At 47.4% G+C, this 70,727-nt stretch overlaps 2 protein-coding genes across 3 annotated transcripts; one reads left to right on the forward strand and one right to left on the reverse strand.

Annotated features, from left to right (window-relative positions):
* Window positions 1-16,168: 16,168 nt before the first annotated feature.
* On the forward strand, window positions 16,169-39,404 carry FAM174B (family with sequence similarity 174 member B). Its single transcript, XM_037832966.1, is given in 4 exon segments — window positions 16,169-16,392; window positions 16,394-16,526; window positions 16,529-16,652; window positions 39,269-39,404. Coding segments are annotated over 4 exon segments (483 nt in total). The 5' UTR covers window positions 16,169-16,302.
* An 8,258-nt stretch (window positions 39,405-47,662) lies between these two features.
* Window positions 47,663-50,827, reverse strand: LOC119531586 (choline-phosphate cytidylyltransferase A-like). Of its 2 annotated transcripts, XM_037832965.1 has the most exons (2): window positions 49,965-50,827; window positions 47,663-49,865 (listed from the first exon to the last, which is right to left on the reverse strand). In XM_037832965.1, exons 1-2 carry the CDS (start codon window positions 50,760-50,762, stop codon window positions 49,662-49,664), a joined length of 1,002 nt encoding a protein of 333 aa, XP_037688893.1. In that variant the 5' UTR covers window positions 50,763-50,827; the 3' UTR covers window positions 47,663-49,661. The 2 variants fall into 2 exon arrangements, with proteins under 2 accessions (XP_037688893.1, XP_037688892.1); XM_037832964.1 differs by having other exon boundaries at window positions 47,663-50,827.
* Between the last annotated feature and the right edge of the window lie 19,900 nt (window positions 50,828-70,727).

Genomic DNA, 70,727 nt, shown 5'->3' on the forward strand with positions numbered 1-70,727 from the left:
AACCTGCTGAGTTTGAGGTTGCTGATTCAGGAGCTCGTGATCGTGGTCATGGGTCAAACTGAGAATGTCATTTAAAGCTGGGGGTTGAGGATCCAGGGAGAAGAGGCAGAGGGCAAAGAGAAGACGACTCAGCAGGAATCCCTGGGGACTGAGCTCAAGGCAGAGCAGCCGACTCCAGAGGAGGCAGAGGGGTCCCAGGGGAAGATGGAAACCTGGAGAGCAGCAGGTCCCAGCCATGGGGGAGCGGGAACTCAGGCACCGATGAACGCCACCTGGAGGCGGAGGGAGGGAAGACACATGGTTGTGAAGGAGCCGCTAGAGACATGAGGGGACAGGTGTGTTGGGAGGCGGGTGGGGATGGGACACACACAAAGTTGAGAGAATTGTTTTAAAGCTATGAGGGACCAGAATGGGAAGTATCTAGAAGAGGGTTGGAAATGTGAGAGAAAGTGGAGGTAATCAGTGGAGCAAAGGTGGGGGGCTCGACTTGAATTGGAGGGGCCTGCCCCGGGATTGGAGTAGGGAGGCAGAGCAGTGTATCTTGGGAAGCAGGGGACAGGGTCATTTGCCAGAAGGGTCAGGAGAGAGGCTGGGGGTATCAAATGAAGGGTAAAGGTTTGGAATTCACACTGTGGTGATTAGGAGAAAGTGCCACCTGGGGCTATCTGAAAACTGATCTTTCTGTGTCCTAATCCCTCAGAGGACTGCACTCTGCCTGGGAATTAAAATATGAATTCAAGCAAATGTGAAATCTATTCAGTCCCTCCTGGTGAGGGTGATGATGTCACTGGTGGGAATCCCAGTGGGGACAGGTGTGGAGGGGATGCTTCTGGCCACAGGGTGACTCCCAGTTGGAACAGCAGACCCTGAAACACACAGAGACAACGGAGGGCTGGGGTCCACCTCCTGATCACTGTTCATTTTAAAAACAGCCATCCATATGGGGAACCTCCCCCGTCTGCACCCTCAGCTTTCCTGGGGAAAGAAGTCTGCAGCTCTGTTTAGTTCTGCCCAGCTGGTCTTGGCCTCTCAAACTGAAGTGACTTGGTGTGTATGAGAAAAATACTGAACTGCAAAAGGAGCTGGGGACAGCCGGTCCTCCTGTAGCCTGGAGGCCGGGGCCCCTCTCCACATTATGTATCTCAGACTTGGTGTCCTATTGAGATCCCAGAAGAAGTTTTTCTGTGGGTGGCACTTCGTGCTGCAGCCTGATTGGCTGGGAGGGCTCTGTAAGCCAATATGATGTCATTGAGGGCTGTTGGCGGGCTTTCCTAGGGGACACTTGAGGAACTTTGATAGAAATGTTTCTTTAGCAACAGCCTGCTGTTTCCACTGTTGGACAATATAACCATATGTGAAGTAGGCCAGCAGGGGAGAGGCCTGCCCCGGGTGGGAGGATGGCCCCATCACAACTCGTGTCCAACCTTGGGCAAGTTAGACAACCTCTCTGCACCTCCATGTCCTCATCTTCAAAATCAAACAACAATATGCACCCAAGTTACCTTTGGGTATTGTAAAAATGAGTGCTAAAGAACTCTACAAACCATATACCCTGGTGTGCTTTAGGTGAATAATTTTACAGTCCTTTAGATGATATATTTTAGAAACTCATGAGAAAATAGAGAAAGCAGAACTTAAATGTAACAATGCCAATTTTGCCTAGGTCTACTAAACTGCTTGCCGTTGTGTGAGATCTACTATTTAAAAATAAATAGTCCTCTGGCCTGGTTTTGAGAGCCTATTTTTAGCAGAATTTTTGGGAAAGGTAATAAACTCACATGGTTCTATATTCAAAATCTCTGCCTCTGCCCCAGCAACTCAGATTCCCTCTGCATAGGAAGGGTGACCGACTCATCGGGCTTTCCTCTGGACTTTCTGGTTCAGCCCTGAAAGGCCTGCATCCTGGATAATACCCCATCCTTGGCAAGCAAGGATGGCTGATCACTATATGCCATAGACAACCAATATTATAATTTGGTTGTGTGTCCTTCTGGAGATATTTTGACAATAGCCATCTTGGTATTTAAGAAATCAGCTTCAGGTGATGAAATAAATGCTCTTTCTTATAAAAAAACTAGTGCAGGATACTGCAGGGTAGGGGAGCCCAGCATAACATGGAGGCCTAAATCTTACCAACCAGAATCACTGTTTTTAAGCATTTCCAGCTCCGGAGTTGCTATCCTCTGCAAAAGGGAACTCCAGGGGGGCTTGGGAAAAAGACACATAAATGTTCAGAATCTGTGGCCCCATTTTCTATAGCCATAGTTGACCATAAACTCCATTACTTGATTATTATTTATTTCTGCAGAGCAAAAAAAAAAAAAAAAAAAAAAAAAAAAAGCGTTTGTGTACTTGGGGTTTGGGTTTCATAAATATGCTTATTTGCCAAGTTATCTTTTTTATTTCCCTGCGTGAATGTAACTGATTTGGGAAAGCCCAGTTTCCGAGAAAGCATAACACTGCCCTTATCAAGTGTGAACTGAGAAAGAGTTTGGTTGGCCTTTTCCAGGCTAAAAATAGAATGAGAACGGAGTGTTTTTTAGCTCTAGGACTTTCACAAACTGGCTGGCAAACTAGCATATTATTATTTTATGAATAAGGCACCAGTGTTCCTTTTAAATGTTCTAGCTTCAGGCTATTTTACTTTCCTGCAAAAAAGATGAATTATTTATAAAAATAGGCATGCATATCATATATTACCGTCATTTCTACTGGAGAGTAAAATGAGCTGCAGCTGGTGCTCTGTCAGCTGACCTGGGAGCGAGTTGAGGATGGCGCTGGATCTTCGCAAGGGGTAGCTTGCTGCGATGCATCATTCTTTCCTCCTGGACGTTCAGTTCTCTCCTCTCATACTCTGTTTCTCCCTCTTTCTCTCTATCTGGACAACTTTAGAAAGCAGAGTACGGAGGCCCTTCATAAGCTCAAGTCTGAGTAGAAGCTGGTTTCATGGAATTGTTTGTGTGGATTTATTTAGCCTCTTTAAACCTCCGTTTCTTCATCCGTAAAAGCCGGGTGATCATAGTACTTTCTTCCTAGGCCTGTGTTGAGGATTAAATGAGAAAAATATGTACAGTACCCGACACTATGTCGCTGCTCAATAAATACTAGTTATTATTATTATTTTATTTTTTAAACTTTATTTGTAAAAAGATAAAAAAAAAACACATTTCAAACAAAACAAAACTAGCTGTTATTAAAGTCCACCTCGTTGGGAACCGTTCGTGTGGGGCAACATGTTTCCAAGCACGCCGAGATGAGGCGCTGCAGCAGGCGTGGGCGGGCTGCGGAAGGACAACAGATTAGCAAAGCTACAGTTCGCGGTAACTGAGGGTGGAGGGGTTTTGCAGGCTGACCAACTCGTCCAGGTTTATCCGGAACTATCCTGATGTAAAAATGGAAAGCCCTGCGTCCCCGGGAGGGTGGGTCACCCTGATGTTAATTGACTTTAGGTGCCCCGCTCGACATGATCATTTGCCCTCCCCGACATGCCCTCCCAATTCTGAGAACACTAATTTACAAAGCACCCTCCGTACCCTTGAACCAGCCCTGGGTGGCTCTTTCTGCCCCACCTGGCCGTTTTCTTATGGAGTGTTGTAAAAATAACTGTGAAGCCTGAGTCCCATCCGCACCGTCACCTCCCCATCCCTGCAGGGGAGGAAATTGTGCTCGGCTTGACAAAAATAAGTAAAATACAACTCCTCTGACATTTATAACTGAGCAGTGGACTATCTTTGGAGATTATTCCAGCTTTGATTAGGTGTCAGGCAGACTTCCGTGTGACTTCACACCTCATCCCCTTCACACATCAAGTTTGTAGAACACAGAACACAGAGGGCTGCTCTTAGCCTACAGAGAAGATGTGTGTGAAGGGAGCTTGGTATACAGTGGGCACTCAATAAATATTAGTTCCTCCCTCCGACCTTCTCTAGCAAAGACTGTGTTATACGTTCAAAAACCTATTATTTACTACTATCCTACTTTTCACTTGGGTCTGGAACTTTTCTTTACTAGTGATTAGCTTCACGGCCAATGTGTCTTATCTGCAAATCGGACAGGCTTTCATTAAGGCCAGAGGCCATAGGTCACACGCTCCTTTGTTCCCCTGCAGATCCCAGCCCACAACAGGAGCACAATAAATACCCCTTGCTGTGGTTAGAAGCCTTCCAGATGGCATGAGCTCTGCTGACATCACAAGGAAAAATGAAAGCGTGGCCAGAACACGCTGTGGGGGTGCTGCCCTGGGTTTCTGGCTCAGCTTTCTTTGTCCTCTCCCTACTGTTTTGCCATGAATCTGCTTCAGGAAAGTCAGAGAGAAATGACCCCCTGAGCCTTTAGGGGATCTCTCACCAGGCCAGATCTTTCTCCCAGTGCCCACACAGGCATGGCTCTCTCAGGCTCTAAACTAACAAGCCTGTTTCCTCATCTGTAAAATAGGGATGCAGATGCTTATTTCCCATAGGTTTGGAAAGTTAAGGGCAATGATGCACATGAAACTTGAAGAATACTGGCCATTATGATCTGGGAGTTCTTTACCCCCTTTAAGTTTATCCTTAAAAATTATTTTCACTCAAGAGTCTCGGAAGCATGGGTGAAACAGGGAGGGAGTGGGCAAGCTCTGAGATCCCCTTTACCCTCTTCCTGACGCATGCTCTGAAGGTTGATCTCTGGTAGTCTTTGTAAACTTTTCCCCAAAGTTATTTTCAGAAGGAGGTGATTCAAGTCATTATCCGTTTTGGGTAACAAAAGAGTTACCTAAAATATAGACTGCATATAAAAAAAATACAAAACCAATACCGGACAATTATAGGGACTAGAAAGTTCTGACAAGGAAAAGAAGAAAACACAAATGCCCCATGATTTCACCACTCAGGAATAATTGCTATTAACATATTGGCATATTTCCTTCTAATCTGTTTTCTCCGGTGGCCTCCATTCTAAGCCAGCTGTTAGCCCCAGAGAACCGAGAATGTCTAGCTTCAGGAGGGTCTGGGCACTTGCCCGAGCTCCGATTTCTCTGGGCTGACAGGTGTACAACTACAGAACAGGAAGGATGACCTGCTCTGAACCCAAAGGTGGTCCAGACACTGTTAACCAAGGTGACTAGTTTTATTCCTCAGCTCCTGCTTCCTGGAGGCAGTGCAGGCAGGACGTCAGAAACCCCCTCCCTCGATTACTTAAGGGCTGGAAAAGCAATTTACAGTCAAATATTTCCTTCCATTTCAATGTTCCTTCATCCTTGCTCTGATATCTTGTTAATAATTAATATTTGCTGACCACTTACCATTTCTTAGATGTTGTGCTAAGAATGTTACACGTATTAACTCATTCTGTCCTCTAAATACTATCATGGGGTAGGCCCTCTACGATCCCTGTTTTACAGATGAGAAAACTGAGGTGTAAGAAGTTTAAGCAAGGTTACACAGCTAGTAAATGGTATACTGGGATTAGATTACTTCTCTTGTTTGCTCTGTGTGTATATACATACTACATATACACACACATACACACATATACACGTATGCATTTGTCAAATATATATATATATCTATATTTATTTATTTGGTCTGAATTATTTCTGAAGAATTTTCATCTGGGGTTGAAGTGGTCATTTGTAATTTTGGCTACCCAATACTGGGCTTCTGGCACCCAAATGCTCTTTTCATTCTGGTGGGTCCCCACAATGGTGTCAGGCTTGGTGGAGGACTCTCACCTCCCATTTGAAAGCTGAAGGGCGTAGGATATGCCTTTCCCCACGCCCAGAACAGAGAGGGCAACAACTGTGGCTTAGGTTCAGCCAGGTCTCTGAATTTCAAGTGAGGGACACAATTCGTGGACAATCTAGAAGTCATTCTTCCAGCGGTGATGGCAGCAGCAACCACCGACCGGCGACAGCAGGAGCAGTGGTGAAGGTGGTGCCTGCAAGGACACCTGCTGGAGAGTGCCGCTGGCCCACAGCTTCCTCACCGGATCCTTCCTGGTGGCTGACTTTGGCTTTGGTTCTGGAAGTCCAGCCATATTCAGTTCCCTGTTTCCCACCCCTTAGGATGGGAGCTGATGCAGCCTACGCAGCATGCTCTCCTTCCTTTTCCTCCTTCCTCACAGAATGTGTGCGGTCGGGGTTACTGCTTCTAGGGGGAGTGGCGGCCGGTAGCCGAGCCCTCAGCTCTCGGGGCTGCTTAAAGGGTACCGGCGGCGGGGGCTCTTTCCCGGAGGCGAGGGCGAGGCGGAGGACGTGGCCAGGGTCCTCGGCGAGAGGCGTGCAAGGTGTGGAGGGCGGCGATAAGGACAAAAACACTCTTCATCCAGCAGGAGTATGCGCCAAAGAGATTTATTCAGGGGTGATTACAGGTTATATAGGCTGGTAAGAAGGGCAGGGCTGGAAAGGAGGTGAAGTAGCCTAAAATGGCAATACTGAAGGGAGAGGGGCTAGGATTGGTTCTGAGAGGACGCAGGAGCCGTTGCAGCGGGCGGGGGTTGTTCTGGCCACGGTGCATGCGCACTGGCGGTGGCAGGAGTGGCCTTGGCACAAGGGAGTATGTGGGTAAGATAAGGAAGTGGGGAAAGGGCAGTTGGGAGAAAGGCGGTTTCCTCCGGCAAGCCTCCCCTGCCAGTGGCATTTTGGGTGAGGAAAAGGGAGCTGCCCTGACCTCGCTCCTCAGGCTCGGGGGGGCTGCAGAGGGCACTCACGCCCGTACCTACTACCCTCCCCAGGGGGTGATATCAGGTCCCCTGGCCCAGGCCTGGTAAGTCGAGGCACAAGCTCAGCTACCCGCAATTCCCCTTTCTTTTCTAATTAGAGGAAGAGGCTTTACCGAAGAGGCTCGCTAAGGGTGAGGGAAGGGGGAGGTAAGGGAAGGGAAAAAGGGGTTGACGGTGGCTCAGCGAGGCTGGAGCTCAGTGTTGGTGTGGTGCCCGGGCGCTCGACAAGGGCTTCGCTGCAGCGGGTTGGGCGATGGTGAGGGGTTTAAAGTTCAGGGGTTTAAAGTTCAGGGGTTCAGAGAAGCTGGAACTCGAGGCGAGAGCGATGTTCAGGTGATTGAGAAGGGCCTCGCGGTCGGCGGGTTGACCGGTGGCGTTGAGGTCGCGGAGGGTTGGCTGTCATCTTGGAGTGGGGGGCGTCAGAGGTGGCGAGTCGCTGATACTGGATTTGCACGAACGAGGAAAAAATGGCATCTGTTTGTTTTCTTACAAGCTGGACAATTTTGCGGATGAGGCAGGGTCCTAAGATGAGAGCTAGAATAATTATTAATAGGGGGCCAAGAAAAGGAAGGATGTATGGGAGGATGAGAGTGAAAAAACTGGACCAATAATTGGTGGCTTCACGATCTCTTTTACGCTTTTCTAGTCCCTCTCGGACTCTTTTTAGACTGTCCTCGACGAGACCTGTGGAATTGGCATATACATAGCACTCTTCTCCTAGGGCGGCGCAGAGGCCTCCTTCTTTGAGGAGGAGAAGGTCAAGACCTCGGCGGTTTTGGAGCACTACCTCAGAGAGGGAATTGACAGAATTTTTTAGATGGTAAATAGCGTTTTGTAAGTGACGAATGTCCTCATCAACAGCCGCCCTGAGGTGAGTTAGGGCGGAGCCTTGACTGGCTAACGCAGCGATTCCGGTGCCAGCGCCGGCAAGACCTAGGAGGGAGGCAATTGTAAGGACGGTGATGGGCTCTCGCTTTTGCAGAAGGGCAGGAGCTGCAGTTTTTTCCAGACGGAGGAAGAAGTCTTCTTCGCTGTGGTATAAGACCCTAGGGATAAGGACAATTAGGAGGCAAGTTTCTTTATATTCACTGATGATATTCGTGCTGAGACAGGGGGTGAGTCCTGTAGAGGAGCAGAGCCATTGGGAGGAGTTATGAGGAATGAGAAATTTTGCCGAGCTACTGGGAGATGAGTAGCTGGCACAGGCAGTGAGGTCGGGAGAGTTACTGGAGCGAGGGCGGACGCACTTTCCTTATAGGAGACTGAATGAAAGGTCAGGGGGACGGCAGAGGTATTTCAATTGTATTCCGAGGGGTTGTCCTCTGTGCTCTCTGAAAAGGAGAGGTTGGAGGCAACGGGCTCGTACAGTGAGGAAGAGGTGGAGAGGCAGAGCTAGCAGGAGGAGGTAAAATTGGGGTTGGAGGAGTTCACTGAGGCAAAGGCGGCTTGGATGAGGCTGAGGAGGGGAGAGGAATAACGAGAGGGGGGCAGAAAAGGTTGGGGTGGTGGGGTTGGCGATGCGTTGTTTGTAGCTGAGGTGCGGCCTTCGGATGCGCTGCTTGTACTTGAAGTGCGGCTGGAGGGCTGTGGAAAAAGGGGGTTAATGACTTTATTGGGACCAATGTTAAAGGGCTTTTTTATAACAGTATTTTGGTATGGTTGGCTTATAGCCTCCTTTTTTATTAGAATAAGTGATTCTCGGTTGGCTCCTTTCTCATAGATTCTGAAGCCTCAAGTTTGACCGAGTAACCAGGAGGGATCAGTGGGGAGCTGCACTGTAAGATTAAGATGTGTGCAGGATCCCTCACTTTCTTGGCCGAGCCAGTTAACAGTAGGGAGTTTGCACCCTGTAGGGGCCCACTTTAGGGTAAGGTAATGATCAGGAACAGGAGGCTTTCAATTAGTGGCTAATGTTTCACACCCCCAGTATGCACAGTAGTACTTGTTGGGGGAATTACAGTACGATTTTTCAGGATTTGAGGATGGGCACATGTAATATTGGGCTTGGGGATCACTTACCTTTTGAGCGCAGGTTTCTTCGACTCTGGAGACAAAGGTGGCGAAAGGCTTACTCGGCTCCTGGAAGAGCTTGGTGAATTTATTAGGCCGACAGGCAGAGCAGTTGGCAAACGCGCGTAAGGCGATGCCTCTGAGGATAGTCCAGAAGGTGGCAGGGACATTAATATAAGCAGACGCATTTAGAAACGCTTCCGTGCCTAGATAGGCTTCGGGGGGATGATAGACTCCAAGGGCTGCATCTTGCTCACTTTGCTTAGCTGCTTCTGCCTGGAAGTGAGCACGCCAGTCAACAAACTGACCGGGGTTAAAAATTGAACGGGCAAGCGAGGCCCAGTCTTGGGGGAGGCAATAGTTCATGGCGAGATCTTGCAGTATTTGGGAAGCATATGGGCTACCTAACCCGTCCTCCTTGACGGCCTTGCGAAGCTGCTTGATAGCATCTAAGTCAATGGGATACCAGTCATGCGGCCTCTGTGGGGTGGGGGCAAGGTTAAGAGGAAAACAGCGAAAAGCACGAGAGAAAGGAGGACGCGCTTGCAGAGGACTTGGCGCGGGAGTGGGGGTAGGGGGAGCGTTGCCCCAAGGGTTGCCTTGAGGTGTAGAAGGCAGCCAGGGGTTGTTAGTCGGCAGGGTGGGAGGAGCGGCGGCAGCTGCCGGTAGCGGCTCCGAAGGGGAGCTCGCCGGAGGGAGAGGCGGGAGTGGGAGGCCCCAAGCGTCGCAAGATGGCGGCGCGGTGGGCGTGGCTAAGACACAAGATGGTGGATCAGCCCCGCCCTGTGAAAGGGCGGGGCCCAAGGCATAAGATGGCGGACTAGCTCCGCCCTGTGGAAGGGCGGGGTAAAGCATATGTGGTTTCCGGCCCAGTTTAGGGCTGATGTCATCGCCGGAGCATTTCCTCCCCTCGATGGAAGAAGAAGGAGGAAGTTCGCCATCTTGGCGTGGCGCAGTGTTATTTTGCTTTTTGGGAGTCACCTCGAGCGCGTTGTTAATCTGCTCGACTAAGGACTCCGTGTCCGAGTCATGATTTGAATTAGTATCGCTATCTGAATCTGTTGGCTGGGTTGATAGGGCTTCTTTGGATTTAACGGGGCCTCTATCAGGGGGGAGGGAGCCTTGAAGGCAGGAGCGGATGGTTATCAAGGTGGGGAGCAAGCCGGGAGGGAAGCGCTTGCTCTCATGTTCCATGGCGTTAGTGACTCGATCAATAAGGCGATCATAAGTAACAGGGTCCCAAAGATGGCAAGTGGTGAGCCATGGGTTAAAGGGCAGCAGGAGATCCCAGTATATCTGCAGCTGCCGGACAGACACTTTACAGCGATGCGTGTCTAGGAGACCCGCCAGAGCACGAACTTGAGGTGCCTGGCATGTAGATATACGATTACCCATAGCTGAGGGGAGAGGAGGGGGAGTTGTTCCCGAGCCGGGCCGGCCCGGCTGGCGGGGAGGAGGAGGAGGAGTTGTTTACCGAGCAGAGAGAATGAGATAAACTGTGGCTGCAAGGCCGAAGGAGACGGCGAGAGCAGAAAGCAGTGCCCTTTGGCAACGGGAGCAGTCAGGGGGGGCGGTTGCAAAGAGGCACACGGTACCAAATGAGGAAATAAAGATACAAAGAACTACAGCAAAGTAATGGAGGGGAAGAGGGAGAGTGTTAGGAGGAACGGGGGTCATAGAAGTGCGCATACAAGAGGACGAAGAGAGCGTGGGGGAAGGGAGGAGTTCCTACTGGATGAAGAGAGCGTGGGGGAAGGGAGGAGCGGCTTCGGAGCAAGGAACCTCCCACGGCTCCGGAAGCGGCGAGGGAGAGGCGGCCCTTACCTTGCAGGCGAGGAAACGGGAAGCTGGAGAGGCGTCCGGGCGAGCGGGTGACCTGCCAAACTGTCGTGTGGAGACGTTCCTCACACGGGGCACCAGTTGCGGTCGGGGTTACTGCTTCTAGGGGGAGTGGCGGCCGGTAGCCGAGCCCTCAGCTCTCGGGGCTGCTTAAAGGGTACCGGCGGTGGGGGCTCTTTCCCGGAGGCGAGGGCGAGGCGGAGGACGTGGCCAGGGTCCTCGGCGAGAGGCGTGCAAGGTGTGGAGGGCGGCGATAAGGACAAAAACACTCTTCATCCAGCAGGAGTATGCGCCAAAGAGATTTATTCAGGGGTGATTACAGGTTATATAGGCTGGTAAGAAGGGCAGGGCTGGAAAGGAGGTGAAGTAGCCTAAAATGGCAATACTGAAGGGAGAGGGGCTAGGATTGGTTCTGAGAGGACGCAGGAGCCGTTGCAGCGGGCGGGGGTTGTTCTGGCCACGGTGCATGCGCACTGGCGGTGGCAGGAGTGGCCTTGGCACAAGGGAGTATGTGGGTAAGATAAGGAAGTGGGGAAAGGGCAGTTGGGAGAAAGGCGGTTTCCTCCGGCAAGCCTCCCCTGCCAGTGGCATTTTGGGTGAGGAAAAGGGAGCTGCCCTGACCTCGCTCCTCAGGCTCGGGGGGGCTGCAGAGGGCACTCACGCCCGTACCTACTACCCTCCCCAGGGGGTGATATCAGGTCCCCTGGCCCAGGCCTGGTAAGTCGAGGCACAAGCTCAGCTACCCGCAAATGTGCCTCCCCACTTTAAGTTCTTCAGGGATGGCCCTAACCCCAGTTCCAAGGCAGATCCTAAATAGTTCCGGTCAGTGCATGGCATTCCCCTGGTGGGGCTATAAGTCCAGATGGACCAATCAGACTGAGGAGCAGAGCAGGTTTAAATGCCATTGTTGGAAAACGTTTTTTTTTTCCTCACCTGCCATAGGTATGTGAACAAAAAGTCATGCTACCCCAGTTGCCATGGTGGTTATCTTGTGAACAGGCCACTCTCCTAAGGTTGAGGCCACAGCTTTGGGCAGCAGACTGGAGAGATGGAAAGTTCTGGCTCCTTTACGTCACGAAGCTGCTGAATGATACAACTCTGGAGCCTCTCCACCTTGGGACTTCCTTTATGTGAGATAATAGAATTCCTTTACATTTAAGGCAATTTGAGTTGGGTTTCTACTTCTAACAGCAGAAAGTATTCTAGTTGATTTGCTTTTCTCCCCCCACATATGGTTCTCTAAGTTCAGTAGTTCTCAAATAACTTTTTGGTCTCAGGAACTCTACATTCTTAAGACCACAAAGAGCTTTTGACTATGTGGGTTATAGCTATTGATGTTTACTGCATTAGAAATTAAAATGGAGAAATATTTAAACTATTTATTAATTTAAAAACCAAAATGATAAACACATGAACATATTAACATTTTTCTTAAAGATTAATTGCAATGTGGAATGTAAACATGTTAAAAATAACATTTTTATGCAAAATAACCATATTTTCCAAAATGAAAAAATCAAAGAGATAAGTGGCATTGTTAAGCATTTTTGCAATTCTTTTTAATGTCTGGCTTAGTAGAAAAGAGTTAAATTCTCATATCTGCTTTTGCATTCAATCTGTTATGAGAGTTGTTTTGGTTGAAGTATATGAAGATAATTCCACCTCACCCAGCTATGTAGTGAATTTAATAACCTTTTCATTTTATTGTGGATTTTCTTCTTTGATATTACATGAAAACTTTCAAGTGGTGGTTTTAAAAAGATTAGTTAAAATGTGGAATCTGAAACCTTGTCAGTTAAGTTTTTGTACTCTGTTACATCAAAATCCATTGGACTATCTTGTACTTTGAATGAACCTTTTATGCAAGCATAATTTTGTAACACAGTGCACTGGTCATCTGGAAAAACGAGTTAACTGATTTATGCAGCTGTTCTAGTTTGCTAATGCTGCAGAATGCAAAACACCAGAGATGGATTGGCTTTTATAAAAAGGGGGTTTATTTGGCTACACAGTTACAGTCTTAAGGCCATAAAGTGTCCAAGGTAACACATCAGTAATCAGGTACCTTCACTGGAGGATGGCAAATGGCGTCCGGAAAACCTCTGTTAGCTGGGAAGGCACATGGCTGGCGTCTGCTCCAAAGTTCTGGTTTCAAAATGGCTTTCTCCCAGGACATTCCTCTCTAGCAAGCTTGTTCTTCAAAACGTCACTCACAGCTGCACTGAGTTTTCTCTCCTTGAGCCAGTTCATTTATATGGCTCCACTGATCAAGGCCCACCCTGAATGGGTGGGGTCAAACCTCCATGGGAGTATCCCACCAAAGTCACCACCCACAGCTGGGTGGGGCACATCTCCATGCAAACAACCTAATTCAAACGTTCCAACTTAATCCCCACTATTCTGTCTGCCCCACAAGATTGCATCAAAGAATATGGCTTTTTCTGGGGGACATAATACCTTCAAACTGGCACAGCAGCTCTTCCACATTTTGACATATTTCATTACATAATATCAGAAAACCACATTTATAAAAAATCACCACCAAGCTCATCAGAAAAGTCAAGCTCATGGCAGAAAGCATTCTAATTGACAAGCTCTCCAAAAATTCTAATTTTGTTTGAAGGTTTGAATTTTATCATTAGTTAAAATGATACTGTCAGTTGTTATCCTTGAAGTGACGGGTTCGTTTTGTTCATTTTTGAGAAAATGTCTGCCAAGGGCCAGATTCAAAGTTTGTCAGTCACTCTTGTAAGCAAAAATGGTCTCCGAAGAAAGGAAGAAGTGGCTAGTTCAGCTTGTAACCCTAAGCAATGCAAGCAGGTTTTTCTCGAGACAATCATCATGCTTCATTGTGCAGCAGAGTGATTTCTTCATACTTCCTGTTTCATCACACATAATATTAAAATGTCATGTTCTAAAAAAAGTCATGTTCTCAAGACTTGAGATTTAATAATTTCATGATCTTATCAAGGACATTATAAAATGAAACTGGCTTTTTTCCCCTTCTACTGAATGTATGGTTGTGAAGAATACAATTAACTATGAGTATAGTTTGTTGCCACTGCCTTGATTTCATGCTAAGGCAACGACTGACATAGCAATTTCTCCCTGCCATTGCTTTTGCGCCATTAATGCAAACGGCAACATGATGTAAAAGGCAAACAACATCTTAGTATCATTATGAAATTTGTTTTGACCTTTCAGATTTCCCTGAAAGAGTCTCAGGGACTCCAGGGGTCCATGGACCCCACTTTTAGAATTTCTGCTCTAGCTTATCAATTCTGGAGCAGCTCAACATAGTTCCAATAAACTCCCATTTTTCTTACATGAGCCAGAGTTGGTTTCTTTTGCCTGTCACGAGTGTTCTATGCTAAAAAAAGTTATTGTTTACTGGTTGGTTGAATCCAAATGATTAAGGAGCTCTAACCTAGGGCAGTTTAAGAGAAGTCCTTTGTGTAATGGTTTGCACAGCAAATAGTAGGGAAGAATGAAAGATTCTGTTTCACTTTACTAAAAATTCTAACATTTGTGCTTTCTACATTGTTGGTTTTAATCAATGTTAAGTAATCAAAGAATCTACCTGAGCTCATGAGCTCATGAATTGTGGCAAAAGAAAGAAGAGGGAGCTGGTATTTTCTGCTTTCCTATGGATGTCTCCCAATGATCTTATTGAGCAAGGAATAATTGTTCCCATTTTAGACATTAAAACCTGGGGCTCAGTGGTTAAGCACCTTGGCCAAGGCCACTCAGTGGTCACCCTTTTATCCTGGCTAGAGGCTCCAAAGTCCAGGGCCTCTCTACTCCACCATGCAGGAGTTTCTGATAAGAATTATAAAAACACGAGGCTTGTGACATCTGAGGTTTACGTCTTGGCAAGCAGGGCTGCAAAATCACGGACATCAGAGGTGGTTTTTAAGGGATTTTGCTTACCAATTGTATCATGATGATGTGATAATGCTAGTTCTCTACTACTGTAACATCTCTGACATACCACACAAGGTGGTACTTGACAGTTGGAAGATACCTAAATCATCTGATATGTCTCTCTCTCAATACTGGAGCATGCGTGAATATTCAAGGTACATTCCAAATAGTACCTCCTTGGTGATGTCTTCTAATAATCTGCTTATTGTTTTTCTGACCATCCAACCCCCAAATGAAGCTGTACCACTTGTATGTGGTAGGCAGCTTCTAAGATGCCCCCTAATGATTCCTGCTTCCTGGTGTTCATGCCCTAGTGTAAATACCCCCCAATTTGAGCATAGATGGGACCTGTGACTTGTTTCTAACTAACATGGCAAAGGTGATAGGATGTCCTTCTCTGATTAAATTTCACAAGGTAGTGACTTTTGTCTTGCTAGCAGACTCTCTCTATTGTCTTCTTGGCTTGCATGCTTTCATGAAGCATGCCCTGCTGCCATGTTAGAAAGGCAAGGAACTGAGGGTAGCCTCCAGCCAACAGCCGGTGAGGAACTGAATCCTGCCAAAATCCTGTGAGTGAGGTCAGAAGTGGACCCTTCCCCAGTCGTGCCTTTAGATGAGATTCCAGCCCTGGTGGAAACCTCAATTGCCACCTCATGGGAGACCCTGAAGGAGAGGATCCAGTCAAGCTGTGTCCAGATTTTTGGCCCACAGAGATTATGAGATAATTAATGTGCATTTTTTTTTAAGCCGCTAAGGTTAGAGGTAATTCTATGCAGCTGTAGATAACTAACATGCTATACTATCTTAGTTACCTGCCTCTTTCTCTAGCAGGACCAGGAGTAAGCTAAGTCCTTGTCATGTACCTTTAGCTGTTTATCCACCACTGGAGAGCTTCCCGCTGGGATCCATCCCCAGAGTGAAAGGTGGATCCTGGGGTCTTCAGATCCAGGGAAGTCCTTTGGACTTCATCAACACCCAGCTTAGGGCCTCTCACTGGAACCTGCATAATTGTTTTTCTCTACCTAAGCACCATTTAGCTCACATACCAGAGGCAGCAAACTGATTACTCCCTGCAACCCCTAACTTCAGCTGGGCAGGGAGACCGTTGATCTAAGTGCTGTCTCGTAGCACAGGCATGAATGCAGAAATTTACATTCCAATCCGATTCATAAGTGGAGGTGCAAGATGCCTGAAAACTTTGAAGCCATGAGATAAGAAACTCTTTTTGAGAAAAAGAAGGGAATTGGGGAGATATTGATATACACGCACTGCATAAGGCACGGGCAACTCACTTCAGCCTGGAGGCTTCAATTTCCAGGGTTTTTACCTCCGTTCTCTAGTCTTTGATTTTTAGTCTGGCACAGTCTGGGTTGCTGTGAGCTGGCTCTCTGGGTCCTAAAATCAAGATTTAATGAGGAAAGCAGAAATACCTGTCTCCTAAGGGGACTGGAAGATTAAATGACATAAAAGAAACAACGTGAAATGTTCAGCACAGCGCCTGCACCCAAGGGTGGGCCTGGCCGTTATTGCTTCTCTAGGGGGTACCTGGTCCCGGGGAACCCAGTGCAGGCGGCGGGCGGAGCGCGGCCCGACTCGGGCCGAGTCGCCCGCCCCGCCCACGTGGGGGCCCGCGGCCCGTCGAATGACTCGATGCAACGTGTTGGTGGCGGCGGCGCGGGCTCTTCCGGGCGCCGCAGCTTCCTGCCAAGCACCGCGCAGCCGCCGCCGCTCCCGCGGGAGCCCCCGGTGCAGGCCTTGGCGCCGGTGCGGGACCCCGGGGCTCGGCCGCGCGCGCCCTGCCCGACCCAGCGCCGCCCGCCAGTCCGCACCATGCGCGCCTCGCCGCCGCCCGCGCCGCTCCTGCCACTGCTGCTGCTCGCGCTCCTGGCCGCGCCCGCCGCCCGCGCCCGCAGAGCTGAGGTCCGCTCCTGCGCCGCAGCTGGAAGCCCGAGCGCCAGCCGCGCCGCCGCCCGGCCCGGAGCCCGGGAACGCCACCCGGACGGGGTCCGGGGTGGCGGCGGGCGGCGGCGGCGGCAGCTCCAGCTACAACAGCAGTGCGACGCCCTGGTGACGCGCCTCTCCACGGTGCTCCGCGACCTGCCCACCCTGAAGGCGGCCGTGATCGTGGCGTGCACCTTCACCGCCCTCCTCATCGCCTGCCTGCTGCTGCGGGTCTTCAGGTGGGTCCGGTCGCCCCCTGCTCTCCCCCGCCGGCTGTCCCTGCTGGCGGCATTGCCGACAGCTGTCCCCCGCGCGCCAGCCCCACTTGAGCGCACAGGTGCTCTGGGCGCGCGGCTTCGCTCTGAATCCCGGCTCCTTAGTGCGCGCCAGCCAGTCGTGCGTTTTTTCATCCTGCCCTCCGGGTAGGGTTTGTTCGTCTGGTTGCCTCTTGCTGTACATTTTAGGAAATTCGCTCCCGCTTGACATCTGATATATTGGATTCCATTTTTAAACTTTCTGCTAATGCTTACACAAACGATTGCGCTTTGAATTCTGACAAGCTTACAGGGAATTGATTTTTATATCCATTTCACAGATGAGGGGAAAAAAAAATTCCAAGGAGGTAGGGTGGCTTATTCAAGTAAACACAGTGGTGGAATTGGAAAGAAGCAGTTCCTAGCGCCAGAGGGGGCCGGTGGGGGTGGGATTGGAGTTAGGCTCCGGGATGCTTGGTGACCCTTGGTGGCCTCCATGGGGGACGCAGATGACTCTCCTACCCTCCCTGGCTTCTCCAAGGAAGATTCACAGGGGCATGAGGGATCTTGGGCAAAAGCTGGTCATTTCTTGGAGAGTCTATGGAAGGTTGCTCAAGTTCAGGGAGTTGGTGGGTTCCTGTGGGGACTGTATCAGGGAAATGAGGAAAAATGAACTGTATCCTTGGAGCAGTGGGGTGGAGGGGTCACGGGGGATGCAAGGAGGACTTTTCCCTTAACTCCTGGGAAATCCCACTTTTGCAGGAAATGAACCAAATGTGTCCTGTTTCTCATCTGGGTCAGTTGCGGGGAAATCTGGGGTGTGGTGTCAGTAAAGCACTGCTCTTTCCCCTCCTCTTTAGAGTGTACACTCTGTGCTTTGGTGTTTGATCAGCTGTTGAGGGTTTGGGGCCAGGGGCTTGCTCTCCTGACGGAGCATTTTCAGTGCAGGAGCAGAAACCAAAGAGGTTGTCAGCCATCTGCTGAGGTTTGCTGTTGGTTGCTGTGTAGCTTAGAGTCCAGGTGTTTCCTTGTGGATCTGCAATATTAAATCCCGTTCGTCCTGAGAAGATGGAGGTGGGGGAACTGTGATCCCTTTTTGATCCCTTGCCTTGTCTCAGGCCACATTGGTCCTCACCACTCTCATCCCCTTGGTGTTCTCTGGGTTTCGACTTGCCCCCTCTTTGCCCCATCCTCCCCACTGCCCTCCTCACTCCTCTACTTACAGACTTCAGTGACTTCCTGTCACCAGTCCAGACTCCTTGGTGTGGCATTCAGGGCCCTTACAAGCTGGCCTGGTCTATCTTGCAGCCATCAATCAGCCTGTCTCTCTCGGCACTCGCACCTCCCCTTACGTCCTGTGGAGCAGGCTGTGCTTCCTTGCCCCTGGGCCAGCACCTGCTGTTTGCTGTGCTCTACATTCTGCCATGACTGTCCGGAGCCATTGAGACTCAACTCCAAGCTCCTTCCTCTTTGTGGTTTTCCCTGACATCCGAATGAAGCAATTGCTTCCTTTGCTGGCTTTCCCCAACCCTGACCTCGTGCACCCTTTGGTACTGCCCTTTTTCCCCCATGCTGTGTGGTTGCATTCTGTGTCCAGCTCCCACTCTCAGCAGAGAGCCTTGCAGGACAGGAGTATTCGGTTTGTTCTATTATCTCTGTGCCCCATATGGGCCTGACATTCAGCAGACTTGAACTGAGTTCCTGATTGTTCAGGTTAAGTAAACGTTAATGCCTAGAGCAAGCTCTGAACCTAGAGGTTTGAAACATTTAGCTCAAAATAGGCCACCAAGTCTCAAGGGAGTTTACTTTTCAGGAGGTATTTGAACTATTTTGCCAGTCTGCTCCTTATTACCCGGTAGTGGGGGAGAAGAGGAAGCAGCATGCAGCCAGATGTGAGGGACTGAGCTGTGTGTTGGAGTTGGAGAGCTGACACTCAGGCCTGGCAGGGATGGGTTCTTGTTTGCTTGGGTGTGGGGTTTGAAAGAAGGTTAGAGCTTGATAAGAGAAGCCGATTTATGGAAATGATCTGCCTGCCCTTCCTGGGAAGACATTTTCATTAGAGAGAGTCTCCAGGTGGACAGCTGTCACCCTGGTTTCTGATATAGACAGGGACTCATAGGATTTATAGATGGGAGGGACCTTGATGGTACACGGTCCCCATATGCTCCTTTGCAGATGAGTTTTAGCCAGTGAAATAAGTCATCCACTAGATTCTAGAACACTCCATAAGTCTGTGGCCGAGGCAGGGTCAGCAAACCACCTCTGCCACTTGGTGATCTTTCTGTGGTCTTTCCCACTTCTTGGGTTCTTCTGTCGGCTTGGTACCTCAGGTGCATGGAACACCTGCTACACTGGCCAGGTGTACAGGACACCTGCTGCTTCTTCTGTCTCCTTCAGCGTGCAGTCCCAAGTCACTGATCCTGCCCTCTCTACCCTCAGGTCTCCCTGAGACCATCTCACCTCTGCCCACACCGCCTTCTCCAGGGTTGCTCTCCTACCTTCTCTCTCCTGAGTCAGCTAGATCCCTTAGGCTAGTGTCCCTGCTCTGGTCCATCCTTCCTCTTCTGCCAGAATGCTGGTCTCATCCTGTCCCCACTCAGCCACCCCCCCCCCCCCCCCAGTACAAATCACTTAGCATGTGGGCAAGGCTGGCTTTTTGTGACCAGACTCTATCTCCTTCTCGAGCTCCGTTCTCGTCTGCCCAGTTCCCTCTGCCTGCTGCTCCAGCCCTGGGGTTCTCCAAAGACTCCACGTGGCCTGGGCCTCAGGGGTCTTGCCCACTCTGATCCTCTGACCCTTTCCACCACTGAGACTTCATGGTCAGCTATCGGCCTTGTCTGAGAAGCTTCCCCACTAGCTACACCTCTGGGCTCCCAAAGCCCACTCTGGTGTTTGCACTGTCCCCTGCTTACCAAGCTGAGAGCCCCTGAGAGCACGCTGGGTCTTTATCTTCAGTGTCTCTCTAACACCCAGTGTGGTGCCAGGGCACAAGTTAGCTTCCAATAAAGATATTTTTAGGAAATAAGTGTCAAACTCATGAGTATTTCACAATTCTGGTGCTTCCCAAAATGTCCACACACAGTGAATAGATGAATGGCCAATGCCGGAACCCAGTGAGTTAGGAATTCTTTTTTTTCTTTTAGTGGTGACATTTCATTTTCTTAAGAATGTGAATAAGAGAGGAAGAATATAGTTAAGTGTTATGCTTATAAGCTAGCAGTCTTAGTCTATTTGTTTGTTTTCCCTGCAGGCGCCACATTGCCATATAACAGAAAAAATGTGGATCCAAGAATTAAAATTAGAAGCAGAGAGTATGTGTTTCAGTGAAAAAAAAATACACCTTTAATCAAATAATTTCTTTTCTAAGGTATTCATATTTTTCAACTGTGATAACTATTCTTTGCTATCTAATTTTAAATTTCAATATTTTGCAATTTATTAAGATTTGATTTGTGGCCTAATATATGATCTATCCTGGAAAATGTTCTGTGTGCACTTGAGAAGAATGTATATTTTGCTATTGTTGGGTAGAATATTCTATATATGTCCATTAGGTCTAAATGGTTAGTAGTGTTGTTCAAGTCCTCTGTTTCCTTATTGATCTTCTATTTAGATGTTCTATCAATTATTGAAAGTGGTGTATTGAAGTCTCCAATGTTTATTAGTAGAACTATCTATTCCCTCTTCAGTTCTGTTCATTTTTGCTTCATATATTTTGGCATTCTGTTGTGAGGTGCAATATATGTTTATAATCATTATATCTTCTTGATGGATTGAACCTTTTATCAGTATATAATACCCTTCTTTTGTCTCTTGTAATCTTTTTTTGATTTAAAGGCTATTATGTCTGACAATAACTAGAGCCACTCCAGCTTTCTTTTGATTACTGTTTGCATGGAATATCTTTTCTCACACTTTTTCATCTGTGTCTTTGTGTCTGTTTTGGTTTGCTGAAGCTTCAGGGATGCAATATACCAGAAATGTGTTGGCTTTTAAAATGGGGATTTATTAGTTTACAAAATTTGTAGTTCTAAGGCCATGAAAATGTCCCAGTTAAGGCATCAACAGGATGATACCTTCTCTGAAGAAAGGTTGCTGGCATCCAGGGTTCCTCTGTCAGATAGCCAGGCACATGGCTGGCGTCTGCTGCTCCTTGGCTCCCAGGTTTTGTAACTTTCAGCTCCTGGTTCCAGTGGCCTCCTCTCTGAGCTTCTGTGGATTCTCTCTTACCTCTTCCAGGGGCTTTTTCTCTGCACTCTCTCCAAACTTCTCTGGGTGTTCCACTCTCTAAGCTTTCTTGGCTTTTTCTGCCTTTTATCCTCTCATAAGGTACTCCAAAAGGAGTAAGACCCACCTTGAACTGGGTGGGTCGCATCTCATTTGAAACAACCTAAACTAAAGTTCCCACCCACGATAGGTCTGCACCCACAGGAATGAATTAAAAGAGCATGTCATTTTCTGGGGTACATAATAGCTTCAAACCAGCACAGTATCTAATGTGAGTCTCATGCTATTACATCCAAGCTGCCAATCTCTGCCTTTCAATAGGGAAGTTTAATCCATTGACAGTTAAAGTAATAAAGTCATAACTAAGAAGGAAGGATTTACTTCTGATATTTAGCTATTTGTTTTCGGTATGTCTTGTATGCTTTTTGTTCCCCAATTTATTCACTACTGCTTTTTTTTTGCATTTAGTTGCTTTTTTTTAGTTTACCATTTTGATTCCCTTCTTTCTTTTTCTCTATTTTTTTAAGTTATTTTCTTGGTGGTTACCTTTGTAATTACAATTAACGTCTTAAACTAATAACCACGTAGGTTGACGAGTTCCAACCTAGTTTCAAATTCTCTGCTCCTATATATCTCTCTCCCTCCCTCTTTATATTGCTGTTTGCTCAGATTACATCTTTATTCATTGTATGCCCATTAACATAGATTTAAAATATTGTCGTACACATTTGCCTGTTAAGTCAAATAGGGAGATAAATAGCAATTACCGACCAAAAGCACAATAATGCAAGATTTTATACTTACCTCTATGGTTACCTTGACAAATGTTCTTTATTTCTTCTTATGGCTTCAGTTTATCATCTGTTGTCCTTTTATTTCAACCTGAAGGATTTCCTTTAGCATTTCTTGTAGGACAGGTTTTCTGGTAATGAACTCTTTCAGCTTTTGTTTACCTGTAAATGTCTTAATTTCTCCTCCATTTTTGAAAGGTAATTTTCTAGATATAGATTCTTGGTTGACAGATTTTTCTTTAAGGACTTTAAATATGCCATCTGCTGTCTTCTGACCTCCATGATTTCGATGAGGAATCAGCTGTTAATCTTACTGGGGAGTCCTTGCATATGAGAAGTCATATCTCTTTTGCTGCTTTAAAAATTCTGTCTTTGTCTTTGGAGTTTGATAATTTCACTATCTATGTCTTGGTATAGATCTCCTAGAGTCTATATTGTTTGGAGTTTGTTGATATTCCTGGTTGTGTATATTCATGTCTTTTATCAGACTGGGGAAATTTTCCACCATTGTTTCTTCAAATATTTCTTCTTTCCCTTTCTCTCTCACTTGTCTTTCTGGGACTCCAATAATAACATATGTTGCTATACTTGATGGTGTCCGATAGGTCCCTCAGGCTCTGTTCATTTTTCTTCATTACTTTTTCTTTTTGTTCCTTATGCTAGATAATTTCAATTGTCTTATCTTCAACTTCAGTGATTCTTTCTTCTGCCTGTTCAAAGTTGCTGTTGAATCCATCTAATGAGTTTTTCATTTCAGTTACTAACTTTGCTGCTCCAAAATGTGTTTGGTTCCTTTTTATAGCTTCTTTTTATTTTGTTCAGAAATTTTCCTAATTTTCTTAGTCCTTTAGCTTTTTGACATATGTAAGATGGTTGATACAAAGTCATTGACGGATGTTCCAATGTGTGAGCTTCCTCAGGGATGGTTTCTGGAAAATTCTTTTTTTTTTCATCTGAAAGGGCCATACAGAGAAGTGTGTTTTGTATAATTTTTTGTTGAGAACTGGACATTCTGAGTATTTTGTTGTTATAACTGAAAGTCTATTTCCCCATTCTTCTGGGATTGCTAGTTTATTTTTTGTTGTTGTGGTTAAGAGCTAGAGCCATCAATTTGTGTCTTTACCAAACTATTTTTGTTCTCAATCAGGGAATGAAAAGAGACCCCCTACCCCTCAAAAAAAGTACCGCCTCTTAAAGACTCCCCTGCCGCTTTTCCCTGAGGGGGATTGGAACCATGTCCACCCTCAGAGCCAGCCACCCAGTGATCTGAAGTAGCTGGTCAAAAGCATTGATCGGTGATCAGACCACACATCCATGAGTTTTGGAGGACTAGGTCCTTAGAGCCCATCCCGGCACCAGCAAGTTGTACCAGGAACTCGGGCTGCAGTCCCTACTGCTGCCCGCCACACAGCTGGGGGGGTGGGAATGGTGGCCACAGCATAGAGGTTGAAATTAATTGATATGTACTGCAATGTTCCAGCCTCTTTCTCCAGCTATTCCCTGGATACTGCACAGCATTTCACTAGACTTTAGAGTTTCAAAATAGTTGATTCAGACAGTTCCTGCCAGTTCAACAGTTGTTTTAGCGGAGAGACTGATATCTGTTGCTTCTTTCTCTGCCATCTTCGCACAATCCTCCTTTGCTTCTAATTTTAGTAATTAGAAGATAAAGCAAAGATGCACGTGCAGTGATGTTTGTAGCAGTTCTGTTTGATAATTAAAAGGTTGAAATAACCTAAGTATCGAACAGTTGGGCACTAGGGAAATAAATTATGGTAATCCTTGCAATGGACTACTGTATAGCTATTAAAGATGGTGACTGATATAATACTGACTGTATCTTGTAGAGTGAAACAGGTTACAGAACAAAGTGTATAGTACAAGCTCAGTTAAATAAGAAAATAACAAGCACTTGTATTATTTGATTTGATGTTGTGAAACATCTAGTGAGGTTGCATGTATTCAATGATTCCATGCATAAGACAGGGGCTGTTGTTATTAATACATTATCCCACGTGTTCTCCTATGTCTAACTTTACCCTTTGAGATCGGGGTGGGGGGTGGGGGGTAGGAAGGAATCTGATTTTACTCTTTGGTGTCTTATGAATGGGGTGGGAAACTCTATCACCTGGAAACCATGGTTTTCCTTTTCCTCCTGGGTTTCCTTTCCCCACCGTTGGCAAGTCTCCCAGCTCTACTGCTCAGGCCACATTTCTCCCGGATCTTTGTTGGCTGCATGCCAACCATTTCTTATTTTGAAAATCCTCTTATCTGAAAAGAGAGTTTTCTTTGGTGCCTCCTGGGGTTGGGAGTGGGGTGGGAGGGAGACTAATTCTAGATGACCCGACATTGCTTAGTGTTCACACCTGAGTCAGTAGCAAAGCTGCTGTGGGTTGGTTTCTCTCCTGAAGACACTGGAACCCCAATAGCTTAGCTAATTTATTAAGCTGGGTCCTTAAAGGAACTAAATGTTTCCTCCTTTCTTGGGTTTTCCAAATTTCTCTTAATGTGTGTGTATCTAAATTTGTGGTAAGAATGCAAGTTACTTAAAAGAAAAAACAAAAGCTTAATATTTTTAGGATTTAGGAAAAGTTGCTATTCTGACATTTTGAAAAGTCATTGTTGGTTAGTATATCAATGTTATTTTAATAAATTGGAGCTTTGGGCTGAGCCATGGTTGTATGGTCGTCTTTTTAAAGATTTTGAGAGAGAATGTACAACTCATTTAGCATGAGTAGGTCATTTTTGATTGTTTGACCAAGGCTTTGAATTGGGTGAAAAAACTATATTCATCTTCTTTAGTGTTTAATTTTCTATTCCATGGGAAAGAAAGAGTCTTAACTATGATAAAGCAAAAATCCAGATTTATTTTTTTAAAGGAGGATAGAGAGTGTGTCCTTGGTTAAATTCTCCTCCAAGTTAAAAAAAAGAAAAACCACAACAAAACCATGGCACATGGAAAGAATAAGGTCCCTGGAGTGGTTCTTAACTGGGGAGGATTTGCCCTCCAGGGAGCATTTGGCAATGTCTGGGACATTTGGTTGTCACAACTGGGGAGGTGGTTGCTACCGGCTTCTGGTGGGTTGAGCCAGAGATGCTGCTGAACATTCTACGATGCACAGGACAGCACTCTCTGCTCCCCTAACAAAGAATTATCCAGCCCAGAATAAGAGTGCAGATCTGGCTGCGGGTCTGCTTGCTGTCCAATCGTGGGCAGCTTACCGCCCCTTTCTGGGCTCTGGACTCCCATCCTTAATTAGAGTACATGCTCCTGAGGGCTGTTTAGATGTTCAGAATGAGATTGTGTGAACCAAGTCCCTGGCTCCCTTTTAAACAGCCAAGTGCCCTAATGTATTGAAAAATACAATTCTGAAAACAAAAATAATTTATATCCAATCTATTGGTCTTGCTTCTGCCCATAATGAGAATACAGCCCTATGGCCAAACTAATCAGGCAGATGCCCCTGCCTCTGAGCCTCTTCGCAGTGAAATTGGTGACTCTTTGGCCCATGTGAACCTCCCTGAAGCCCCCCCACCCCTGGAGCGAAGGGGGTGCCTCCTGACTGCCTTTATTTTTTGGCTCATGAGGAATGGCACCTGCCACTGTTTCCTTCTGTCGAATTGGAAAGGGAGGGAATTCTCTCCGAAACTCAGCCCTGAGCCTTCTGGCTGACATGGCTTAACCCATAAACTCTCAAACTTTAATTTGGGGTCTTAGCAAACACAGGTCCTCCTTGGGGCATGAGGCGTGCCTTGAGGTGTAGTGGAGGTGGGGGTGGTGTCAGTTCCTCGATGGCATCCTGCAGGGAGGTCACGGGAGGGAAACCCTCCTGGATTTAAGCAGAGGAGGCTCGAGTGGTTGTGTCCTGTACTTTAGTTTTGTGGCTGATGTTTTGGTTCTAAGCATTTACTAAGGGAAGTCCTGGGGCCATGAACTGAGAACAGTGTTGTTATGGTTTCACTTCAGAGATGTAGATTTAATCTAAGGGCGATCTGCCAGGAATCCAGACTTGATATTTATTTTCCCAGAGGAGCAGAGGGCACAGGTGGGAGGGCAGCAGGGATCTGGCACACAGCCCCTTTGTGAACCTCGGGTGTGAGGTTTCTTTGCAGTCAGAGCTCCCCTGACCCACCCCCTACTATTGTACAGATGAGGAAACCGAGGCTCAGACGGTAGCAGGGTTTGCTAAAGTCACCCGGAGAATTTGTAGGAAAAGTAGGACCCATCAGAGAGCGCAGCTCAATGGACTCGGCATTCTTTCCAGTGTGTTTAATGAGCACTGACTGTGACATATAGAGGGCAGGGGTGAGGCATCGCGGGGAATACATTAGGGGCTTCCAGTTCAGTCTGGGAGACAGTAAAATGCCCTTGAATAATCCTCGGCAGAAATAAAACTGTCCAATTCAGTAGGGGAGCAATGTATCAAAAGTGACACTTGATAAACTGCGAGAGGACGGCCAAGGAGGACTTGGCTGGGGCCAGAGTGGTCTGGGAGGGCTGCCTGGGGGAGGAGGAAGATTACGACTTGGTGGGGTGGGAGGAAAAAGAGGGGCTTCCAGGGTTGAAGCAGGTTTGGCTGTGTATAGGGTTTGTGAAAATGATCATTTGGAAATCGTGATGACACCATGAGAGCCACTGATGTTTATTAAACCCTGCCTGGGTACCTGGCTCTGTGCAAAGCATTTTATATGTGTTTCCTCGTCCTTACTGCTGCTGTAATGCCTGTTTTACAGTGAGGAACCCGAGGTTCAGAGTAATGGAGCATCTTCCTGCTCAAGGTGACCCAGCTGGTGAAGTGGGGCTTCTGACTCCCCACCCTGCATTCCTCACCCCTCCCCTGTCGCAGCAGAGTTTGGAAGACAGGAATTCCAGCTGGAGGAGTTTGGGATTTGTAGTGGCTTGGCGGGGCCAATGGAGGATTTGAATTCAGGTGTGAAATAGCCAAAGGGCTGCTTTAGAAATGCCAGCCCATATTAGATGCTCAATAAATATTTGCTGAGTGAGTGGATGAGCAGTAATGTGGGGGCACAGGATGGTGGAGGAGACCTGTGGAAGGTGCTGGAAGGATCAGTGGGGAGGGCTGGAGTCCCAAGTGGATATAGAGGAGGGAGAAGAGGAAAGTGCCAGGGCCTGGAGAAGGGGGCCTTGCAAAGGGCATCTTCAGGCAGGGGAGGTGGCTTGGTAGGAAAGAGGAGGAAGTACAGGGGAAATTACTTGTGGAAGTGCCAGCCGTGCAGCTGGGCATCCAGGCTTGAGGTGGAGAGGGTCGGGAGCGCCTGCCAAGAAGTGACGGGGGCTGGCATGAGGGGTGGGGGTGGGAGTGACCGGCATTCCCATGCCTCCTGTACTACGTGGCAGGGACAGGTGGGTGCTGAACGGGCCATTTAGGATGCACATTCCAAAGCACAGCAGGAGCACCCTGGAATTTCCAGGCTGTGGGGGGTCTCGCCTCTGCCCTTGAACCAGTGGAGCTGCCCGTAGTGGCTGCCTTCCTTGCTTTAGGCTGCCCATCCGTCCCCTGGCGCCTCATTTAAAAGGAAGGGGACCCAACCCTTGGCAAACACACCTGAGAGCTGGAGAAACGGGTCTTGGGGCATTTGCTGTTGACATACGTGAGGTGGCTCCTGCAACAGGTCAAACCTGGGTTACACTTATGTTGTCTTGGAAGAATGATACTTGGTTCTGTTCCTCTGTGATTGGGAGAGAAACAAAGGTGGGGAGCAGATGTAGGTGAAACACTATAGTGGTACAAAGAAAAACCCTAAGACTTGAAATTGAGCTTTTTGGGGTTATTCGGCTCATGTTGTACAATCCCCTGCACATGGAACCATGGGGTGCTGGGTGCAGGGTGCAGGCAATGGGGTCAAACAGCAACAGCACTACTTTGTTAACCATGGGGGGTGGGGTCCAGAATGGGAGGGGATGCAGCTGAGTGGTAGAAATATCTGATGACCAATAGCCCTTAATGTGATTGAACTGCTGGTGAGCAGAGCTAAGCAAAACCTAAGGTGAATGTGCACATCATTAGCTCTTCTGGGCTTCTTAGTTTTAGCTGAATTGTTAAACATCACTCATGCTTGGCACTCGTGACCAAATAAACCAGGCAGGAAAACTAAGTCAAGGTTGCAAATACTACAAGAATCGAATATAGACATGCTTTGTTGTTGTTTTTTGTTTTTTGTTTTTTTGGTCTGCACAGTGTTTTAAAGAACTGAGAGCACTGAGAACGTTTAAAAATTGGAAGCATTCACATGAAAATGTAGATCTCCTGCTTCTCTAGACAGATGGGGACGCCTGGAAATGTACCACCATATGATGGTATTGGGTGGAAGCTGGGTAGAGGCCACCCCACCTAGCCAGGGCCTGGGATCGTTGCTCCTTGGTTCTCCACGACTGGAAGAAAGAGCTCTGGTCACTGTTTGTGTCTTAGTTCACCAGGCTGCTATGACAAATACCATGCACCGGTTGGCTTAACCACAGGAATTTATTGTCTCATGGTTTAGAAGTCTGCAAGTCCAAAATCAAGGCATCAGCCAAACCATACTTTTTCCCCAAAGTCCATAGCATTTTGGTGTTGGCTTTCGCAATCCTTGGGCTGCCTTGGCCTTCTTCTCTGCCTCCTGTCACATGGCCATCTCTTTCCGTATTTTTCTGTTTTTCACTGATTTCTGGATTCTGGCTCCTCTGAGGCCTTATCTCACTCTTGGCTTCTGGTATCTTCTCTTTATAAGGCCTCCAGTGTATGGATTTAATCCCACCCTGATTCAGTTGGCCACCCCTTCACCAGTCATATCGTCTTCAAGAGATCCTATTCACAAACAAGCTCACACCCACAGGGACACAGATTAAGAGCCTGTCTTTCCTTGGGGTACATAATTTAACCTACCACCATCTGTCCTTTTGTTTTGTGCTGATGGTTAGGTCCCACCAGGCCTGCTTCCCTGGTTTCCCCCACCTGCAGGGCTCTGGGACGCTTGAGGTTCTGACCTGGAGCTTTGAGTCATCATGCTGGCTGTGGTGCTGGGTGCTGCTGGTGTGGCGAGGTGGGGAGGGGGCAGCCCCAGGACTGGGTAGGGTGTGGAGATGGCCCTGGGTTGGGAAGAGGTGCATCCGGAGGCCCTCGCACACCTGTGCTTAGCAGGCCCCCCTGGTGCTGGGCTCCAGCCATGCTGCCTGAGATTTCGAAGCTCCTGTTTGCACAAGAGGGAAATACTTGGCCTCCATGACTTTCTGTTTGTCTGAAGTTGTCATTTGGATCGGAGCAAGATGAGATTCATTTTGCACTTTGTTGGAACTGCTTTAAAAGGGAGATGTTGGACAGAGCACAAGGGGCTGTGCAGGGCAGGCAGGGAGGGACGGCTGGCCGCTGGGAAGGGTAGCGCTGGCCGTCTGGCTCAGGCATGGCGGATTTGGTCCCAACACCCAGGGCTAATCCTGAGGGCATTGTCCATCCCCCAGGATGCTCACCCCTTTGTCACTGCCTCGTGCGACCTGCTTCCCTGCAGGTGGGGGCGGAGGGCAGAGGCAGGGCTGGAAACTGGGTTCCAAAGTGGTGGGGTTTTTCCCCCCTTAAGTTCACTTGGCTTTCTGGGTGAGGCATGGTTATTTCTTCTGTTCTGAGGAAGAAGGTGCAGAGTAGAGCTCAGAGGTTAAGCATATTTTGGAAAGACCTCTGCCAGTAACATTGGGAGCTTCTGCTTCTGATAAGGCAAGCTTGTGTGGCGTGGCCATGGGAAGGCTCGCAGCGCTGCTCAATTTGCAACCCCCCAGCTTACCTATTTCATTTTTATTTTCTTTACTAATTTTTCCTCTGGGCCCAGCATGGAGGGCAACTCTGGGAGGGTTCCCGAAGGAAGGTCCCCTGCCAAAGGGGACAGGCCTGACATAAATTTATTAAAATTAAAAAAAAAATATTTTTCCTTCCTCCCTCCCTCCCTCCCTCCTTCCCTCCCTTTCCTTCCTTCCCCTCCCTTCCTTTAAAAATAGGTCATATATTCACATGTTTTAAAATTCTCAAGGTGAATTTTAAGGTAAAATTTCTCCCTATGTTTTCAAGGTGAAAAATCTCCTTCTTACCCCTGTCCCTCAACTACCTAGTTTCCTTGTCGATTTCTTGTGACTGTTTCCAGAGGTTTTATGAATAGAGAAGCAAATGTTCTATCATATCTCTCTATATCTATGCACACACACGAATATATCATCCCTATTTTTTTATAACAATTTTATTGAGATATAATTTACCTGCCATGCAGTTCGTCCATTTAAAGTATACAATTCAGTGGCTTTTAGTTTATTAACAGAGTTGTGCATCTATCACCAAAACAATTTTGGAACATTTTCATCACCCCTGAAAGAAACCCTGAAACCATTAATAGTCACTCCCATTTCTCCCCAACCCTCAGCCCTTGGCAACCATTAATCTACTTTTACCTCTATGGATTTGCCTGTTCTGGACATTTCATGTAAATGGAATCATACAATATGTGGCCTTTTGCAAATATAGTCTTTCACTTAGCACAGTGTTTTCAAGGTCCATCAGTGTTGTAGCGTGTATTAGTTCTTTATTCCTTTTTTTGCCAAGTAATATTCCTTTGTATGGATAAATTATATTTTATTTATCCATTCATTGGTTGGTGCATCTTGGGTTCTTTCTGCTTTTAGGCTATTGTAAATAATGCTGCTATGAACATTCATTTATGTACATAGTTTCCATTTCTTTTTGATATGTGGCTAAGAGTAGCATTGCTGGGTCATATGGTAACTCTGTGTCTAATCATTTGAGGAACTTTCAGGCTGTTTTCCAATAAGGCTGCACCATTTTACATCCCACCAGCGGTGTATAAGTGTTCTGATTTCTTCACTTCCTGCCAACATCTGTTACTGACTTCTTGATTATGGCCATCCTAGTGGGTGTGAAGTGGTATCTCCTTGTGGTTTTGATGGACATTTCCCTAGTGACTAATAATGTTGAGCATCTTTTCATGTGCTTCCTGGCCATTTGTGTATCTTCCTCGGCGAAATTCCTATATGGATCCCTTGCCCATTTTAAAATTGGGTTATTTTTCTTTTTATTATTGACTTGTAAGGATTCTTTACAAATTCTGTGTATGTATATTCTGTATTCTATATTCTGGATACAAGTCCCTTATTAGATGTATGATTTGCAACTATTTTCTCTCATTCTGTGGGTGATCTTTTCATTTTCTAGATGGTGTTCTTTGAGGCACTAAAGTCTGTAATTTTGATGATGCCCGATCTATCTATTTTTCTTTTGTTGCTTTTGCTTTTTGTATCATATCTAAGAATCCTTTGCCTAAACCAAGCTCTTGAAAATTTCCTCCTGTGTTTTCTAAGAGTTTAAAAGTTTTATCTCTTACATTTATTTAGGTCTGTGATCCATTTTCAGTAAATTTTATTTTATGGTGTGAGGTAGTGGTCCCGCTTTATTTTTTTTGCATATGGAGATCATCCCTATTTTTTACACATACACTATGTTCTTCGTTTGCTTTCTCTACTTGTTTATTGAGGGATTGTTCCTTGTTAGTGTACAAAAAGATGCTTCATTTGTTTATATGACTGCTTAGTATTCATTATATGGATGTATCATGATTTATTTAATCAGCTTCCTATTAATGGACTTACAGGCATCATTCATTTCACACAAGTAGAAATGTATCTGTAGAATGAATTCCTAGAAGCCGAAATTGTTTGTCAGAGCCAATGTCTTTGTAACTAGTGGATATTGCCAGACTGCTCTCTATATAGGTTATAGCGATTTACAATTCCATAAATAATTAATGATAGAGCTTACTTTGCCACATCCTTGCCAACGGTGTTTTCTAGACATTTTGATTTTTGCTAAATTGATAGGGGGAAAGGGAATCTCTGTAAAGATTAAATTTGTACTTTTCTTACTGAGGGTGAGGTTGGACATTTTTTCATGGCTAAGAGACATTTACATTTTCTTTTTTGCATGTGTGAACTGCCTGTTTTGTATCCTTTGCCTATTTTTTGACTAGATTGATGGTATTTTTTTTTTACTGATTTGTAGGATCTCTTAATATATGAAAGAGGTTAGTTCTTTATCTGTAATATGAGTTAGAAATATCTTCCTCAGTTTATCATTTGTCTTTTGACTTAAAAAATTGGGTTTGAATTTATCATCCTTTTCTTTTTATGTTTTTGGAGTTCCTCCCATGTTTTCTTCTTCTACTTTCATGGTTTTATTTTCTGCATTTAACTCTTTGGTCTGTCTCATTTATTCATGGTGAGGCATGGGTGGCTATCAATGCAATGTACTGAATGGATTATCCTTTGCTCACTCAATTGAATGCCACTTTTATTCGAGTCTAGATTTCAGGAAGTATTTGGGTCTACTTCTGCACTTCCTATTCTGCTGCAGTGTCTGATTGTTAATGTGGAGCACCACTGTGTTCAGTTATTGTGGTTTTACAGCATGTTTTGCTACCTGGTAGGGCCAACTTCCCCTCGTTACTCCTCCTTGTCAAACTTTCTCTGGATCTTCTTGCTGCTTTTTATATTTTTGCATCCATGACTGTTGGAATCAGCTTGTTTAGATCTCCCTGAAAAACCTCTTTGTATTTTCTTGGATTTCATTAAACTCGTAGATTACTTTAGAAGGCTTGACATTGTTATGAGGCTGGAGCTTCCTAGTAAAAAGCCTGGTATCTCTCCTTCTGGTGAGGCAAACATCTTTTGGTGGCTTTTGGTTGTGGTAGGCAGTGGCTGGCAACCTGAAGAACTTGCCGTTGCACTTGTAGCTGCCTTGGGAGAGTTTACTGAGTGCCTCTCCGAGTGCGTGGGAGCACTTGTGTGTTTGAGGCCAGTTTCCTGCCCTCTTATTGGAGGGCACGGAGATTGGGGTTTGGAGCATAATGTACCTGAATTTGAGCTCCCCTTAGTGGGGCTGGTCACTCAGCATCTCTTGGCCTCAGTTTCCTTAACTCAGTAATGGGTACAATGACCTCACTGGTTGGTGGCTGCAAAGAGAGACTGTGGAAAGCACCTGGCACTAAGTGGCTGCCCTGTCGTGGCGGCTGCTGTTACCGTCACTTCCAGTGGAGCGCATGATGCTGGAGGACCACAAGTAGGCCCTGCCCAGCAGAGGGGATGGTGCCTGGGGGTGCACAACTCAGGGCTACAGGAGTCAAAGGAGGGGAGAACATGGCCTGGTTGGGGTGTCTGGGGAAGGCCTCTTTGGGGAAAACATGGAGCTTGTGGCTCTATGGATTAAGGAGGATGGGAAGGCTTCCCGAGCATCTATCCCTAGAACCCCATCCTCACCTGGCAAGGAGGGGAGGTGGATGAGGAAATTAGGGCCCAGGGCGAGTGACTTGCCCAGAGGCACATCGACAGGTGAATGCAGAGCTGAGATGTGAACCTCGATCACTGGACCCCCAGTCTGTAGTTCTGACTGCCACACCCCAAAAGCAAATTTATAACAACACACTGACCGTGCAGAGTTTTGAGTTTTGTTTTGTTTTTGCTTTTTGTTTTTCAGGGGTGGGGGGAGCAAGGAGGGAAGGACTTTCCAAGTGGGTCTGCTGAGCTCTAGGAGCCTCTGCTCGCCCAGCCTCTTTGTTTGTAGAAGTGGGGCAGGGGAGTGCTCTTTGGGAAAACCTGTTTCTGACCAGCTGTTGAAAGAGCCTTTTGAGCAAACAAACCCTCTGGCTTCAGGACTACATTTCAGAATAAAAACATTTTGAACTTCTCTTCTGTCTTGTTGGAAATGTGTGTTTTGGTTTCAGTGGAAAGGTGCCTACTCCTCTAAAGCACAACGTGGAAATTTACTTAAAACTACTGTTTTCCATCTTTTCCTGGTTGCTGGGACGCTGCTCCAAAAAAGAAGAGTGTGGCACAGGGGCCGTGCTGTTGGGGACGGGTCAGTGGTATCTTTTCCCTTCTGTGTTTCCTGAGTCTCCTTCTTCGGGGGGTCTGTGTACTGCTCTCTTATTTGGGCCCCCACCCTGCCCCATCCACAGCTGAGGAAGAGACTTTGTGAGTGGAAACTCCGGGATATGGACCCATGTCTGACTCCAAGTGTCTGCTCTTTGTAGAACCTTCCCCGTCTAGCCTGGCTGTGTGTCCACAACGCAGATGACCTCAGCCTCAGGCTGGCTGCGTGGCCGTGGCCTTTCCCTCAGCCCGTGAGCTTGTGAGCAGTCCCAGAGGTGGGGCCTCCAGGATGTTTGTCTTCTGGACAAACAGCTCACAGATGGCCCTGAGCAAAAGTGTTCATGACATTGTTACCGAGGCACCTCCTGTGTGTGGTTCTCTGCTTCTAGAAGGGGGAAGAGTTCCAGGTTTAAAAGGGGTTGAGGAAATGGGAAAACTGTACTACAGGCATGGAAGGTTTATTGCTAAAACATGGAAAAAATCCTGTGATGTGGTTGATCCCAGTGATGGTTTCACCTTGGGCTGTGCCAGACCCCATCCTTTGAGACTCTGCAGCAGTTAGGGTTCTTTAGGTTGTGTGTGACAGAAAACTCATGCAAGCTGCCTTCGGTGAAAAAGAGAGTAACTTTGTAGTTATCAGGAGAGGGCTGGCTTGGTAGCAGATCTGGGACTTGGTTTCTCTCCAGTCTGTCCTCTATCAGGTTGATTTTATATTCTGTTTCTAGAAGGTGGCAGCTGGCTTCCGTTGTGTGGGCTGAGTATTGCCTGGCCCTGTTCAGACTTTCCAGCCTTCCCTGCAGAAGGCTCCTGGGCTCTGGTTGGCATCTCTGTGGCCTGGGGGTTCCGACACGCTGAGTGGCTCAGACCTGAATCCCATGTCTGCTGCTGGAGCTGGGGGTGCAGTCAGGGGTCCTCAACCACGGGGACCACGTGGGAGACAGTTAGGATGCAGACACCAAAAGAAGGGGGGGCAGGGATGCTGGCTCGCCCCAGACCAACACATGTCTTGGGGAGCCATGATTTAGAAAGGGTTTCTTAGATGTGTGCCCAGACTAATTTGAAATAGAATGTGGGAGCTGCGTTGAGTGACAGGTTCCAGAAAGTGTGCTGAGGGCACAGAGTTTCTTGGTGTTACGGTCAAGTGGTAGCAAGAGCTGGTGGGGGTGCGGTGTGGGGCTTGCAGTCAGGGGTGAGTGGGAAGTAGCTAGGGAAAGCTGGGGCCTGGTCTCCTGGCAGGCACGAAGTAGTGTAGCAAATTGGAGATGGGCTTTCCCTCTGCCCTTTGATTTTCTGAGGTGACTTTGTAGTCTGTGCTCCCAAGCCCCATACTTCCCTGCCTTCATGTCACAGTTAGGACAGTGAGCAGTTGTGCAGCATTTTCATTTAACCACCATGAGGAGGTGGGTTGGCTGAGCACAGTTGTGTAGGTTGCGCATTTTCAAGTCTTCATGCTGCCTGGGTTTGAACCCCACCTCTGCCCCTTACTAGCTCTGTGGCAAGGGCAAATTAACTCTCTAGCCTCGGTTTTCTCAGATGTAAAACAGCGATAAATAGCAGCAGGTGCCTTATAGGGTTATTGACACATATTACATGAGATCAGACATGCACTTTGCTTTGCTGGCATGTCAGAAGAGTGCAACTGTTAGAGACTATGATTAATTTAAAAAGAAATGCTAGAGTATATCCACATTTAGGGAAGAGAGAGCAAAAGACTTAGCATGGGGATTTAGGCTTTAAGCACTGTACTTTTTTCCACTGTCACTCTCTGAGTAGTGTGGCACTGTTCTCTAACTGCTCTACAGTTAGACTCAGGAATCTAAAGGTTTGCAGGAAGTGCTGACTGACTCTGCTCAAATTTTCCCTGCCTCTGGTACACAGCTCATAAAGGAAGGGTGTGCCTATTGATTTGAGAAATAGGTGGAATGCCCCCAGCTGACCCCACCTGACTTGGTTTGCACAGAGAGCAGCTTGCCTCCCAGTTGGCTGTGGAGGTACCTGTTCCAGCAGCTGGCTTTCCTTTCCTCCCCAGGCATGGCCTCCATGCACCTCTGTGAGGAGCCGTGTCTATGGGTCTTTAAACTTCTCTTATGCCCCCAGCTTTCCCTTCTGAACTTGCCCAGCGATGAAACAGCATAGACTGCTCTTCTTTTGTGAGGGGTGTTGGGTCTTGAAGCAGTGATTCTTTGAAATGTAATTTCTTCAGCGCATTATGTTAAGACTGGCATTTGAAGCTTGCCCTAGGGCTTGCTCTTGCTAATGGCTGTCAGTGCAGTCGCAGGGTTTACAATTATTTTCTGTGATCATGTGGTTGGAAAGGCAGGCTAAACTCCGTAGGCTTTAAAGCATGGGAAGTCACAGCATTCCAGGAGCTGGGTTTTTTTCCTTCTGGTTTCTCCCATGGGTAAGTGTCCAAGGGCCTTATTTTAGTCTAATAGGCTAATTGTCTCATCCCAGTACTCTAGAAATAATTAGGAGAAAGGAAAGTGATTTTATGGATGTGATGGGGCTGAAGTCAGAGCCTCTGGAACCTTCCCCGGGGTCAGCAGTCAGTTCCTGCCTGGGGCCAGTGACTGAATGAGATGTGTTACAGGTTTGCGAATCACATTTTGTATTTTCTAGGCTTTACAACATCTGATAAAGAGTTACCACGCCTGTGCACCCTTGGCCTGAAGCTATCTGGGTGTCAGACTCTGCGAGCATCCATAGGGGCTTCCTCAGGCCCTCAGGTTCCCGGGACATCTTTGCTGGTAGTCCAGGTGTTTGCTCAGGTGTGTGTCAGGAATAGATGTCCCAGGCACCTGGCATGCAAAACACAGGGGAAGCCCTGCTTTTCTGCATGGCCAAGGGTGCCGATTTGGGGCTCTTTTCCCAAGAAAGCTGTGGTGCATGGGTCTTTGTAGACTCAGAAGCTTGTTCTTCGTTGCAAGGACTCAAGGATGGGTGTTTTTTTTGTGGCTTTGCCTTGTTGCTTGGAGCAATTGGAACAATTTCTGTGCTTAAATTTGTCCCACTTAGTACTGGAGATGGAATTGGTCCGGGATTCTAAGCCATTTAGGGCAGAATGCAAAGATTTATTTTCCTCCTTTGGGCTGAGGGGGAGAGAAGACTGTTGATCAAGAGAATTTGAGACCAACAGTGTTTAGAGTGTTAGCGTTTGCACACCTGCATGAAGCCTGTTTCCAAATTATTGTTGTCTCAGGGTTGTTAGTGCCACTGGCTGTGCCCCTTTGCTTTGGTTTCTTACCATCATGCATGGCTTTTGCATTGTGCTTCAGCCTGTGTGCTGAATTCAAGCAGACTCAGCCCTTGCGTGTGTGTGTGTGTGTATGAGTGTGTACTTGTGATGAAAGCAGGGAGGAAGAATTGCGTTGTGATTAGAGGGTTGTGGATCATCAGACTTTCTAGATTGCTTCTGCCTTTCTCCCAAGGTCTCCCGTTTCTCTACCCAAAAAGAACCATAAGGAGCAGATAGTACAGGTAGTATCATTTGCTTTATGCCAAAGACATGGCCCTAAAATTTTTAATGTAAAAGGAACTTTGGTAAGTCACATTTTTAGTAAATCACACTAGGTGGGACAAGGTCAAATTGCTGTTGCTAGGAAAGTTTTAAGAAAACCTGAAAGTGAACCTTGGTTTTCATTCATTTGGCAAATATATTGAAGACTTTCTCCGGGCTGGGGATAAAGAGACCTTGCGTGCGTCTTTGCCAGGTCTCCACCTGGGAAGAGCTGACAGTCTGCAGGTAGAATGTTGACAGAATTTGATTCTTCAGTGTCTCATTTGTGATTTTTTGGGTTGGCTGGTTTCCCATATATGATATGAAATATATTTAAAAAGGAGGAACACCAGAGAATACAGAGCATTAGGGGAAAAGTTCAAGGTAGCAGAGAGATGAATGCAAAGAGCATCTGAGTCGTAATAATAGTATTATTCCCAGGTAGTATCATAAACTTTTCTGCTATACCCTAGTAAATATTACATCCTTAATGCGGAGAGATTTACACTAGAGATGGAGGCGGCTTGCCTCAGCACTTTCCCCGGGATCTGCAGTAACCCTCTACTCTCCTGAAAGTAACAGCTTAGGTTATAATCCATCCTCATAAAGCTTCATGATGGAAATGATATTGACTCGTTTTTACAAGTCCTTGTCACCCGAGAGAGAATATAGCATGTTTAACTTCTATTTGTTTATTGTCGTTATTAGCGGCGATATGTATCTTTTGCTGAGAGCCTCCTGTGTGCAGGTCTGTTAAGTGCCTCACTGAATCCCCCTCTCAGGGGTGGGGAACAAATACTACTATTCTCCCATTTAATTTATGAGGACACTAAGGCTTAGGGATTTGAGGATACTTGGCCGTGGTCACCCAGAAGGTGGCTGAGCTCTGACCCACATCCCACCTGGTGGTGCTCGGGAGCTGTGATGCCCCAACACACCAGGGCTGGGTAGAGGACCACGGGACAGGGTGAGTTGTGCAAGAGCAGGGTCAGAGCCTGGCCTCTTATAACCACTTGGTATTTTGTTTATCATGGTTTCTTTTTTGTTTGTTTTTTGTTTTTGCATTAATTTTGACTTTTTAAAACCCTGCATTTATCTAGCTAAGCCAACTCTGCAGGTGAACTAACTGCCCTCCCCTCTACGTGGGACCTGACTCCCAGGGGTGTAAATCTCACTGGCAACATGGAGTATGACTCCCAGGGATGAATTTGGACCTGGCATCGTGGGATTGAGAACATGTTCTTGACCAAAAGGGGGATGCGAAATGAAACGAAATAAAGCTTCAGTGGCCGAGAGATTTCAGATCGAGTTGAGAGGTCACTCTGGTGGACAGTCTTACACACTATATCAATAACCCTTTTTAGGTTCTAAGGTATTGGAATAGCTAGAAATAAATACCTGAAACTATCAAACTGCAACCCAGCAGCCTTGACTCCTGAAGGTGATTGTATAACAATGTAGCTTACAAGGGGTGACAGTGTGACTGTGAAAACCTTGTGGATCACACTCCCTTTATCCAGTGTATGGATGGATGAGTAGAAAAATGGGGACAAAAACTAAATGAAAAATAGGGTGGGATGGGGGGGGGATTGAATGATTTGGGTGTTCCTTTTTACTTTTATTATTTTTTTTGAAGTAGGGAAAGTGTTCAAATGTTGATTCTGGTGATGAATGCACAACTATATGATAGTATGTGAACAGTAGATTGTACACCATGGATGACTGTATGGTATGTGAATATATCTCAATAAAACTGAATTTAATTAAAAAAAACCATATAGAATTATTTGACCTTTTAAATTATGTGCAGATATAACTTTGATAAAAATAAAATTAAATATAAAATAAAAAACCCACGGCATTAAGGCATTTTTTAATCTTGATTACTGAGCTTTTGGCACTTAGGGCAGGTGTCATCGCCTCGGTGTCGTTGGTGAGGACCACCGCGGCTTGGCAGGGTCGGCACTCGCCCGAGGAGTGGGATGTTAACCAGGTCTGCCGAGAGAAGCCTCACAGCCGAGCTGTGGGAGCAGCAGGGGTCGCCTTGCAGCCGGGAGGAAGGGAGCCTCGGGTGGGGCCCGCCGCCTGTGTCGGGTCCTCGGTGGCGAGGGCTCGCGCTGGTCCTTGCTCTCCAGGCGGTGTTCTCACGGCCGCGTTTCTGCTCTTGTAGGTCGGGAAAGAGGTTAAAGAAGACCCGCAAGTATGACATCATCACCACTCCCGCCGAGCGCGTGGAAATGGCCCCGCTGAATGAAGAGGATGATGACGATGAAGACTCCACAGTATTTGACATCAAATACAGGTAGGGGGTGGAGCAGCGGCTTCCTCCTGGGCTCCCGGCCGTTCTTGGGCTCCTGGAGCAGGTCATCTTTGGTAACACCAGCGAGGCGGGGGCGTCCACGGTTCCTGTTCTCGGTGTATTCACGTGTGACCTTGGGAGTTCTGTATGTGTCTCTGATCCCTTCCTAGAAATGCACAGCACCCAGAAAGCCCGCAGGCATGTGCTTATTCCCTACTTTCTCCAAAGCAAGAGCAATGAGAAGTAAGATTTAAGGGAGGGAAATCAGGACTGAAATCCAGCTAGTGAGCTTCCCGTGCACTGGTTTGGGGAGCCTCGTCTGAGCCACTGCAGGCCTTGCACACACTGGACATGCGGTTTGCAAACAGCAGAAACTTCAACAGTTGAGTGCATATTGGGGATTTCTGTTTGGAGTTGAGTTTAGCGATGAGCTCCAAAGATAGGCATGCTTCCTAGAAGTCTTCTGTAGGAAAGTTGGAATGACTCTGTGACTTCAGGTTTATAGGGTGGGTTTTGGGATCCTATAGGGATATACTTGAATATGTGAGATTCTGCAGGGTAGAAGAGCTGGGGTGAGGGTAGTTCAGAGATGAGGGCCTGGAGGCCCAGAGGGGTCTTTGCTTTCCCAAGGTCTCAGGCTGGATCCCAGTCCTAACTTCCCTTTCCATTCCTTGCTGTCTCCATTCCTGGTAGGACAAGTCTCCTCCCGACACTTTTCCAACCCACATTTCTTCAGCAGAACCTTGGCTATTATTGGCCCTTTGTTCTTTTTGTAGAAACCAGCTTGTCAGAGTCAAAAAATGCCTCTGGGATTTGGGTTGGAATTGCCTCGATCAGTTTAGGGAGAACCAATACCTTTAGGAGGTTGAATCTTCTAATGAACATGGCATGACTTTCTATTTATTTAGTTTTTTTTTTTTTAATGTCTTTCAGTACTTTCAAAAATTTCTCCAAAAAGTTTTGTTAGACATATTCCTAGATAGATTACATTTTGACATATTTTAAAAAATACCATTTAAAAAAATATGTCAAAATGTAAAGTATCTAGGAATATATCTGATATATTTAATACCATGTTCATGGTGTCTAGAACTGCTGTTGAGTTTTAAAAAATATTGATTTGTACCCAATGATCTTGCTAAACTCTTTTTAATTCTAGTAATATAAATGTGAATTCTTTGGGGGTTTTCTATACAGATACATCATCTGAGACTAAAAAGAATTTTTTCTCCCTAATCCTTAAACATTTTATTTATTTATTTATTTATTTATTTATTTATTTATTTATTTATTTATTTGCTCTCTTGGTCTGTAAGTCCTTGTTAAATAGAAAGTGCTGGTGGCAAGCATCCTGCTTTGTCCTAGAGCTTAAAGGGTATGCTTTCAACATTTGACCACTAAAAGTAGAGTTAGCTATAGGGATTTTGTGGATTTTTTTCCTGTCTAAGAAGTTCTCTTCCATTCTTAGTTTGCAAAGAGTGTTTTGTTTATTTTGTTTTTAAAATTATGAATGGATGTTGGTTTTTATCAAATAATTTTGCCAGCTCTGTTAAGATATTGCTTTTTCCTTTGAGCTGTTTAAATGGTAAATTTATATTCATTGTTATTCTAATGTTAAACCAATTTGTAATCCTGGGACAAAATAAGCTCGATAAGGTTATGTAATCTTTTTATATGCATTACTATGTTTAGTTTGCTTTTTTTGTTTGGGGCTTTCCTGTCTGTCTTTTTTTTTTTTTTAATTTTATTTTGAAATAAATTCAAACTTACAGGAACAGTTGCAAAAACAATACAAAACTCAAACACAGAACTCCAGCATACTCCAGCCCCCCTCCCCCAATACCCCATCCACCAAGCTTAACATCCTGTCACACCACCATTTCTTTCTTTCCCTCCCTCCCTCCCTTTCTCCCTCCCTATCTATCATCCATCATCTATTGCTCTGTCTTCTGAACATATGAGAACAAGCTGCACACACCCTTGAACAAACAATAAAATTCACATATACACTTTCCATGAACAAGAACATTCTTTTATGCAATCCCATTAAGTGCAGCTAAGAAGTTCAAGAAATTCAACATTAATACAAAGCTTACATTCTGTATTTCCTTTTCTTTTTTTTCTTATGTCCCAACTGTGTCCCTTTGAGCCTCCTCTCCTCCATTCTCAGATCCCATCCAGGATCATCCTTGGCATTTAATTGTCATTGCCTATTTAGACTGTCTTTTTCTTTTTCTTTTTTTTTCAATTGTGGAAACATATATATAGCCTAAATCTTCCCATTCCAACCCCTCCCTAGCATTCCATTAGTGGAATTAATCACATTTAGAATGTTGTAATGCTATCACCTTCCCACCATCCATTACTAGAAATTTCTCTTCAGCCCAAACAGCAACCCTACACTCATTTCTTAACTCCCCATTGCCCCTTCCCCCTCTTCTTGTAATCCATACTCTACTTTTCATCTCTATGGCCATATTCTCTGATAATTTCTTTGTGTTTGCTGTGGGGCTTAAATTTAACCTCTTAAATCTATAACAATCTTGTTTTTCTTGATGCCAACTTAACTTCAGTAGGACACATAAACTATGTTGCTATACTCCTCCATTCCCCCACCTTTATGTAGTTCTTGTCAAAAATTACATATTTTACATTGAGTCTAAAATCACTGATTTTGTCATTGGAGTTTATGCATTTTATATACTGTAGGAAGTAAATGGTGGAGTTACAAATCAAAAATTATTGATTTCTGTTTGTATTCCACTGTGGTCAGAGAAGGTGCTTTGAATATATTCAATTTTTTTTTTTTTAATTTATTGAGGCTTGTTTTATGTCCCAGCATATGGTCTATTCCGGAGAAAGATCGATGATTGCTAGAGAAGAATGTGTGTCCTGGTAATTTGGGATGCAGTGTTCTATATATGTCTGTTAAATTTTTATGTGTCTCTCTTTCCTTTCTTTATTTCTCTGTCAGTGGAGCTTCCTTTAGTATCTGAAGTAGGGCAGGTCTTTTATTAGCAAAATCTCTCAGCATTTGTTTGTCTGAGAAAAATTTAAGCTCTCCCTCAAATTTGAAGGAGAGTTTTGCTGGATAGAGTATTCTTGGTAGGAAATTTTCCTCTCTCAGAATTTTAAATATGCCACACCACTGCCTTCTCGCCTCCATGGTGGCCACTGAGTAGTCACTACTTAGTCTTATGTTGTTTCCTTTGTATGTGGTGAATTGCTTTTCTCTTGCTGCTTTCAGAACTTGCTCCTTCGCTTCAGTATTTGACAGTCTGATCAGAATATGTCTTGGAGTGGGTTTATTTGGATTTATTCTATTTGGAGTTCACTGGGCATTAATGCTTTGTGTATTTATATTGTGTAGAAGGTTTGGGAAGATTTCCCCAACAATTTCTTTGAATACTCTTTCTAGACCTCTACCCTTCTCTTCCCCTTCTGGGAAACCAAATTTGGACGTTTTATTTTATCTATCCTATCCCTGAGATCCGTTTTGATTTTTTCAATTTTTTTCTCATTCTTTCTTTTGTTCTTTCATTTTCCGTTCTGTGGTAGTCGAGGTCGCTGAGTCGTTGTTCAGTTTCCTCTAATCTTGTATTATGAGTATCCAGTCTTTTTAATTTGGCCAACGGTTTCTTTTATTTCCATAAGATCTTCTATTTTTTTATTTACTCTTGCAATTTCTTCTTTATGCTCTTCTAGGGTCTTCTTTATGTCCTTTATATCCTGTGCCATGCTCTCATAGTTTGTCTTTAGTTTTTGATTAATTGTGCCAAGTACTGTGCCTCTTCTGATCTTTTGATTTGGGTGTTTGGGTTTGGGTTCTCCATATCGTCTGGTTTTATCATATGCTTTAAGATTTTCTGTTGCTTTTGGCGTCTTGGCATTTGCTTTACTTGATAGGGTTCTTTCTGGATATAGAAAATACCGATCTCTAATTTGTCAGATCTACAGCTTGGTGGCGTATACTTTCTCTAACTAGCCAGCAGATGGTGTCTGTGAGTCACCTATTCCCCTCAAGTCGGTTCTCCCCAACTTTGTCTTTGTGGTGTGTGGGGATCTGATTCTTGTGGGGTTCAATTGGTGCACGAAGTTTGGGTGTGTTGTTGGTGCTGTCCACCCTGAATGAGGGGCATGTGTCTGAGCAGTTAGGGAGGCAGGGCAGCTTTAATAATCAAACCTTCCAGGTGTTCCCAGAGATTTAAGGCTGTTGCAAGAGTCTAAGCCTTCATTTCAGTCTTGCCACAGATTGTCTCTGCCTCTGACCCACAAGTCCTTGGTATTGGCATAGGGACCCTGGGTTTTCCGAGTGGTCCCCCTTCCCTGCTGTGCTCTTCCAGGACCTCTGCTGAGGGAAGGCTGTGCCACGTCACAAGTGTGTGCCAGCCTCCAGAGAAGCCCTGGGCCGCTGGGCCGTGCAGGGGTGTTCCCAGCCTGCTTTAAAGATGGTTGAATGGGGCGTGTTAATTTCTCCCTTTTCACACAGCTCCGCCCTCCCAGCTGTGGGACAATTAGCTGTGGGTGCACTAAAGGCATCCACGGCCAATATCGTGGCATGTGCGCGGTGCTGCGGGAAAGACTCCCCATCACACTGGAACCCTTGGCTCGGCTATGGGCTATGGGTCCAGCCCCAGGCAGGAGTGTCCCCAGCCTTCCAGGGAGATGACTGCAAGGGGCGTGGTTTCTTTCTCCTTTTGGCTCCCCTCTGCCCCTGGGCCCCAAGACAATCAGCAGCGTGCGTGGGAAGGGCTATCCTCCACGCCAGACACCGAGGCACTGGCTACAGCCCGCTCCTGCAGTGCTTCACTGTGCAGTTCTCACTGCCCTATCTGCAGCCACTCCCGGGTTTTTTGTTTTTTTTTTTTAAAACAACTAGTCCGTCTCCAAATGCCAAGCTGCGGTTTCCCCACACCGCAGCGCAGCCCTCGGACGTCAGCCGGCTTACTCACTCATTTCAGAATGAAGACTCCTGGTTTCTCCAGATGCACGGTCCCTGTGGATTTAGCAGACCTTGTCTGGCTGGTGCATCACTGGAACTGGTGTTCTGGGTCACTTTCTGGCTTTTATCTAGTACTTTTCACAGAGGTGTTTTTTTTTGCCCTGTCTCACCTAGCCGCCATCTTAGGTTCTCCCCTCCTGTCTCTCTTAATGACTGAGATTGGGCTCTCTTTTTCCTATTTTGGTAAAAGTTTCACTAGTTTCATAAAACGAATTGGGGCGTGTTCCTTATTTTCATTTTCTCTGGAAACGTTTGTACCAGATTGAAATTGTTTGTTTCTTAAATGTTTGGTAGAACTTGCTAAAACCAGTTAGGCCTAACGCGTTCTTTGTGCAACAATTTTTAAAACTGTTCTTTCAGTAGGGTCAATTCTTTTAATAGCTATAGGACCATTTGGGCTTCATCTGTTTCTTCTCATGTAAGTTTGGATGGGTTATATTTTTCTAGGATTTTATCTATTTCATCCAGTATTTCAAATGTATTGGCCTAAAGTTCATAATATTCTCTTGTTAACTTTCATCTTCACAACATATGTAGTCCTGGTTTCCTTTTCATTCTTGACATTGCTTATTTTTGCCCTTTCTCCTTATTTTTGGATCGATTTTGTCAGAAATTTGTTAATTTTGTCTACGTAAAGAACCAACTTTTGGCTTCTTTGATCCTCTCCGTTATATTATCATTTTCAATTTTATTGATTTCTGCTTCCCCTAAGCATCTTTTGGATTTATTCTTTTCTTTTTTCTAACTTTTTCCATGGAATATTTATCTCATGCATTCTCAGCCTTTTTTTCTGGTGTAAGCATTTATTCCCCCAGTGTATCTGCTTTCACTGCCTCGTTTTCATAGTCGGTCAGTACCCTGCCTTCCTGTTTATTTTGAAGAACTGAACTACAGGTAGCTCATAGTGGAAGCTGTTAGTGGTGGAATGGCATCAGACTGTGTGTGAACTTGGAGTGAGTCATCAGACACGAGACTCCCCTAGTTCTTAGGCCCAAAGAAGACCGACCATTTAGAAGGACTGACAGTTTTCTTATTACAGATGTATAAGGGATGTTGCAGAAACTACTGATTAAGCAAAAGGGAAAACAGAACTACCCATAATCTCACTATTTAGCAGTAGCCACTAGAGTGTATGTGAGGACATGTCTGTGGAATTTTATCTTTTGTGGAAATAGGACCGTGTTATACATGCTGTTTTGTAACATTTTTTTCAATGTCTCAGTGCAACTTGTCAGATCAATAAGCATGAAAGAACAAGAATTTTAAGGCCCACTTTAGATCCAGATTGGCGTTGTTGATAACTTTTCTTTCTGTACAGTGAATGCATGTTCACAGATACTTGATTTTCCTATTTAGAAATAGCTTATCTAAATTTTTTGGTTTCCTCTAGGAAACAGACTGTGTTCAAATCAGATGTGGCTGAATCATGGCCTTGGGGTGTTTTGTGATTGAGTGGAAAGAGGAAAATCATGTTTTTGGCACCAGGACAGTAACCTGGCTCGTGACGCAGAGCCTGTACATATCAGCCAGGCTATTTTCCAGAAGTTTTCAGCCAGGTAGGAAATTTAGAGAAAGAAGAAGGCGGACATGGCCAGGCTTCTGTTAACAGCCCTCTTTTTATGTTCCCATCCAAAAGAGATGCTATAACCCACAAGACAAGACCACCAGTGTTTAGGGTCAGATGTGGGGGAAAAAAAGTCTGTAGAAAGGAGTTCCCAGCAATCTACTTTAATTTTTTTTTTTTTTTTTTTTTTTTTATTTTTTTTTTTAATCTTTTCTTTTTTATTTTTAAGGAAATATTTAATAACACAATCCCAAGAACATGTTCTACTTATTTATTTGGAAAAATAGAAGCTAGGGACCACTCTTTATCCCATGACAATATGTTGTATGAGAGAAAACAAAAACAATCATTGTTATGACTTTGAAAAATATTACCTTTAAAAATACTTATATTGATAAGCTTTAAAAAAAATACTGTTAAAAACATTGTTAAGGGAATTTTTTTTCTACCTGTATTACTGGTTCAACTTCTGGTGAGAGGTATGCTAACAGAAAATTTAGAAGCTATGGCTTTTAGGGAATTAAAGTAAAGCAGCAAAATATAATTGATTTGGAAAGATTTCAGAAAAGAGATCTGGAATAGGATTAAAAAGGCAATAAGCTCCAGAAAAGTTATCCACAAGCCAAGATAATGCAGAAATAGAGTATCAAAAGCACTGTGAAGATCCATTGTGAAGTGAATATCCAGAGATTGCTTTACACCCTGTCTGGTCACAAGTAAAATAAAAACGTAACTTGGGTGCTGCCTCAGAAGTCATCAGCAATGGAAAAGGTAAAAAAAAGTTATAATATTTTTTCTCCTCTTCAGGAGTTTTAACCTCCACTCATCCCTAACCTTCTTACCTAAGCTTCGTAAAAATGATGGTCTTTGGATCTAGCTCCCAGAGGCAACTGCAGCAGCACAAATGATCCATTTCTATTCCTCTAAAGATTCAACTTCAATACTGCAGTACTCCTGAGTCTAGTGTATGAAAAGAGCAAACTTTCTGCCCAGGTCACCACAAGGTAATTGCTGAAATAGCACATCCTCAGATTGGCTATGGGGCTTTTATCTCCAGCCACCTTCTATCTTGCAGACAGAAGCTCTGAGACCAACCAACTTTTAAAGTTCTCTTGTGTATAGGACTGTTTCCTTGTGTATAGAACTCAGGGAAATAGCTCCATAGCCTCAAACATTAATATTTGAAGACTTATGGATTACAGGCGTGTCTGTGGTATGCAAACTAACCTTATTTAATTAGGTCAGCGATCAAATAATGCATCAATTCCAACAGCTTCTTCCATCTACCCACCCTTGCCCAGCACCTTGGATCACATTTATCCCAAGGTATTTAATATGGTTTAATCTCTATATCTGCCATAAAAGTTTTTGCCTTCAGTCAAAATTATTTGAAAATTTTCTAGTGTTAGAGACTGAGGCAGTAGCTCACCAAAAGGGGTGGGAGAATCTTCCAAGAACTTGTACACATGCTGGCCCTAGCAGTCTCACAGGTGATTAGCCTGGAGCTCATATTCCAGGTAAAGGAAATGCTAAAAGAAGCCCACTGAAAGAGCGGAGGAGGAAGACTCAAGCATTTGGGGCCCAGACAACATACCTGAGAGGAATGACTGCAGGGGGGAAAACCACATTCTGAGCATGTCCCTTTCCAAATACCCTTGGGTAAAATGTGCTTCGAGGGAACAAGTACCAGAGGGAATAAGCCAGACAGAAATAGGCAAAATTCCCAAAGACAGAAACCTGATGCAGAAAAGTTAAAATATGTGATCATATGAAGCTGGGTAATATGGGAAAACATTAACTTCAATTGTTTCAAAAAAAAGATCCTAAGCCAAAGCTTGTGTGAATCAGATTTGACAGTAGAAATAGCACTTGATGAGAAGAATTTGAAGTGCAGTTTTCATAGGCCATTAGGATAACAAGAGGTTTCCCCCTCTTTGTTCCTTTACTTTGCCATGCTCTGCCTCTCTGGGTGATCTGGGTTTTAAGAACCTAGGTAGTTCTGCTGTGCAGGCAGGCAATGATTCCAGCCTCTGACTCTCAGGCAGAAGAGCCAGTTTCACCAGAAAGTGTTCAAGGAAGGGACTGTGGGAGGATCACAGCATTAGCAGAGGGACAAGAAAAATATGAAATGTGGGTTTCTTGGCTGAAAACACTAAAACTCCACCCTAAGAAGGGGTGTTTATGAGTAACAGGGGGTGGGGCCTGGAATAGGCAATTTTCTCCTGAATCCAGCTACACGATTACTGGTGGTTGATCTGCTAGGTCATGTAGCTGAGGAGACAGGATGCTGCAGGTTTAAAAATCAGCTCATGCTCAGCAGCACAGTGTGAAGTGTCAGCATTCTTTGATGTACAGTTTAAGTGGTGAGTCCCCCTGAGCAACCTAACAGGAGTGGTGGGACCATAACCACCAGGCACATGGGAGCAAATGCCAGGAAGTGAAGCTACCTACTTCTACAATGTGAACCCATGCTTTGTGGCCTGCTGAGGGGCAGGGGAGGAAGTCCCTTCCAGCTGCAGATCTCAAAGGGAAAGAAACACTCTGTGGAGCACTGGCTCCAGTTAAGAGCATTCTTAAGAGGGGAAGAGGTCAAGATAAGGCTGTTGCTTTAGAAAGGGAGGGGTTTCCTTATGCTGTTGCCTCTATGTTCTGTGCAAACCTCTCTAAATACTTAATATGGCTCTGAGCAACATGAATTAACAGACCATGTTCAAACTGCAGACATCTGTAAAGTATTCTTTGTAAAAAGCTAGGTAATATCATTGAAATTAGGGTAATAGGGCCAGGGACTTACTCCCAGCAGGAAATTAATCTAAACTGAGTTTGTATTGGACTGAGTATAGTCCTCCTTCCTCAATCATAGCAACCCCCAAAGTACTCCTTTTTTTTAAAGGTACACTGTAGTAAAGAGATTGCCAAGGGCTCTCAAATAACTGGGTAAGAGTTTTCTGAGAAGAGCATGGCAGAAAGACTACAGATGATGCCATGTGGTCTGGTGCCATCCCCATCAGTGTTTTCATGGATCCCACTGGGTCCAGCAAGAAACTCCTCAAGGAGTAAGAAAAGTTAGGCTCAGAGCTCCTTCTTCCCACATTGGCACATGTGCCAGCAATACATTTAGGGTGTGTCTGACTGAATTATTCAGCTTTTAGCTTTTTTTAAAGGAAATCAAAATTACGATAACCCCCTTCCCAACCATGGCCCCCAAATCACCCATCAACATGGCCCATTGCTTAAAGGACTTGGCAAGTCAGTTTGCTTCAGAACAGAAGGCAAACACTATAGTGTGAAGAAAAGGCCTCTGGGTAGATACACCACTTCCTTCTTCTGCCCACTCTTCAGGGGCAAAATATTAGTTCTACTTACTCCATTTGAAAGACTAATTTTCTTTAAATTAATAAAAATGACAATTTCCCTGTCAAGATCACATGAATACAAACAGTAAAGCAAAGTCCTTGGAGAGGGTAGAGGGATGCAGAACAGGCTTCTAAGGTGTAGTCAGCCTCCTCCTTGGTGTGGGCGATTGATACCTCTTGGAGGATGGGCTGTTTGGTTCCCCCATCCCAGATCCTCTTGCCCCAAAACTCTCCTTTGTAGTTGTCCTTGGGTTTAGTGTTGGGATCACAATTTGGAATTCAACAGAGAGCCTCTGAAAGTGATAGGCCAGAGGAAGGGGAAAGGGAAGGAGGAATGGCAAATTAGTCCTCTTCATCCTCACTGATATCATAGGCTGCAGCCTTGTGCCTGGAGAGGTTTGCTGGAGAGGAAGGTGGGGAAGTCTTGCCAGAGAAGGGCCATCGAAAAGGGGAAGGGGAACGTTCACGAGTAGGGCTGCTGCTGGGACTCTGCTTTGGACTGATGGCCTGCAGCATCCGGCCTTTTCCTTCTTTCAGCATATGTTTCAGTGCTCCTTCAGGACCAAACATTTCCAGGAAACTTCCAATGAATTCTCGGGATTTCTCCTCCCATTTTTGAATGAGGTCAATGCTTTTTTCCTCTACCTTCTGAACAAATTCTTTTGACCTTTCTTCCACGTCTTTCACTTTCTTCTTTACTTTGTCAACCCGCTCCTGCAAATGGTATTTCTTCTCATTGATAAAGCTGACATTGAGCTCCTTAGCTGTGTAGCCTCTCTGTAGGTTTCGTCTCGCATACACATCATAGTCCCGGACAATTCGGGTGATGATGTCTGATGTGGAGATACCTTCTGTCCTCTGTGTTGGAGCAAACATGCCTGCTTCCTTGATGTGCTTATAAACATCATCACTCCCAGCAGAAGAATAAGGGATGTCATCATGGGCTACAAAATCAATCCGGTGTTCTGCCAGGAACTCGGGTGTCAGGGTCCAGGGGGCATTCCTCACCACTTCATCCACATAGCGGCAATGCTGCACTGCATCGTAGCGCTCATTTTCATTCATCACCGTGAAGCCTTTGAAGTTGTGCGTCAGCTCATCACTGCAGACTCCCACAATGAGATATGTATTAGGGAAAAGGTTCTTTGCTTGCATCAGAGCCCGGGCATGACCAGAGTGAAATAAGTCAAATATTCCATCTGCATAAACTCTCACAGGCCGGTCATAAGGAGTTCCTCTGCAGGCTTCTTCCATAGTTACCCTGACATAAGGCTTACTAGAGTCAACTTTAATTTCATCAGAAAAAGGAGCTGGCTGCCGTAAGCCTACTGCAGAGCGTGGCACTTTTGAAGGAATTCCATCTTCCTGTGTTGCCCCATTGGGTCCAGGTGCCTCTTTCCTCCTCTTTCTTGCATTGACTTTGGCTGAACTGTGTGTGTCCATCTTCCTTTAACTGCAACTCACGCTCGCCGGTGCCCCTGCCCCGTAGGATTTCTGTCCGGCGCCGCGTCACGGACTGCAATCTACTTTAAAAAGGCCAATTAAAAGGGAGAAGTGATGGCTAAGTGGAATATGGAGAACCCTGGGGTTTTGAAATGGTGCTGTGTTTCAAAAGGCGTGTGTATTTCTGCTGTATTTATTTTGTGCTTGGATGTCCTGTTGTGCATTTGCGGCTGATGTTTTGGGCCTCTGTATTCCTGGTCTATTACAGGAAACTTTCATTCTGCCCTCTAGGCCTTCCCTAAGGCGAGGCAGATGTCGGCTGGTCCCCCCCGTTTGTCTGGCAGGAGGTGCCGGCAGCTGTGACAAGTGCAGCCCGAAGGTTTGCTGCTGGGAGAACAAGCTGCTCCTGCCTCCCCTGTCTCCCCCGCCGAGAGGCAGGTCTCAGTTTCCCTGCTCCCTGTGTTTGTGAAAGAAGTGGCCCTGCGGGGGTGTGGACGGCATTCTGGAAATGCCTGCCTCCCACCCTCTTGTGATAGAGATTCCTGCAGGAATGTAATTAGAAACTGATGAGCTTTCCGCTGCAATGCTGGGGACATGGCTGGCATCTTGTCTTTGGAACAAAGGGCCTTCTGTGGCTGTTTGTGGCAAGAGGCCCCTGGAGGGTATGCGAGGAGTAGGAGAAAACAGATCTTGCCTGCTTATCCTAGATGGGGACCTGGGGCTCAGAGTCCCCATGGAAACCCTTAGGCCATTGCTAAACCCATGGCCGTGACTTCCCGTCGTTGCTTCCACCCAAGGACCCCTGGAAGAGCTGGGCTAGTGGGGTCCTTCTACCCAGGCCACGCCTCGTCTCAGTCTCCCGAGGAGGAGTAGTTGCATCTCTAGGAGCAGCTGTGCGATGCAACCCTGACACTAACCAGGTGGACTCAGGTCAGAGTTCACAAGTTAAGGGCACAGTCCCTGCAAGATTCCCTTGCTTCAGACACCAGGCACAGGTTCAGGGGGCTCCCAGGGCCATCCTCACTTCTGACCAATGGGCTTTACAGTGATGGGGGTTTCCACCACGTCCCCAGGTTCAGTAAGTTGCTAGAATGACTGACAGACCTCAGGAAAGTTCTGTGCTTATGATTGCTTATGCTTTTTTTTTTTTTTTGAAATGGAAAAGAGGATACAAATAAGAAACCAAAAAGATGTGTATGCTGAGGTCTAGGAGGGTCCCCAGAGGAGAAGCTTCTGGTGTCTTCTCCCCTTGGAGTCAGGAGCTGACACTCTCCTGGCGCATCAGTGGGTATCACCTATCAGGGAAGCTCACCTGAGCTATCATGGGGTTTCATTACACAGGCTTGACTGATGGAATCAGTGCCTCTGTGGGTGAACTCAATCTTAGCCCCCGTCCCTGTCCCTCCCAGAAGGTCTGATGCTGAGCTCCAACCCCCTAACCTCATCCTGTGACTGGCCTCACCCCCCACCCCAGTCATCTAATTAGCATAAACTGTCAGGTGAGCTGGTGGGGGTGGGACCCACAGTAAATAATAAAGACCCTCTGTCACTCAGGAGCCATGGATTGGCTTTTATAAAGGGGGTTTATTGGGTTATACATTTACAGTTTGAAGATCATCAAAGTGTCCATATTAAGGCATCAACAAGAGGATACCTTCTCTGAGGAAAAGCCGATGGCATCTGGAACACCTCTGCCACCTGGGAAGGCATGTGGCTGGTGTTGGCTGGTCCTTTGCTTCCGGGTTGCATTGCTTTCAGCTTCTGATTCCAGTGGCTTCCTCTTTAAGTGTCTGTGGGCTCTCACTTGGCTCTCCGGGGCAGCTCTGGGCTTCATCTCTTAGCTTAGCATCTCCAAACATCTGGGTCTTTGTTGGCGCTGAGCTCCCTCTCTCTCCCTGAGCCTCTTAAGGACTCCAGTAAACTAATCAAGACCCACCTTGAATGGGCGGGATCACACCTCCATGGAAATAATTCAATCAAAAGATCCCACCCACGTTGTTCAGCCCCACGAGAGTGGATTAAAAGAACATAGTCTCTTATGGGGTACGTAACAGATTCAAAGCAGCACAGGTGGTTCCTGATCTAATATGACTGGAGTCCTTATAAAAGGGGAGAATTGGACACAGACAGACAGACAGACAGAGGGGAGAGAACAGGGAAGAACGCCATATGAAGGAGGTGGAGGTTGAGGTGTTGCAGCTGCATGCTAAGGAATGCCGAGGATGGCCAGCCATCACCAGAGCTGGCAGAGACCAGGAAGGCTCTCCCCTACAGGTTTCAGAGGGATCGTGGCCCTCCCGACACCTTGACTCAGGCACTCCTGGGACAATACATTTCTGCTGTTTTAAGCAATGCAGTGTACGGTGCTTTGTTACGACAGCCCTTGGAAACCGAGGCAGGAACTAAACATGGGTGCACCCCTCACTGAGTTCTCAGGGAGAACAGAGAAGAAGTTTTGAAGGACCAGTAAGCAAGTCTGAAGTGGGTTAATGGGCACGGAGGAGCGAGAGCATCCCAGGAAGTGGTAGTCGCACTTGCAGAGATGTGCACATTTGTGCTGACCAGGTGAGCGGCGGCAGCCCCAGCCTCAGTTTCCCCAGGCCACTCTTCAGGGGAGAACCATAAAGCTTCAGGGTGAGAACCAACCTGGCCTCGGGGAAGAGCCAGGACTCTGCAGCCTTTCTCCTTACCTGTCCCTCCCGTCCACACCCGTCCCCATGTCCATTGTCCCTGGGACTTCCTGGGTCACATTCACGCCAGGAGAGTCTGAAAGTCAGACCAGCAACTCTGCTCAGACTTGAGATGCCTCGTGTCCTTCTGGAGACGAAAGGCCAGAGGAGCCGGGCTCAGGGGATTGAGCCCGGTGTTGGCGACTGCCCCCCCACAGAAATGTGGGAGTATCTGCACTTCCTTTTTAACAGTCATGGCCCTGGAGTCTTCCCTGTGCCAGGGAAGGTGCACAGGGAAGTGCATTGGTTAGCGAGCGGCCCGGCCCTCTGCACCTTCTGTGTGCGTATATTCTCCTGAGCACCAGGGCGTGGACAGCTACAAACGTGGGATGCTGTGTGTGTGTGTGTGTGGGGGGGCGGGATGCAAAGGACCTGGTAGAGGATCCCTGGAGTGCCCTGGTTGGCAGGTGTAGTATGGGGAGGCCCCTGGAGGTGGATTTTCAGCCCAGAGGTGGCAGCAGTTTTATGGCCCCGCTAATTCCGATGCCACCTCTTTCCAGATCTGCTGTAGTCTGCTTTGGTTCATAGACACACCTGCTCGGGTGCAGCTACGGGGTGTCTGGCCCCTTCCCTCTGGTCCCGCTCTGGCTTTGGTATTCGAAAGCTGCACTGCCTCTTCGCGGCCCTGTCCTTACTGTGGATCTGGCTGTGGATTGCAGTGGAAAGCTTGGCTGTGCAGTCAGAGCTGGTGGAGCCGTAACCACTGAGGCCCCGGGCTCTTCATCTGTGTAGTGAGGCTAAGTGTTAGTTGGCGGGGGCTGCCCCACCACCACTCCCCAGCCCAGAGGAGGGGGCAGGCAGGTTCTTTTAAGAGCAAGCCCACCTAGCTAGGGCAGGGCTTCTGGGAACTGACGTTTTCCTTCTTCCAGTCTGTGGTCTGGGGTACCTGAGTGGCCAGTAGGAGGCGACTCATATCTTTTTCTTTCTTTTTCTCCTCCTAAAACATTTTTATTTGGAAATAATTTCAAACTTACAAGCAGTTGTAAAAATAAAAATAGTACAGGGAGGCAACACCCTTATACTCTTCACTCAGATTTTCCTATTGTTAACATTTTCCTCATTTGCTTCATGATTGCTAGTGTGTGTGTGTGTGTGTGTGTGTGTGTGTGTGTGTACAAAATGTTTTTTTCCTGAGCTATTTGAGGGTAAGATACGTGGCCCTTTGCTGTAGACATGTAAATGTGTATTTCCTGAGAAATGGTTGCCTGATAAGATGATATTTAAATTTGAGAAAATATATTACTATTTATAAAATATTATTTTGTAAACTCTATTAAATCCTCATTATTTTTACCTGTGTGGTTGAATTGTGCCTCTTGAATTATCTTTCTTTTTCTGAGTCCCTTTAGATGGTCCCGCAAATGGATTTGGCATAAACTCTCATATATTCCACAGATATTTCTTGCACCCCCGTGCTGTCTGATACTGTGCTGCAGGGTGGGGATGGGAAGGGAGCAAGCTCAGGCACGGTCTTGCCCGCAGGCAGCTCCTGGTCTAAGCACAAGCTGCATGACCCATCAGCTAGTGACATGAGCCAGGGCTCAGCAAACCATGGCCCGTGGGCCAAATCCAGTCCACTGCCTGCTTTTGTATGGCTGGCGGGTTGAGACTGGTTTTCACGTTTTTTTAATGGTTGGAAAGAATCAAGAGCAGAATAAGATTGCATGACACCTAAGAATGATATGAAATGCAGATTTCAATTTCTGTAAATACATTTCAGTCTCTGTAAATAAAGGAGACGGCCACAGAGATCCTGGGGCCCATCAAGCCTAAAGTGTTTGCTCTCTGGCTCTTTACAGTCTGCCAACCCTGGAGTCAGTACGGGATAGAAGGGCTAAGAAGGAGAGATACAAGGAGGAAGGTGGTTGTGCGTTAGGGGTTTGGGTGGGGAGTTAGTGAAGGCGGCTGGGCCGGGAGCTGAAGGAAGGGATGGGGTTCCCTGGGGCAGTGGCATGCCCCTTCCAGGCCGTCCGTTCAGAGGTCCTGCTGCTGGGGAGCGTGGGGTTCCAGGGACGGCAAAGATGGCTTGTGTGGCAGGAACAGGGATGGAGGGAGGAGAGAGTGGGAGGCACCTCTGGGAGGTTTGTGGAGAGATGGCAGCCGCCAGGCCAAGGCGGCTTGGTCCTCGGAGTGGCAACCGCTAGGGTCAGGACGAGCGTGGGTTTGCTGGAAGGCACTGACTGTTGTTCTTTTCTTTCAGGTGAAACCCATTTTCCAGCGTGTTGCCATTCCGTGGCGGCTTGGCCAGCCCAGCCTGGGGTGTGAAGGATCCGGAAGCTGTGTCTTTGGAGGTGTTGAGACCAAAACAAATATTATTTATCAATCTCTGGCACGATTGTGTGTGTCGGACTTCCATGCAGAATGTCATTGTCAGTCGTCCTCTTTCCAGAGCACCATGTGGGACTTTGGATGTCCCTTTGAAATGTCACCCCTTGTTCTCCCTCCTTGAAGAGGTCTCTGCCCTCCTAAGGGGTGAAGGACAGAAACATGTTGATTAAAAAAAGTAATAATTTTAAGGCAACTGTTGACAAAAGTAACACATCACAGGAAGATCAAGGATCTAAAAAAGCCTGTAGGACCTTCGGCTGTATATTTAGCATTTTTGACATTTTGTGTTCTAGACATTTGACCCGTAGTGGTCTGTTGGCTTGGCCAGGTTTCTGGCCTTATTTTGGTGATGGCTGTGTGAAACTTCAAAGTAAAAGTGCTTGGTCAGCCCCTACCAGAAGTACACACGTTTGTGGCTCTTTTTCTTTCTTTTTTACTTCTACTTCTTTTGTTTTTAAAAAGGGTTCAGCAGAATTAGACATGGCTAGTTCACAAAGAATTTTGAATATCAGGGAAAAAAGGTATATGAGTTCGTGTGTGTGTGTGTGTGCGTGTGTGTGTGTTTACATAAAAATAATTTCTTCTCTGTAGGGAAACAAAAGCACTAAGCAGCTTTCAATTAGTAACATCCCTTGTGCTTTTCAGTGTTCCTCTGCCCTGTCACATTTCTATGTACATTTTTTTTCTGTCTTAGAAATGTAATTTTAAAAAATCCTTGTGGTAATTTAAACGAATGGTGATTTGGTTGGTTGGGACTGTACTGGATGTCGGTCCAGGCTGGGTCAGGCTGGAGACTTACCGGCACGCAGGAGGTTTCCTGTTCCTGTGAAGTGTGCGCCGGCATAGGGGGGTCCTTCCCTCCCTCAGGTGTGGGGCAGAGGTGCAGGTGGGGGGCTCCGGTGACGTGACAACTCATCTGTGATTTTCCCCAGAGGTAGCTGCTGGATTCTGGAGGCCGGGCCCTGGACTGGCTTCACAGGCTGACAGCGGCCTCCCTTCTAGCTCCTTTGCTGCAGCTTGTGTGCTTCTGTTTAAAGCCTGTTAGCAGTGCCATTGGGACTCTGGGATTCTGTTCTCTCTGGCAAGGTGGTTTCTGCCCCCTCTTTCCTTTTTTTGGCATTGCTCCTGTGTTTGTAAATTTGCTTGTATATTGCCCTGTTCCTTTGCTTTGGATGAAAACTCGAGCCTTTCTTGAGTCACTGTCTTCAGATTCTTCCGTTTCCCGAGAAGGGCTGTCGTCGTGGTGGGAGATTGGGCGAAGGGGCTGTCAGTGCTGCGGGGCTCCCTTGTTCCTGAGACCCACGGGTGCTCTGCAGCCCTAACCTGCTGAGAAGGCCCATCGGCCTCTGCAGAAAACAGGCGAAGCTTGGGAGGCCCCCTCTGGGAACAGCCTTTACGCCGAGCGCTGTCTGCCTCGTCAGCATTTGGAGCGGCCACCGAGTGCTGGCTGCTCCCTTGTCTCCACTTCCTTTGCTGACTTTTCTTTTCCTTTTCCGCACCCCAATTTGCTCCAGTGGTGGGACTGGAAGGAAACACGATGGCTGTGGCTGCTTTATCTCTCTCCTGCACAGTGGACTCGTTGGCCCGAGCGGTGACGGAAGGAACCCTGGCGCTTGCCAGCCGTGCCCTCCGACCCTTTGACCTGGAGCTGCTGGCTCACACTTGTGTTTTTGACAGCTGCAGTGGAATCATCTGTGGAGAAGCTGGAACCTTCTGACTTACATAAAACCCCAGGGCTCCGCCTGCTGGGAGCAAGACTCACTCGGCTCTGTCGGAAGCGGCTGCATTGGCTGCTGAGAACCTTTCCAGTCCTCGGTGGACCCTCAGTACTCAAGACTTAAATAAAAACCCTTTATAGATGAGAAGGATGCATGCATTTAGTTTGGATATATTTTGAGATGGAGGCCTTTTAGTGGTGAGGGCTGGAGGCACAGGCTTTGAGGGGTGGGGGTGCCTGCACCTTGGGGGTTTCGAAAAAGGCTCAGAGATGAAATGGTGCTGGGGGAATCCTGATATTTTTATATTTACATTTCTGGGACTGATCCCCACCATGCCGCCTTCCATGCAGAGAAAAGGTGCCTTCCCCAAGACCAAGCGGGAACCAGTAATTCATGCTGTCAAAGCCCTGCCCTCTCCTGCCTGCATTTTCTATAATGAACCTTATTAATTGTGTGGTTATTTCTCATGGTTGGGGGTGGGGGAGGCTTCGGGGCAGTATTGCAAGATGATGCTTTAAAAGGACATTGGCACATTATCCCTAAAAGGCAGATGAAGTCTTGAGTTTAATTTGTGGCCCACCCCTGCCCCTTTTGGTCTGATTCCTGTGGTCTGATACCATTTAATGCAATTTGGGGGATGGGGTGCCCCAGTGCCCCAAACTTGCTGGTGAGACTTAAGCCACTGAAGCCATTTCAAGAGATGGGCCCGTTGGGTGTTGCCATTTCCTGGATTATGTTACAAGCATCAGCAAAGGGGATCGGCTCTGCCTAGGAGAGAATAAATGGCAGAAAAGGATTCTGTCAAGATTCCCTGCAACTTTCCCTACTGAGACTTTCTCACCCAACTTCCCTATAAACTTCTGGGAGTAGCATCATGAGTTTGTAGGCCTAAACATTAAAAAAATGCATTTAAAAATCACTGATGACTTCCTGGGTCTTCTGTGGGTGTTTGGTTAGGTCTTATCTCATGCAAATAAATGGTTTAATCCTTTAAGGGGGGCTGAGGGAGCTCTGGGGAGCTGGGGGTGTTTCTTCTAACATCACCGGTGCAGAGGAAGGGTCTGCCCACAAAGGCCCCCAGGCTGCCCGCACCCAGAGGAGTAGAAGCCAGCGCTTGAGAGTTCAAGGACACTTGATGTGGACTTGGTGTACATGGCACACAGCTTGCGGAAAACAGGGTTTATTTTGCATCATTGTTGGGAACCGAATAGGCGTGAAGTGTTCCTGTAATGGTTGTCAGGAGCCACATCCCTGTCTTCCACCCACAAAGTACCTGGGTGTGCCGCTGCTTGTGAAGGTGCCTCCCTGCGGTCGCAGCTAGGGGCGGGCACCCACGGAACCCTCTGCGGTCGGCGTTGCTTGAGGGGTACCGGTGGCGGCTCTTCCCGGAGGCGAGGGTGAGGCGGGGGACTTGGCCGAGTCCCCGGCGGAGGCATGCAAGGTGTGGAGGGCGGCGAGAGAGGAACGCGAGACACTCTCTTTTCGAGGGGATAGAACAAAAGCCTTTATTCAGGGGTGAGCACAAGTTATATAGGGTGGCATAGAGGGCGGGGTCGGTGTTAGGGGTGTGGGGTCCTTACATGGCAATGCTGAGGGGATAAAGGCTAGGATTGGTTCTGAGAGGGCGCGGAGGTCGTTTGAAAAAGGGCGGGAGTTGCTCTGGCAACGGTGCATGCGCACTGGTGGTGGCGGGAGTTGCTCTGGCAACGGGGAGTGTGCGGGCAAGATAAGGGGGGCGGTTTTCTCCGGCAAGCTTCCTCTAACGGTTGTATTTTGGGTGAGGGAGATGGGGCCTGTAGCCGGCTCCACTTTCTCAGGCCCGGGGGGCTGTGGAGGGTATTACTGCCCATGCCCACTACCCTCCCCAGGGGCTGGCCAGGTTCCCTGGCCCCGGCCCGCCAAGTTGGAACTCAGCACCAGCAACCCGCACCTCCCGGTTGGCCAGTGTTTTGTGCAAAGGCCTCTCGAGGCTTATTGGCAAACTCCCTCCCTCACCTCCCCCAGGGATGGGTTTTTTTGATGAGCCGTGTTGACGCAGACGGGGAACAGGACACGTAGCCAAGCTGGGGCCTCAGCCTCTTGTTTAATAAACACCTATATGGCTAACCCACCACGTGGGGTGCCGCGTGATGAGAATGTTGTGAATTATCGGCGTCTGGAAGCAGTCTGACTGGGCAGGGCCAAGTGTGGTGGGAGGTAGGGTGGGGATCCAACGACCCAGGCGTGACTCCTGGCCTTGCTGCTTGTGTGCTCTGTGATCTTGGGGACCTGGTCCTTGGCCTCCCAAGCCCCCCGTCATCTATCCTTAGTGCTTCCTTGTTAAGGGGTGCGTGCTGCAGGGCCTGGCCTGGGGGGCACTCGGGAGGGACAGTTACCACCTCCACCACTAATAATTTTGGGGTTCCTACCACGTACCAGGTGCTTTTACAGACATGTTCTTATTCAGTCCCAAGAGAGGCCTTTAGGTTTTACTACTGCTGGAACCGACTCCGGAGTTCTGTGATCATTTCTACCATGGAAACTTGCTTTAAACTCAGGCCAGGGCTGCTTGCACTGAACCACATCCCTCTCCCCTCCCCTTCCCATAAGGAAACAAATCTAATAGTTGCCTCGTGCTTTAGCATACTCTGAGTCCTACCAACTGCCTGGTCAGGTTGGTGACTAGTGTCTTCATTTGGTCCATGAAGATCTGGGTACAGGAAGGTTTGGTAGCTGCTCAGGGTCACAGGGTTTGTAGGGGGCGGGGTTTGGGCCACGAACCTCTTGCCCACCCCAACACTTCTCCCTCGTGAGACCACACCGGCTTTGCACTGGGGGAGCATCCAGGTGTCTGAGCTCTGGAGCCAGGAGGCCAAAGGTCACTTGGACTGAGCTCCAGGCCCAAGCCCCTGTCCCGGGTCCCACACTTGAGGGGGTCTCACTCTGGCTGCAGCCCTCCCCATGAGGAAAGGGTCCTCAGGGCCAAGCAGATGTGCCCCCTGGAGTCCAGACCCTTCCATCTCTGGAGCATCCTGGATGCCTGGGATACTGGGATTCTCTGCCCAGACGTCCCTGAATTGGCATCCAGGGCCTGTGTTGGGAGTGTAGCCAGGTGTGACTGGGACCAGATGTGGGGGGAGGGCAGATGTGCAGGCTGGGGTGTCCCTCACAGTGTGGGCCTGGCCAGGATGGGAAGAGAAGGGGAATGAGCTCAGCCTGGGGGCCTCCTTCAATACCTTGACCTGGGCCCTGCAAATGTGTGGAGCGGAATGTTGACATGGACCCAATTTTGGCTGTGTGTTGGGGAAAATGGTGTGTCTGCTTTTGACTTTAGCTCTGATTGCATTAGCATCATTATATGACATTAAGACTGAGGGTGGTTTGTGATAGCGCCGCTGCGGTCTTCCTAGACCATTCTTAGAGCATCCGCCAAACTGGTGTGTGCATCTGTGGGGATTCTCCATGTCTCTTCTTTTTCTTATCAAAGATGTAGAAATGAGCTTTGAGGTTTCCACTGTTCGGCTATCTCATCGTTTTGCTTTTGTAAGGACTCTGTTTCCCATATTGTGAGATTTTGAGGCCGTTATTGATTCAGCTACCTTTGGCATCAAGTCCCGCTTTCTGATTTTCCAGCTCCCCATCCCGATGTCCTCAAGGTCTTTATGTGAGGCAGTGGACGTTCCTCCCCTTAACTTCAGTCGGAATCACTGTCCATGTAAAAGAGTCACTGCAAATGTTCTGGAATAGAAAGAGGAGAACACCAGAGCTGTACAAGCACCATGTAAAGTCACTAATGAAACGGAATAATCTTGCCATTTGAAAGCCACCCCCGGGGTGGGGTACGCTGTTGGCCTGCCGGTCCCCTGTTGTCCACTCTTCACCCCGCCCAGCCTGGAGCCTCCCTGCTCAGCCACTGTGAGCTGGCTGCCTGGGGCCGAGATCCTGAAATTCTCAGTTTCCCACGAGGCAGTGGGGGGACTGTGTGAGATTAGGCACCCGCGTGGTTGCTTGGTAAGTGGGGTGGCATTTTAGGTCCGGTCTGGCAGGCGTTCACGTTGCCACAAGGCACGGCAGCAGGGCCTGTTGCTACCGAGGAGTTTGGCGCCTGTCTCTGAAGGCTGTTGGAGTAGGAGGGAGCTGAGATTGGTGCACAGAGCCCCTTCAAGGCCGCCCCTGGCTTTGCTAAGGCGTTGAGGTGTGACTGTGTTCCAGGCACCCTGTTGGGCACTTTACATGTGTCATAAGGAGATGCTTATGACACAGTAATAAGGGTTTGGACTGAAGCCAAACTCCTGGGGCTTGGATCCTGGTTCTGATCTTAACCACGTGTGCACCTTTGGGCAAGTCTCTTCTGTGAGCCCCTTTCCTCTCTGCAAAAAGGGGGACACTAGGATTCCCCACCTCCTGGGGAATTGTGAATTGGAGGCATGAATATCTTTAAAGTACTTAGAATCCTGCCAGGCACGTAGCACCAGGGTTGGCCTAAACAGCAACACTGTAAGGTTGCTGCTGTCATCATTTCTACTTTGTGGGTGAGGGTGTCATGGCTTGGGGAGGGGTTGCTGCTGGCAGTGAGCTGCCTGCTGAGAAAGCCAAGTGCTGAGCACAGCGCTCCATCCCCACCCAGTGCACGGCCTCGGTGCAAGATCAGGGGCCAGGCGTGCACAGGGCTGGGTCCCTCTTCCCCTTTGGCATGAGACAGGTAGAGTTCTGTGGGATTCCAGAGGCCCTGAGAGGGTGCTGGGCTGGGGGGCGGGTAGGGTTCCCCCTGAGGCCTTTCCCTCTCTCCAGGGCAAGCTGTTTGTGAGGCAGAGGAAGGGGTGGGGTGATGGGCACTTCAGGAGAGTGGGGTCCCGGGGAGATGGGAGAAGGGGAGATGGGGTGGGAGGAGGAGGCTGCAGAAGGGCCTTCTGCTTACCTGGATTATCCAGCTCCTCCTTTAGGATGACAATTTCCATATTTAGAAAGCAGAACAAGTTCAACCTGTTCAAATATTAGACAAGATATTATTTATGTGCGTTTATTTGAGCAGTTGACAATTTATGACTTGGGCGGCCTCCAAACCTCACATGGAAAGGAGCTCCACCAACAGAGTGGAAAGCGGGAGCTGTTATAGGGCACATGCAGAAGCAAGTGAAGAAATGTTCTGATTAAGCTGACTTTAAGTTTCCCTTTTACTGTGGTGCGGGGAGGAGGTCATACAAAATGGGGGGCAGATTTACACTGATTAGCATGATTTGCTTGTCCATTCTGATAAGCTATTTCTGCTGGACCAAAACTGGCTTATCGCCAGGCGTTGCTTACCTGAAGTTCTGTAGCAGAACAGTGAACGGTTCCATTGTTCCATTTTCTCGGAGAGCCCCTGCAGGTCGCTGTATTTGTCTTCTGGAAAATCCTTTCTCAGGAAGGGATCCCTCCCAGCAGCACCCAAAGCAGGTGGCCATTTTACTTAAGAAGGCTCAGGGGAGCAAATCGGATTGGAGGGCGTATCGGACCTCGCTGACGTGTCTTTCTCCGTCTGACATCTCCCTTTGGCCATCTTCATTATGGGCATTTTCCCACCTTTGGGGTCAACTTTGTTGGGGAAAACAGGTCTGCTGTGTGACGGGCTCCTGCCTCTCCAGCTTCACTATCTTCCTCGCTAAGTGGAGTGCCTGTTCCTAAGACATGGGCATCTTGCTCAGATTTGGGGGGCACCCTGATTCCCAGCACTCAGTTCCTTTTCCTTTATGAGCATAGAAGAACCTGTCGGATCTTGAGCCCCAACCCTGGGTCCAGAAGATGTGACCACCCTACCAGATACAGTCTAACTCAAGTGACTTCAGATTCGTTAGTTAAAAGTGGGACTTGAAGTTACAAGAAAACCCTTCAGGCTGATTTAATGGAATTTCAACAAAAAATGGATTTATCATAAAAGCAATCTTTGCATTGGTTGACAACTTGGAAGGCAGATTCATTATGAAGATAATAAGTTTCCCAGATAATAATAACCCTTATTAACATTCTGGTGTGTTTCTCTCTGAACTTATTTTCTCTCATTCCTCCCTTCCTTCTTTCCCTCATGCAGTCCTTTATTCACTCATCACTTGCAGACATTTATTGAATGCCTGCTTAATGCCAAACTCTGTGCTGATTGGAAAGCTCAAGAAGTTGGGCCTGGGGTAGGACTAGACACATGGCAGCCAGGCACGACAGGGAATGGAGCTCCGTGACTGGGACGTGCCAGCCGTGGAGACCCTGGCAGTGGAGGGGCCCGCTCTGCTTGGGCCACGAGGGACCTCGAAACTTCCCGAGTGCCTCTTTCCAGCTTTTCCTCTGTCCATAAATATATATATATTTTTTTACTTTAATTGTTCCTTTTCACTTTAATTTTTATTCTTATTATTTTTGTGTGTGGTAATGAAAATATTCAAAAATTAATTTTGGTGATGAACGCACAACTATATAATGGTACTGTGAACAACTGAATGTACACTTTGTATGACTGCATGGTATGTGAATATATCTCAATAAAAATGAATTAAAAAAAAACGAAATCCAAAAAAAAATAAACTATACATTCTGCTAATCTCCCCTTTTATATTTAAAATAATTACTGATAAGGAAGGATTTACTTCTGCCATTTAGCTATTTGTTTTCTGTATGTCTTATATGTTTGTTTCTTAATTACTCCATAGTTACTTTTTAATATTTAGTTGTTATTTTGCAGTGGGCCATTTTGATTCCCTTCTTTCCTTTTGTGTGTATATTTGTTAATTTTTTAATGGTTACCTTACTGGCAGTTTTTTATCACTTTAATATGTCATCCCACTGCCTTCTGGGCTCCATGGTTTCTAATGAGAAATCAGCTATTGGTCTTATTGAGGATCTCTCATGCATGATTAGTCACCTCTTGCTTGATGCTTTCAGGATTCTCTCTTTTGTCTTTCAACAATTTGAGTATAATGTATCTCAGTTTAGATCTCTTTCAGTTTGTGCAGTTTTGAGTTCACTGAGCTGCTTGGATGTGCAGATTTATGGAGTTTTCAGCCATTGTTTCTTCAAATATTCTTCTCCAATCTCCCACCCCCCCTGCCTCTTCTCCTTTTGGGACTCCCACAGTGCATATGTTGGCATGCTTGATGGTGTCCCATCAGTCCCTTAGGCTCTCTTCACTTTTCATTCTTTTTTCCTTCTATTCCTCTAGACTGGATAAGTTCAATTGTCCTATCAAGTTTGCTGATTCTTTCTTCTGTCCACTTGCATCTGCTGTTGAATTCTTCTAATGAACTTTTCGCTTCAGATATTGTATTTTTCAAGTCAAGAATTTCTATTTGTTTCCTTTTAACAATTTATATCCCTTTATTGATTTTCTCATTTTGTTCAAGCATCATTTCCCTAGTTTCCTTTAGTCCTTTGTGCATGATTTCCTTTAGCTCTTTGAACACACTGAAAACAGTTGATTTACAGTCTTTTCCTAGTAAGTCCAATGTCTGGGCTTCCTCAGGGACAATTTTTATTTTTTCCTTTAATTGGGCCATACTTTCCTAATCCTCTGTATGTTTTGTGAATTTCTGTTGCAATCTCATTGAAATATAACAGGGTGACTTGGAAAATGAGATTCTTCACTTTCCACAGGGTTTGCTGTTTGCTTGATTGTGGAAGGCTTAGCTTGTGTTCGGCCAGGGTTTTGACAAGATTTCCTTGAACATCAGGGGCTGGATGCTGACGGTGAGGGTGGATGGCTCCTGGCACAGCATCGTGGCAGCAGAGGGAACCAAGGAGTGCAGATCCAGGGTGGGCGGCAGCAGGCACATCACTCACATAGGCCTGGGATGCAGGGCTTCCAGGGCAGGGTCCCAGTGCTGTCAGCTCCATTTCTGCTTCCTTGGGCTGAGCTCTGAGGCTGGGCATGGCCAGGGCCTGGCTGGACCCAATCCAGTCACATGAACCCTTAAAAGTAGAGGTGATGGGGCTGAAGGGACGTAGCAGAGGGAAGGATTCGTGCAGTTGCTGGCTCTGAAATGCAGGGGCAACAAGCAAGGACCGAGAGAGGCCTCTAGGAGCTACGCGGGCCCCGGCCAGGAACTGGATTCTGCCAACAGTCTGAACGCCCGGGATGCAGATTCTCCTGGCGAACTGGAAAGACCAGCAGTCTGCTGTACGCCCACGGGTCCCGAACCCGTCTGCCTCCCCGGAGCCCCTGCCCCGCCACACCTGGAGCCTCCCCGGCAGGGCATTTCTCACCCCGCTGCGGCCGGCCCTGACGCTCGCCGCCGATGCCGGGACCCCCTTCCGCCACCCTAGCCTCCGGCCCGGGAGCACCCGCTCAGCCGCACACCGCCCTACCCACCCTGTCCACAAATATTCAACGCAGCCTTTTAAAAGAGAGCTTCGGAATGGTATGTCATCGGATGGCACCAGCGAGTGACTCAGCCTCTCACCTCCGCTGGCAACAACCACAAACAGGAAAGGCCTCCCTGGGAGGTCCAAAGAATGAGACTCCTGAGATCCGGACGGCCCCCTAGAAGAGCTCAAAGAACAGTAGGGTTCCTTTCCTCCTCCCCGCTCCTCCTCTTTATCCGCCTTTAAGCATTCCAGTCTGAACCTGCGGGAGGAAGAAGCCCCCCAGATTCCACGGGGCTCTTCCTCCCCTTGCCAGGCCTGGCATCCAGGGTGCAGGGCCTGCAGCGCTAACTCTCAGCTCTCCCGACCCCCCGTGGTGAGCAGCTCAGCCCACCTTGTAGCCCTTCCCGGGGGGGCCTCCCGGGGCAGGGTGAGTTGATGTCCCGCCCTCCCGCTAGGCCTATCAAAACAGCCCCCAGTTTCAGCCAACGACCGCAGGTGTCACCGTGTTCCCCACCTCCTCCCCAGTGGTTCTGAGGTGCAGCGGTGGATCAGAACCTCGGCTTTACCTGCCCCCTGCCCCTGAAGCATCCTTCTTGGGAGGCTCCAATCCAATTTTTTGGTTCCCTCCGATGGTCCCAGCAACGCTCAGTTGAGACTCCACCTCTAGCTTATACTAAATTCTGTGTCAGCATTTCACGCTTAAAGCTTCTGAATCTTTTCTCGAAGGTTTGCATCACTGTCCTGGGTGCGAGAGCCCAGAACCTGGAGAGGCCTTTTGCAAACTCTGCACCCTAAGACCAAGTCCCGGTGAGGATGTGCGAGCCCGAGCGACACTCAGAGACCGTGCAGCCCGGTGTCCTCCTTCCCCACTGGAAGAGCATTGGGTTCAGGGAATTTATGTGAATTCCAGCTGTTTCCTGCCCAGGAGGGGACGTGCCCTCTAGGCCAGGATGACCTGTGCCCAGAGCCCTGAGCAAGACTCAGCAGGAGGTGGGCGGCTGCCCCTACCTCCAGTTCTTCCTTCTACACCTGTGCCTTGTCCTTTCCCACCCCATGCAGAGAAGACGTGGCTGGGCTGGGGGGCCAGGGGACACACTTCCCCATATCCAAACTGAAAGGAGAGCTGCCCCTGCCTGGAGGCACGGGAAGGATTTGAACTTGTCCATAAAAAATAAACTTGGATTCATAATGCAGTGCATTTGAAGGAAGGCACGATAATTTTTTTCTTTTTTTCCCTAAAAGCACTGAGCTCTGACCAGGGGCCCCGGGAGTCTGAAAATCTTGAACTCCAACTTGAGATGCTCCAGTTATCTGCTTCCCACCCTGGGGGCACTGCAGGGCACGCCCGAGCTGGGGCCAGTGTCGGGTGTTCTTTGAGGGGGAAGCAGGAGGTGAGCTGCTCAGCACCAGAGTGCCAGGGGTCCCGGCGAGAGGAGGTGGCAGCCAGGCCAGGCCTAGGAACAACAGGCTGACAGGAGGTCCCCCGTGGCCAAGGCTGCCGCCCATGAGGACACGTGAGAACTCATCACGGGAGCCTGGAAAGAACACGCCATGCTCCGATTCAGCAGGTCTGTGGCCTGAGATGCTGCATTTCCAACAAGCCCCCAGGGGACGCCAGTGCTCCCGGTTCAGGGACCGCATTTTGAGGAGCAAGATTTTAGGTTGCTTTATTTATTTGTCATCATCTTTTTTTCCTGCACCCTGCTTCATGACTGTGCCTCAGTTTTCTGGGTCCCAGCCCTGGAGGTTTAGGCCACAGCCCACGAGCACCCGGGGCCCCCTCACTCCCTTCTGCTGCAGCCCTCAGATGCCGTGGTCCCACCTGTGTTAAAATCACTGCCACCAGACCCAGACGTCTTGGCTGGAGTGTCCCCTGTGCAGATCCCAGGGACCCTTCCCTATAAGGGCATTTTTGGGTGGCGCATCCCTCTAACAATGGAGGAGAGAAGGGAGAGGGGCCTGGGGAGGAGGCCCAGTGTCCTCCCCATGCCCGGGAGAGCCCCTCTGTTTGGAGGAGCTGGATTTCTAGGAGGGTGGGCTGCGGGGAGATGGTCCTGATATCTGAGGAAGGGACACCCGGCCCACATAAAAGGCCACATAAAAAACCCACATGGAAATTTGGCCGGGTCTCTCCAGGGGGGCAGAAAAAACTTCAAAGAGTACTACAGAGTTTGCTTTCCTCCTCAGCAGCCTGCAAGTGAAACAGGACACACTGCTTCAAGCAGGAGAGCCTGGCCCAGGAGGAAGAACGAGGAGGTACTGGACTTTTAGCGGGAATCTCACGGTTGTGTTTCTGCCAGGTTCCTGGTGCCTTTTAAGTGTGACACACGCAGACTTCAGGGAAGTGGGGCCACTGCAGGGGTCTCCAGTAACGCATGCAAGACAGCTGGATGGAAGGAGGAGAGCCCGTTGGGAAAGTTAAGAAAGAGGCTGCAAGGCTCTAGGATTTGTGGTGTGAGAGCTCAGTTTTGGGTTTGAGAAAGGTGGGGAATGGTTTAATTAATTATAGGGCTTTAGGTCAAACAATTGCTACCCAGGGGATCGTGGAGCTAGTGCGTGCAGCATAGTATCCAGAAACTAGCCAGACAGGGACACACGCTGTCCCAAGGAAGAATTAGATGCAGAGGAGAGAAGATTATTCTGAAACCCTCAGTTACAATAGAAAAAAGGTCACAAGTTCAAAACTTTGGAAGCTGAAGTAAGGAATCATGAAACCACTGCAAGAGGAGGGTCGAATATGCAAAGAGGGATGGGACGTTTGAAATGCCGTGAAGAATTTCAAGCTTTTGCCCGAGGGATACTTCAAAAAATGTCAGGGCTTCTCTGGATCGTGGGGGACTAAATGGTGGTGTCAGAAAAACAGAAAGTGGGTAGACTAAAGGCTGTGTGCACAGCAGGCTGGCTCCTGGGCCTGCGACCGACCGGAGGCTTCCCACGGAGGAGCCTGCTAAGAGGGGGCGTGGCAGATAGGACCCCTTCCCCGCCTCCCGGGCTCAGTCTTTCTTGCAAACGCTATCAACTGGGTGTGTGTAGATGGTTGCCGAAGGGGCCTCTTCGGCCATACATTTCTCTAATGAGAGTGTGGCCATTGCTCTTAGCTTACAGCAAGATGAGATGGTTGAGGAAGAGTGAGAAGGAGTTTTCATTTGAGAAAAGCCGTGTGAAAACTCATGAAATTCTTCTGCCCTCTCTTTCTCTCTCTGTCTCTGCCCCTGAATGAGCTTACCCGGCTGATTTCCCAGCCAGTGTAAACTCCACCTGCTTCTTCTCTTCAAGGGCTCCCCAGGGCTGTCAGCCACCCCACTGTTCTCCCAGGCACCAAGGAAGACATCCACATCATCTTTGATTCAATGTCCCACTGGCCCTTGGCCTCTCCCCTCGCCTCTCCCCAACCAGCTGCTCGTCGGCTCCTGTCACTCCCTGCTCCAGCCATCTCAACTCCCTGTCCTTTTCTGTCCGGAGCCCTTGTCCAAGTCCTTCAAATTGCAAACCTGGATCCTTCAGAGGTTCCTAACTGGTCTCTCTGCCTCCACGCTCTCTGCATTCTACCTCAGTTCTTCTCACACACCCCTCCCAGGGGGATTTATTTTTTTCTCAAGCACAACTTGACCCAGTTACTACTTCCTTGCTCAGTAACCTTTAGTGGCTCCCGATTGCCAACAGATTAAAAGTCCAAACTCTTTAACTTAGCTTAGAAGGCTCTCCACAGCTGGCTCCCAGCTTCTCCTTCTTTTTCTCCACCAGGAATGCCTTTTTCCTGCACACCTCTTTGTTTCAATCCAGTTAGTCTCCTCAGTTGTTCCTGAACATGCCACACACTGTCTCCCTCCTGGACAGACCTCCCCATTCAAGATCCAGTTCAAGTTCCACTTTTAAAGTGCTGAGCTCCCCCTCCCCCCGGCTCTGGAGATCTCCAGAGGTGTTTACTCTTCAGGGTTGCCAGGCCTCTTGAGATTTAAGATCTAGGGGACTCAGATGCAATTCCAGTTTGCATGCTTCCTGGAAAGGCCCCAGGGCTGGAGACTGTGGGGTCGTATTGATCTCCTGCTTTCTGCTTTCTGTACATCTCTCTCTGTTTACCGGATCATCCTGGGTGCCAGATGCAATCAAAACTCAATCACATAAAACATTTGGAGACAGTGTTTTGACTTCATTGAGGAACTGGGGGTGTTCCGGGGAGGGCTAACCTTGTGTACTCTAAATACACCCACATGCTTCTGCAAAGGTGCCTTAGACGTCCCTGTTTTTAAACGTTCTTTCTGCCCCCTTGCCTCTGGAAGGTTCCCTTGGCCCCGGGTGTCCATCCAGCCTCCTGCTCTCTCTGACTCTTCTCTTTTTCTCCTCTGCTCTTTCCTCACCCTTCGTTACTCTTCCCATCCCTTCCCCCTAACAACAAAGACTTCCAGGTCTCCCTGCTTGTTGCATGCGGTTAGTTCACCCACTTGGCTGCACGTGTGCTGGCTCTCAGGACCTCCCGTCCTGCCCTAAGCACTGATCGAACCATGACCCCCACCTCCCACCCCAGCAAATACCGTTATTTTTCTAAGAAGGTGCTAGCTAGTCAAACATCCTGTCTCCCTGCCCCTCAGCACCCACGCTTGCTTAAATATCTGCAGCACCGTTGGGGCACTCCCTGGCCCGGGCTTCCCAGAGATGCCATAGCTTCCCCGTGGACGAGGACTTTTAATTCCCTCTGGGCCGAGTCTGGGGCCTGGCACTCAGGGGCAGGGGCAGTAATGGCTTCTAATGTGGATAATGATGGTGAAATAAGGACCTGTCAGCAAGAAACTTTGGGAATACTTTTAGAACTGAAAGCAGAGTCATCTAGCATGTTACTATCAGAGTAATCTGAAAGCTCCAGATGATCCAAGCACCAGAGAAGA

This window comes from Choloepus didactylus, chromosome 4 (assembly GCF_015220235.1).
Source record: "Choloepus didactylus isolate mChoDid1 chromosome 4, mChoDid1.pri, whole genome shotgun sequence".
In the NCBI taxonomy this organism is placed as follows: Eukaryota; Metazoa; Chordata; class Mammalia; order Pilosa; family Megalonychidae; genus Choloepus; species Choloepus didactylus.

What these genes read in the sequence shown, in the direction of transcription:
- LOC119531586 (XM_037832964.1), bottom strand. Translation starts at nt 50,762, where the DNA reads ATGGACACACACAGTTCAGCCAAAGTCAATGCAAGAAAGAGGAGGAAA.